Below are 71,479 nucleotides of genomic sequence, written 5' to 3' on the forward strand. Positions count from 1 at the left end.
GGAAGAAGACTCATGTCAGAATTAGCTATCTAGAGACCTCACATTCAGTTTGACCACCTGATCTCAGGGGAAGAACCAGGAACTGTGTAACCACCTCATTGCAGTGAGAGTTCTATCAGAGAACACAAGCTCCAAGGGTTTCTCTTAGTTTCAGGGTGTCTTTTGCTATGAGCTCTACAGGAAGGAAAAGACCAGAACAAAGGACAAAGCCAGCAGCCTCCACAGACAAATACCTTTAATATAATCCAAGATTCTGCACAGTGACAAAAATACCATTGATGTAGGACAGCGATTCCAAGACAGGGTAGAAAACCAATTCAGCAGCACACCACCACTCATCTGAAGAAATGATTCCCTCAAATAGTATACACACACTCAACCTGACTATGAATAGTCTAAAATTCATGACAGAGAGCTGCAGAACAGCCAGGTGCCCACGCCTCATCTATACCCAACAGCCTGACTCAGTGTCACTTGCTGAGCCGAGCTCTTGCTGTGCCATGGTTGAGGGTCAGCTCCTGGCTGTGGCATCGGTGTGCCCATGGGCAAAGGAGATCACACCCCACCAAAAATGAGGATGAATTTCCAAGAACAAAGTACAAAATTTCAATACACACATATGAAGAGCAGTTGATGCATCTGCACATGTCACCCCTCTGTGGGTCACCACAGATCTCTACTGGCATGGTTTAACTCTTCAAAGAATAGTACTGGCCCCCCTCTCCATTCTGACTTCAGATATGTCACCAGAGAGGAAATGAGAATTTTCCCCTTCCCTTTGCTAATTTGCCTCTATTAACAGGAGGTTGATTAACATGTTGCATCAGAAAAAGGAGCATGCCAAAGTGCAGGAGCTGCAGCAAAGACAGCTCAGGTGCAGTGAAATCTGTCCAGTCTTGCTGCAGCTGGATACAATTCCCGTGGCCTGCAAACAGCTTGGCTGCCATTTACAGTGAAGTCAGGTTTCTGATGTAAGGAGTTTCTCATCTTCTCTGCCTTCAAGGAATACGACAAAGCAAAAAGCAGCTTCTCAGGAAAGCACAGACGCTCTCGCAGAACTGTGGTGACAAACGCCCAGCCTGCAGCTCTCAGCCCAAGCCCATCCTGTGACTCTGGCACTATTACTGCTGCCAGCAGGACCACAAACAGGGATTACAGCTTTCAAGAGTTGTTCAGGCTGCAAGTAACAACTGACTAAAGCACTTCATGGCTGGAGTACTTGAGATAACTCCACTTTCTGATAAGGTGTCCATTGGAGTCATTGTCTTCAAAACCAGTCTGTGGCCTCCATCTCAAGAGCTTTGCATAATACAAAGGATTTGAACTTTGATAGTTGGTCAGCAACAACCATTAACTACACACATAGGAAAAATACCTCTTTGCTACTGGAAAGATGACCAAGCCAAAACGCTGTTCTTCTAAGGTGTCTCACGACCACAACAGGAATGATGGATGAGGATTTGCATATGACAAGGAATATCCATTTTTACTGAACACAAGGATTGTGTGAAGTTGCTGCAGCACTGTAGAAGTGCACTCCCTGGATTATTGCAGCTTCTTGCTCATCCAGGCTATTCCAGTTCAAACCACACAGACCAGTCCCACAGGGTGGCTGTGGCAGGGCAGTGCTTTATCAAGCCAAACCAGTTCTGTGCCTTGTGTCCAGTACTGATCCCTGGATTCTCACACTCATATCCTATGAGGAGTTTCTGAGCAACCAGGAGTTATTTCAGATTCCAAACACCCAAATCACTGTGCACCAAGAACAGAGCAGGGAAAAGAACATGTTTCTGAGGAACGTTTCTTAGATATGGCTTAAGACAAGGTATTGACATAGTTGCACCTGGCAGGGATGGGAGCGAGGAAATCCCATCACACTGCCAGATGCAGCCAAGTTTTTGCAGATAAAATTTATTCATTTGGAGTAGAACATTACACCCCAACAAATCCTACCAACACAGATCCAGGGAATTTCTGACAACAAGCTGGAAATTAATTCTATTGTGTTTTCGAGTTGTTTTTTTGTTCCCAAGGACACCTTCTCAGACAAGCTCAAAAGAGGAGATGCAAACCAAATAGAAATCCCACATACACTAAGGAGAACCTATACTTTTTGAGTGACTTATCTGAGGAACCTTGTGGGATACCTGCAAGGGCAAAGTGACACGCATGGCTTGGAAAAATAGAAGGCAGCATCAGCCAGTGTTTGCAAAAAGCCAGATATGACTGAGCTCTTTCACATCAAAATATATCAGTATGACAGAATTACCTCTTGCAGCTCAATGAAGCTTATGGAAAACCTGGGAAAAGACAACTGGGCAAATTCACTGCGTGGGAAGGAGAAAGGGAGGCCCAATGCTGACTCACAGGGTTAGAGAATCCAATTGCAAATACAAATGGTGCATAAGACATCTTAAACTTTTCTGCACGTAGGCTAATTTTCCAAAGAGTTATTTTGACAAAAATTCAAAGTGGCACCTTAAAAAGCAAATCTTATTTTTGCCAAGTTTATTCACATAATCTGCAAGAGGCAACTCTACCCAGCCATGAGGTACTGTCATGGCTGGCCAGCTGGACAAGCCAACATGACCAAAAACTCACCTCTGGTCTTGGAATATGAATGTGACCCTGTCTAGTCTAGCTTTTAAAATTATTCATTTAAATTTTTCCTTTTAATGAACTTAAAGCTTAACTACTTAATTATAACATTAATAACATTAAGTAGCAATCCCACTCTACAGCCATTTTTTAGATTGAACTGTTAAAATCAGCAATTTATCTTTCCCTTTATTTTCCCTGTTGTGATAAATCTTACTAGTGAGTTACTTACTGAAGCTCTGAGCATCCTTTTGTATGCTCTGGACTACTCACTGATGTTTATGTATTTGTGCTTCATGTGGGAGAAGTTCCACAATACACATGCCACAGGGCATGCCTGCAGAGAATGTAGGAATGCTCAAGAATGAGCAAAGCCTCCTTGCATCACCCAAACTGTACCAGAAAACACAGGAAGAAAACTGTTACCTTCTCTGGAGGGATCTCATCACTGGGAAGACATCTTGAGCAACAGTGTTGCCTCCAGTTCTCCTGGGAAACTCATTCCCTCCCAGATTTGCCTCTTTGCCTTCCTCTCTTTACTTGTGGAGAGGATTAAGTTCCCGTTATCACCATGTCTAGTTCCCCAAACACATAGGGGTATCAGCACAGTTATTTTCAGATTTAAAGCTTAATTTCAGCTCCCAGGAAAGATGAGGAAAGAAACATTTCTGAGAACTGCAGATACTCTCTGGCTTTCAGCTGCCTGACACAGGGAGTTGCTCTGAAGTCATCACATGGATATGGAATAGGAATGTAAACAAAATCAAGACTTGGAGATATCACCCACCAGACTGGATGCCTTTCTCAGAAGCAGACTGCTTAAACATATGCAACTGGAACATGTCAAAGGTTTTGGTACAAGATCAGCAACCATGGTTCTGGTGGGAATGAAGAGCTTCATAACTTAATGGTACTGATTTGTCTACACAACGTCTACTCATAGGAGGGCTGTGATTTTATCAACTGCTGTTCTATGTCAAATCTGAAGTCACCAGTGTTCCCTGTGAGGAAACATCTGATATTCCTGGCTCAGGCCAGGTACTGGTGTCAGTGGCTCAGAGCTCTGCAGCACAGCTCAGCCAGGGTTGTGCCTCCAAGGAACTGTTGCCTCAAACCTATCCCATGATTTGGACTTGTATCCATCTAGCATGGCTCAGAACTCATCACGTTTTCATTTTTACTAACGGTCCCTCGAAAGCAAATCTCTAGAAGTAAAGGGACAAGCAATTAACCAGATACATTACTTCACCTTGACCTGTCTGAAATAAAAGTAAACAACTAGGCCTGCATCCAAGTCCACTACTTAGGAATGACTCACAGCACTGAGCCCAGCAGAAAGGATGTTCTAACTTAGCTCCTGTATCAAAATTTACTTTGGACAACTGAAAGACTAGCTGATTAATGATAGTCACATCAACCATTCATGGTGTCCCTGAAGCCCCATACCTCCAGGATGGAGATCTGGAAGCTTTCAGAGCACAGTGGCTGGTTATTGAAAGTGTTGCAGTGGCTGGTTCTCCCGTGGTTCAGATCTGCATCAAGGTACAGAGCCTGGCCATCACCACCTCCTGGGAAGAGACAAAGACAGGGTGAGAATGTCTCTGCATTTCTTGGCACGGGAAACAGATGTACAAAGACTTTAGTGCTTTTCTCATGGGGAGCAACTGGTAGCCCTCAGCAACATCTGCTTGCTGTCTTTAGGTGTAACAGTATATGATCAGATGTATAGGTTTTGAATGATAATATCAGAGCTGGATGATTTCTTTTAGTAACAATAAATAAAAGTAATGCAACTCAGTAAGAACAAAAACTATCTGTATTTAAGATTTGTATTTCAGTGCTGGGGGATATTGGAAGCTACAACTGCAAATTTTTCTCCAGTAAAGGAAAACCAAATAATTCTGTTAGCAGTCAAAAATCAAAGCTGGGAGAAGGACAAGATCAATAAGTAACAGCACTGGCTTGATCTTCTAAATCACTATAAACCATTTAAGAGTTAAAAGCATTTTGGTTATCTGTGGGTCTGTGTCAAGGTTTACAGAGATTTCAGTCAGAAAATGCAGAGAAGTGAAATAAAGTTAGACAGAAATGTGTTAGGAGGACAAAAAGGAATTGCTTACTGGGCAACCATCAAAGAGCTAAAGCCATCTGAAGAATCAAAAGGGTGTTCTGGTCCACAGCTGGAGCGGTGTATAACATTCACTTCTATGTATCTGCTATCAAGCCTGTATCTCTCTTATTACCACCCATAGTGTAGTATATGGTAAATATAAACAACTCCCTTACCTAAGGCTGAAAGGAGGAGCTGGTGGGACGTCACACTCTAACACCTCCCTGAAAGAAGGGTGGAACCTGGTGGGGGTCAGGGGCTCTGCTCTCAGAGAACAAGTGACAGGACAAGAGGAAAATGCCTCAACCACCAGAGAAGATTTAGGTTGGATATTGGGAAAATTTCTGCACTGAAAAGGTGGTCAGGCATTGGAACACGCTACCCAGGGCAGTAGTGAAGTCACCATCCTGGAAGTGTTCAAAAACCATGTAGATGTGGCACCTGGGGAGATGGGTTAGTGGTGGCCTTGGCAGTGCTGTGGTAATGGTTGGACTCGATGGTCTTAGAGGGCTTTTCCAACCTAAACAATTCCATGATTTTATGATTAGAGCACATGCTGCTAAGTGGGAAATCAGCCAACACTTGACATTACAGAGGAAATTATAGGCCAGTTGCACTCCTAATAAGTGTCAAGTAAAGACTTTTGGGACAATGACAACAATGATTTTAGATATGTTCCTTGTGAATCCCATTTAAGTGACAACTTTACTAAGCAGACTTTTGCCAGTCAGCAGCACCACAGGTCCAATAAAGTTCCTGGAGAATTAACATGTTTTCTAATTTACTCTGTGTTTCAAAAGCCTTGATGCAAAGTAAGCTCCTTTTTGAGAACTACTTCTCATCGTGAATTAGGCAGTATGAAGGAATGGCTGTAGATAAAGCCATGAGCTACTCTCTTCTCTAAAATGCTTGTATGCAGGTTTTCCCACAGAAAATTTTTGTTGGGAAATGATGTCAGGTTTTGGGCAATTTTATCTCTACCTGTAGTAGTGATACTGAAATAGATAAAGGGGTCAGGTGTATTTACTATGTATCTAAGGTGGACAGGAAGAGCTGGGGTAGGATCTGTGCTCGAATTCTCACACTGACTCACCTATAATGATGCACTCGCTGCTGCCAGCCATGAACATGGAGGCTGTTTTGGAAGGCAAGTTGAAGTGCCTAGCTGCTAAGAAGGGAGAAAGGCGATCTGAGGGGTCTGAGGGGATGCTGCTGGAGGAAAGGGTGCTGGAAGCTGGTTGGGTATGGTTTTCTGTCTCTGATCCAGTCGAGGCAAGTTCTGGGTGTTTTATGATCACCCACTCATAGCGCTCCACTTCTGGCTGCAGCTGCAGAGAGGCAGAGAAGGGCAGAGCTGATGTTAGTGTACATACAGAGCTCTGCTCAGAAAAGAACATTCCAGCCCCTCAGTCTCCACCCGCACAGTCAGCAGCAAAGCTTAGATCAACCCTTCTTTTAGGACAGATATTTTCCTTTATTCCTTTGCTTTTTAGGTGGTTGAAGAAATTATGCAACAACTTCTGAGTTACATTATTACATCTCTCATCTCTAGATCATCTTTCTCTACAACTGCATAAAAGGAGGGTAGAGCCAGTTGGGGTAAGGCTCTGCTCCCAGTTTACAAGAGACAGACAAGAGGAAATATTCTCAAGTTGTGCCTGGGAAGGTTTAGCTTGGATATTGTGAAAATTTCTGCACTGACACAGTTGTCACGCAACAGGCTGCCCAGGGAAGAGGTAGAATGATCATCTGTGTCAGCGTGGCACAGCCTGGTTCTTGGTCATGGGGGGGCCACATAGGTGGTTTCTGTGAGAAGCTGCTGAAATCTTCCACCATGTCCCACACAGCAAATCCCTGATGGCTCTTAAGATGGACATGCTGCTGGTCAAGGCTGGGCCAATTAGAAATTATGGTAATGCCTCTATGATAATGAAGGATGGGGAAGAGGTGTTCCAGGCACTGGAGCAGAGATTCCTCTGCAGGCCATGGTGATGACCATGGTGAAGCAGGCTGTCCCCCTGCAGCCTGTGGGGACCCACGGGGGATGCAGAGATCCACCCGCAGTCCATGGGGGAGGTGCCCATGCCAGAGCAGGTGTGTGCCTGGAGGAGGCTGTGAGCCCATGGGAGACCTGGTGGAGAGAGGGGGCCCTGCTTCCAGGCTGGAGCAGCCTGTCTTTGGAGGACTGCACCCTGTGGAAGAGTGACCTATGCAGCAGCAGTTTGGGGAGGACTGTTTGCCTGTGGGAGGGGCTCATATTGCAGCAGGTCACAGGGAGCTGCTGCTTGTGAGATTGGAACCATGCTGGAGAAGTTCACAGAGAGCTGTCCCCGAGGGAGGGTCCCCACAGACCCACAGAGGAAGGACTCCTCTTCCTGAGCAGTGGAAGAAAATCTTGGTGATGAACGGACCAAATCCCCCAGCCCCTGTCTCCCTGCACTGTTGGTGGGAAGGAGGGAGGCGTTGGGGGAAAAAGGTGGTTTTAAGGGCTTATTTTACTTCTCATTTTCCTGCTCTGATCTTGTTAGTAATAAATTCACTCTCTCATCTCTAAGTTGAGCCTGTTTTGCCGTTGGAGTGTTTTTTCTCAGTCCTTAACTCATGAATCCTTCCTTAAACTTCCTCTCCTCTGGCCAGCTATAACAGGAAAGGGTGAGTGAGCAGCTTTTGTAGGTGCCTGGCATTTGGCCAATGTCAAACCATGACACCATCATTAGAAGTGTTCAAAAAATGAGTGGATGTGGCACTTGGGGACATAGTTTACTAGTGAACATGATGGTTCTGGGTTGGTGATTTGACTTCATAATCCTAAAGGTCTTTTTCAACCTTGATGATTCTATATCTTCTAAGAAAATGTTCTGCACAAGGGGAGAAAAAGAGCCACCACAAAACTTAAAAGTAAAATTTTTCCTCCACATTGAGAGTTCAATAAACTTTATAAATTAGATAGGCATGTAATCCAGCCTCTTTAAGTGGAAAGGAGGTGGCTGTTAACCAGTACAGTTGTTCTGTCTTGGTACTGGGTAGCAACAACAAAATTTTACTCACCCTAAACACAAAGCACTCCCCAGTTCCAAAGAAACTCAGCTTGTTTCCTCCTCTCCGGCGCTCACTCCAGTCACTGGACAGGTAAGCCCCACAGACCTGGCACAGACAGCACAGTAAGGCTTCCCATTGAAGGAGAAAGTGTGTTAAACCCACTAATACTGATATTTCAGAGGCCAAAACTGCAGACTTTACCTTAGTTTGAGTTTCAGAGTCTCTACACCAGTGGATTAAAGTAGCACAAGTACTTATAGATTTAAACTACTTTAATCCACCAGTGGTTACCTCTAAATCATAAGAGTGTCATAAATTATTTCATACCTCTGACACCTTAAGGGAGAAATTTTCTAATACAACCCCCGGTACCAAAGCATAGATCACTCCAAGTCTGTACAGCCTGACTCCCACTGTCTCACTTTGGCAACCAAAGCAGCAGTGCTGTCCCAAGTATGAGCAGCTCTGCCTGAACACTTCTTGGTCAAACAATGGCCTTGGTGGCTTTCTTACGTTTAAAAGTGCAGGTTAAAGCCATCTTAGCTAAGCAAATGCTGAACTAGCTCAGATATTTAGAGCAGCCACTCAAACCACATGAAGTCTACTACTAGTCGACCTACTAGCCACTAGTCTCCAATGAAGAGAAGCATCCTTTGAGGGCTGAGCTGGTCTCTGGACTCTTGTGCTTGTCCTAGAATTTTTGATACCAGGATTACACATCCCTGCGAAGTGCACACAGAGGAAACAATGAAGCTCCAAGAGTGGGATGAAAGCATCTGTGCTTTTTTCCCCCAGAAACCAGAAAAACAATTACAATTATACAGAATTGTTCTAAGGTACATTTCCTGTTTGGCCTCCACGAACATTACAAGGAGAGCTCCTAGGACAAAATTACTGAAGATCGGATTTGCTTTATATAGATAAATCTGTATTTAGATTTAAATCTAAATGATGTCCATTTGATGTGATATGCCTGATGGGTATGAGAGGCTGAAGATCAGAAGGCAAATTTTCTTCATTCTAAAAGTTACCTATAGACATATGAATAAAGGATGAACAATCCTTTCCAGAAATCGTCCAAATCCATAAGCACGAAACAAACCCCCCATATCTTTGTCCTACTTTTTTTTTTTTTTTCTAATACATGTTTTTTTGAGGGGTAAGAAACAAACCATCTTAAAAAAACCAGAATCCCTTACAAAGACAGACTTTTGACAGGCTCCAAGACAAGAAGCAAAATAACTGTTCCCCCCTCTACCCTTTAGATACCAGGGCATTCCATAAGCCACTGGCATTTCAAAACAGGCCTGAATGGCCAGAAACCACACACAGAACTACGAAAAGGCCTGGAGGTTGAGCATTAGGTAGATGTAAGTAAGAGTAGAAATGGGCTTGTTCATGGACACTCATCTTGCAGAGATATAGGCAGGAATAAAGCCCACTGACTGCTGTGTGCCACATTTCTGCTCCTGTGTGCCCTCCTGAGAAGGTTCTAGAAAGACTTCTTGTTTTATGTATTAATTTTTTGAAGCATGTCATTGCTTTCACATTATGCTGTCCAATACTGTCACACACAGGAGCAGAAATAACGGACCTGTGTGCACTCCTCCTCAGGTTTTCAAAGCTTCCTTGGCTTATTTTTTTCTCCAATCAAGAATGAGATGAAGCTAAGGCTTTTGTTTTCACGTCATGTAGTCCAACATTATTCATACCATTTAAATTCTGCTACTTTCTCTCTTCGCATCCTTGAGAAAACGAAAATATCTTCTATGAATCATAACTTTAGCACAATTCCCACTCTGTCCCTCTGATTCTGCATTTCAGAGTTTGTCAAAGAGCAAAATGAACTACTTTAATCCATCACCCCATACTAATTGCAAGAGAAAAAGCAGTTAACCAAGACCTGTGTTGCAAGGTCTGCCCAAGAAGGCATAGTCCTATAACCAACAAATAGAATAATTTAAAGCATGGATTCTTAAAAAACCAAAGCCAAACCTTGCTTATTCATTTTACTGTAAACAGCTATGTGTTGCAACACAGCATTACACACTGCCCAAGCCCCAATTTAATCACTTGTCTTTCGCCTCACTCACTTCTTTTGCTGTTGTCTTGATGAGAAGCAGAGTCGGTTCATGTCCCTCGCTGTGGGAATAGAACCTGAAGTGCAGAGCACAACAAAGTGAGCACTTGACTGCCACCAGCTGCAGCTCCTTTCCTCCACAGTGTCAGGCACTGCCTCCTTCTCCAACTGATACCATGGCAAAAAAACCTGAAGACTAAGAATATTCCTGCAAATACTTTATACAGTCCGTGTAAATAATACAGCTGAGTGTAAATGAATACTATGAAGCAGTTGTTCTCTACTCAGTCCCCTGTAAAGTTTATGTCTCTGAAGATTAACTAGAAGCTTACTTAGATCAACTGCAGCATTTTATAGCATTTTGAATTGAAACAACCTAGAGGACTGATGGCTATGTCTGAAGGGCTTTAGGTCTTCATGGAAATTAATTGTGATGAATTCTCTTTGCTTGCTTTTGCTCTTCCTCATAGGCACATAAGGCTGGGAGAGCAGGTCATTCCCTGCCTCAGTACCTCAACTGCTGATGGTGAAGTCATTAATAGGAGCTATAGGGTTATAGTCTTCTGTACCAAATGCAACAACTCATATCTAGTTTATCTCACTTTAAAAACAAACCAAAACAATCAGATTCATAGGTAATTTCCAGTTTCTAGTTCTCTAATTCCTTGAATCAGATTGAATGTGACTATCTATCAAAACTGCCCGCAGAGCAGCCACTGAGTCAAACCATTCAAACACTTAAGGAACCAGACTCAGACCTGCAGAATCTGTGAACTGATCTGACTTATTCAATTGATCTTGAACAGTTTAAAATATTCTGGCATAGGAAATATTCCAGTCAAATGCTGTAGGCAATAGGAACTTGTCAGATTTATATTCCATCAGTAATGATATTCTTCAGATCAAGTTCTGACTAAGCACAACCTTTTTGTCAATCCAGCAAACACTTCACCAGTTGCTCCTTTCTGCCCTATGGTAGAGAAGAGAGAGGAAGATTTTCCTTACCTGCTCAGACTACAGCCATGTTCCAAGGTGGTAAAGAGCAGGAGGGGCTGGCACAGTGCAAATCGCTCTGGGATCCATGACCAGATATCCCGCATCTCCTTCACACTGACAATTTCTGATTTGAAGTTCTCAGCGTGAACTGCCAAATGCACATTCTGCCTGAGAAATACAACAGAAAACATTGAGAAGCAATAATTTAGCAAGTTTTAGACTACTGAACTGAAACATGAGAAGAACGCTAACACACTCCAGCACATAAATTATTGGTCAAAGCTCCAGCCCACAGGGTTAGGTGGCCGTGACAAGGTAATAAGATACTGCAATTTAACATAATCCTCAGAGGCAGAGATCTGGCTTGCCTGTACCTTCTATTCCTCTGTATGGCACCTTTACACACAGAGACACAACACTGAGCCACTAAAAATGACCATGGCCTTATAGTTGCTTTTTGTGACAGCCTTGCTGGCACTTGTATTTAAGCAGAGAGAACAGAATACCTAAACAGTCAGGATCTGAGAGGAAGGGGTAGTATTTTTTCTACCTTGAGGTCCTGCCTGTATCACGGGATTAGAAAATTCCTAAACCCCTCAGAAACTTTAGAGAAGTTCCACCTCTTGGAAACAGGTCATTACCAATGAATTCCACTTCATTATTGCGATAGATTGGCATTTAAGAAAGAAAGGGAAACAGCTAAGGAAGTTAAGGTTGCTGGAGGCTGATGGAAGTTTCTTCTCTTGGCCAATAACTGGCCATTCCTGAGAACTGACAGTAGTTTTGACCATTGAAAAGTGAGATCAACCCATGAACACCACCTTAAAACCTAAGCCTGGGAATTTCTCTCTTTGGTTTCCAGCTTTGAAAGGTAGCAGAACTCCAGCTGGCTCCCATCCCCTCCTCAGGCCATGGGGGTTGGCTCAGGGGGTTGGGCTAGGCCTGCCGTGGTCCTCGGGCAGGAGATGGGCGCAGGCTGGGCTCTGCTGCAGCTTCCCGGGAAGCCTCGGGGGTGGCTGAAGTCTTTTCCTGGGGGGGGGCGGGGAGGGAGGTGGGTGGACTCTGTGCACCACAGAGCTGAAACCCAGCACCATGAACACCCATGGCTTGAGCCAGATTCTAACCCTTTTACTGTCCAGATGAGACTTGCAGATTTAATCCTTTTTCCAGGAAGAGGGCAAGAGAGAGTGATCAACAGGTAAAGAGACAAACTATCACAGACAGTAAAGAAAGGAATTAAGCTTCAGATGGGGAGAGAAATAAGGAGATGCCTTAATAAGCTGAAATATTCTTTTGTTAAAGCTATGGAGATGGACAATAGCGTTCTGAAAAAACTCCTTTAATTCACAACAGAGTATTTTGGGAGGAATAGAGTGTTTCAAAGTGTGAATCTAAGCAAATGGTGAAGTAGTTGTGATCTTAGGAGATGCTGGAACAGAAACAGAGAAGTGAGAGTTGTTGAAGATTTGTGGCCCTTAAGAGACAAAAAGAAAACTTCTGTTTCCAGAGATGATCAGAGACAGATGAAAAGAATTTTTGCCTTTGAATAACTCATCCTTAAAATGACACCCCTTGACTTATGGCCCACAAGCACACCTCAGAGTGGTGTGAAATGGGAGGAAAGGACTGATGGCAGAGTTTTCCAGGTGGCTGGCATCAGAAAAACAGAAAGCCATGAGCAAATGGTTTGCTTGTGAAAAACTCCATAGACTGACAAAAGAGAACTTCTTTTTCTCTACAAAGACTGGTGAAAAGACTATAGCAAAGCTGGGACTGTTTTAACCACCAGGTTTTACTGTCTTTATGTTGTTAATTAAACAAGGGAGTGGTTGGGTAGTGGGGAAAAAGGGTTTCTGGAGGTTTTATTCTGGTATCTTATTCTTGTAGTTTTGTTAATAAACTTTCTTTATTCCTTTTAAGTTTTAAGACTGTTTTGCCCTTCTCCTAATCCATATATCACAGCAAGAAATAAGTAAGTTTTCTAGTGATTTTTTAGCTAATGCTTTAAAACCACAACAATTATGAACCAAAAACGTTCCTAGGCTCATTGGTACAGATGGAGCCTGAGAACATTAAGGAATGCTAAACACTGACACTGGGAAGGAAATCCCTGTAACTCCCCCACCCCGAAGGGTCTGATACAGTTAGAAGGACTGATTCATGGCTTCTAAACACTTGAAGGTAACAATCTGATGATTTTATCTTTAACCAGCCTTCATTTCTCAGATTAAACAAGCACATAAACCCAGAGCCTGGGGATTAAATGGTATTTTCTTCCACGGTCTATGTTAAACGCTAAAAATGCAATAGTGACAGCCAAGGACACAGAATTTATGCAAATCACTGAATTACTGGGCAGCCAGGTGTTAAATAAAGCCTTATTACTTTGCTCTGCATGCAAGGGTTTGGGTGCAAGTATTTGCCTGTTTCTGATAGGGTTTTTTGACAATTACACATTTCTTTTCTCTCAGTTTCATGAGCATGAAGGGGCCCTCAATACTGTACATCTGCATGGATCTGGATAGCTTAGCTCACTCCCTAAAACACACAAAACATATAAATTTTTTACTTTTCATGCTTGTAGTACCAAAAAGCAGCAGCATTTGCAATGCAGAACAGTGCTTACTTGGAGACACTGGGAACTGCTTTCTGGAACTCGCTGTAGGTGCCTTGGTGCCAAGCATTTTGAATGAAGTGACTCTGTAGGTCACTTAAAAAAATTAAAAAATTACTGCTTATTTTAGCCAAATGAACTAAATCAAACTTTGCATCGCTAGCCTGCATTATTTAACACAAGGAAGGAAGAAGGAACTTCTGTGGGCAACTATTTAAGCTAGCTGTAACTATTTATGGGTTTTAAAACTTACAGTATCACTGACTAGGGACATTATTTGTACTTTTAAACACAGCAATCTGAGGCAAAGGAGAGATCCACTAAAACAAAGTAGGAACCAAGCCTTGAATCCCCATGTCCAGAATCTTACTTTAGGTCTCACCCTCTGTGTTCTGGCAGGTCAGCAGCTAAAACTGCTGTCACTACAGAACAGAGCTGAGACAAAAGTCTTGGTTTCAGTTCAGCAGAAATTCAGATTTTTTCTCCCCCCACATTTAAGGAATTAAAAAATATTCAGGGCAGCCAACTATTTATTAGAATGCATTTCCAGTGGAAAAGCAATGTCAAAATCCATTTAAATTTACATCTCAAGCAAGCTTCAGAATTATTTGTATACCTGGTCTGTATGTTTTTCACATTTCTGTGAGCTGTTTGGACAACTAAACTTCAATTCTTTTTTCTAAAAGGCTCTCACAGTCAGGGTATCTTTGCTTTTGCCTTTTTTCCTTCTCCTGGCTACTCTGAACTGCTGATTTAAAGATTTTCCTACCCAAACCCCTCTCAATGCCTTTGTTCAGCAACATTCTGAACACATCCCTTTCAGTACCCTGAACCACAACGCTTCCATGTAGGTAGAATATCACCTTTTCAAACAGATCTTTCTGATTTACTAGAAAGCATTTACCACTGTATTGGCCACTTAGAACTGTACCAGGCATACAGTTCCTGCCCTTTGAATATCATGGTAAATAATTTCACATTTAATGGAACCATCAAGTTAAACCAAAGAAAGTGGCCAAAGAATGTGAAACAAAATGACCTGTTATTTCCCAGTAACGAATCACAGCTGTGGATGGTTGAGACTGAAACCTGACTCTATGTTGAGAAGTGTCCACATACAGCCTGCACCTATCAAACCAAACTCCATGCTGCTGAGCAAAAATATAGCTTTTCTGGGGGCTTCCAGAAAATTGCAACTAGTTACAAGTATCTAACCTGTATTAATTCTCTTTTTTTTGACAGAATTTATCTAATGGCACTAATGAAATAATCTAATGAAAATCATCTCCTTCAGTTGGCAGCTGCTTTTCAAAGTATTAAATGAGTGAAAGTGAACAGAACACAAGTGAGCTAAGAGAAAAAACAAATGCTTTGGTTTATATTCATTGAGGAAAATTAAGTTTAGCCTTCAACACTCCACTCTGTTCAGGGTCATCTGTGAAAACATTGCAGCTTGAGAGAAAAGCTGGACAGCATTAAAATCTACCACTAGAACTGAACAAATTCAGAAGGTTTTACCCTGCATTAGTTTTCCTCAGTTACAGAGATTCACATGACAACTTTCTCTTGATTGCTGATGTTGGAAAGACTTGTTCAACTGCTGTTATTCCAAGGAATTAGATTTGAAAACCAGCACAATTAATGTTTAATAAAGCAGCATTTGCTAATTTCATAGGAATGTTGCTTTTCCAGCTGTATCATTAATACAATGTGCTTCAGAGACCTCAAAGTTCCCTAAGGTAAAGCCAAGGCTGAAGACATGTAGTAGTACCTGTCTAAATGGATGTGCCCTTTATTATTAAAAAAAACAACTAATACCCAGCTCCGAAGATTACTCACTGAATTACATCTTCCTGTTCTACTCTGGCTTGGGTCAAATCTCAGAGGAGATGCATTATCTTTAAAATCCATTATAATTTCAGGGAGGATATAACTGTGTGGTAAAAAGATATTTCTTTTTCAGTCATAAATAGCAATATAAGTAATTTGTGGTATATAAACCTGAAACCTAATCTAGTGTCCAGATCAGTGTCAACAGATGCCCTGCTCTCCCTAAGCACCATCAAACCAAACCCCTTCCAAGCACAAATCAAGGCTTCCTGATGCTTTCAGAACAACCTAACTGCAAAAACAGTACACAGATGCTGAAGATTCACTTGACTGAGATTAAGATCTTGCTGATTTGTTAGAGGTAAAATCCTCAACACAGAAGTTATGGTATGAAACAGATTTTGCTAAGTCTCTTAAGATGTTTTTTCAAACATGAAAACATGAGGAAGTTAATTTTACCTTTGATTTTATAAATTAGTACAAGTGTTACTGTGCATCACTCACTAAAGTTAACTCAGGGCACCCGCAGCAAGGCCAGAGGATTCTCAAAGGCATGAATATAAACCCAAAGATCTGTGGTATTTAATACTCACAGGGCAGCCTTTCTCTTTCCAAGTTCTCTGCTTATCAGGTATCACAATCCACTCACTGGATTTTGTTCTTTACGATTTACTTTTCAGGCCAAGACTTGATAAATGACTTCATTAACTGTTAATGCTCTATGGCTGAGTAACTCTGACCTCCTTGACACAGAAAAAGTCTTGTCTTCTCGACTAAAAAACCCTACCTACTTAAAAATAAATATAATCTACAATGAATAGAGACAGGCCACTTTAAGGAGTGTGCCAAGTTGGGGTCAGTCCAAAATTTTCCCAATTAACTGCAGAAAGCTTCCAAAGAAGATAAAGAGTTGACTCTGTTTCACATCTAATGCAACAGCATATACCAGGTTTAGATGTGGGATGATACCTAACAGCTAATTTAAGCTGTTAAATTTGAGATGTTTTTAAAAAATTACACTTTTTCTTCCAGAGTAGAAAAGACCATTATTATAACGGCCCTTTATAGCCAGAACCATAATCCACCATGTACTTTCTCCATGTACAGTACTCTTTCCCACTCTGGAAAACACAGGTGTATTGCTGCCTGAAGTGCTGTGCTGACTCCTTAGGCCCACTACCCCTTCTCTCACAGCTTTGTGGGTGCTATGAACTAACTTTGCAGGAGGGTATTCAGGAGATGTGGCATAGCAATCAGGTGCTCTGACTGCTGCCCTGCTTCTCCTGCCCCAACATTAGCAATATGTGATGGCCTTGGAAAAAACAACAAGCCAAAGACAGCAGGAATGAGCAAAGTGCAAAGACTCAAGTGTTTTAACCTACCTTTTGGGAGGTGCAAGACTGCAAACAGGAGTGGTGCAGTGGAGATGGAATGGACAGAAGGAGAACATACAAGGAGAAAGACAAAAAAGATAGAAAAGATCAGTGACTTCCTACATCCATGACAAATTGAGTGAAAGGAGCCTGGAGAGAAACAAAGCAAGGTTTGAGTCACCAAGTACTAAAAAACAATCAGACAGGTTAAAACATTTATATTTCTATCATTCCCTTTTTTTTGTCATGTGATGGGAAAATAAATCATCTGCTCCTTGCACAGGCAAAACACACCTGGAGAAGAGAACTCACAGACCCCTCCATGGAGCCCTGGAGAACAGCTCACTTCTGCATTTCCATCTGCCCACACTGGGACCCAAACTGAGCCAAGCCAAGCTCCCAGCAGCACCGTGCCTGGGGACACTGAGAAGTTTCAGTGGGTTTACAAAGGTAGCCAAGAGAGGATGAAAATTTTTTATTTCAGCAACTCTGCCTGGCATAGCTGTAACTACTGGCTTTATTTGGGTATATTACTGTATTTTGCCTGGAAAGGATCCCTGTTGTGAGTGAGAATTTCTCTGCAACATTTAACGCAGCAGGAGCCTTTGGAGTGTCTGTGGTTGGTTGATGTATGTTTTCTTTTTCTCTGGTTTATTTAAATTACTTTTAAATTTTATTTTTATTTAAAGCTCTAATTGTGTTTCAAGCAATATATTCAAGAATATTACAACTCTCCTGAACTTTCTAACAGGAAGACCCAATGGAGGAGTCAATATTTTGTTACAAGTCTCAAATACAATGGTCTGAACTGTCCCCAGTGTGACAATCCAGTGGCTAAAGGCCTTGAAATATTTGAGACTGACAGGAAGATGCTGAAGCTGATTGTAAACCAAGCTGTGAGTCTAAAAAATTAACCCTTGGAAGAGACCAGGGGGAGCTTTACATGTATGTAGACACATGAAGCTAACATTTATGTGATCTTTTAGGCTGAAATGTATTGATTGTGTATTGCCATGCCATGGAATCGTATCTGTTTGCAACTACTGTAAAAACTCAGCAATGCAGTTGGCTGGAAGATCCTACTACATCAGTGGAGATTTAGAGAAAATGAGACTGTGCATCTAGAATATCAGCGTCTAGATATTACACTCACTGACCCAGGAGACTTTTAGAAGTCACCTCTCTTCAGAGGGCAGGGCAGTTCATAAAACTGTCCAACACTTAAACTTCAGAGTTCAAAAATAGTTGTGAGAAGTTTTCTGCTGTCAGAGGCCTCTGGAAAAACAGAATGTGCACCACTTACCTGCACATACATTTCCACTTGGCAAGACACTAATTTTATTCAGGTTAATATATTGCTGCCTTTTCTATATCCATTGAGAGGCCTTTCAGCCAAGTTTTTTATTAGTATGACTTTTACTGTCACATCAGAGCAGGATTTCATTTACTGGTTTCAGAGTTGGTTCTTCCTCCCCTTATTTCTGAGAAGAGCTTGTAATTCTGCAACAGTTTCTTGGATCTGTCTAGTCACTTTTCTCTTCCATGGTTCTTTCAAAATTATTTTTTCTAGTAGTACATGAACCTGCCACAAAACAGGTCAACTCCTACCTGTGAGTACTATACTCTTGACTTCCAAGATGCTTGCAGTCAAATTGATTTACAAGTAACCTGCAAACAAGACTTATTTCTTCCTTGCTCTGTTAAAACAGCACCTCAGTCAAGCAAAATGTTCCTAGCTGTGACAGTGCCTTACACTAAAGAAATTGCTGAATTCACAGTACTGCGCAGCATCAAATTGACATTTTATACAAATAATATCATATTTAAGAATAAATTTTCACATTTCTCTCTGTATGTTTCTTCCAAGTAATTTATCAGTATTTTTTCCAACTTTGCTAAAATGTCTTTTAGTTCAAAAACTGCTTATGAACCATACTTTTGAGATATAACACCTGTAATTAATATATACTTGTATAAATTCAAAACTGAGCAAGCTACAAGAAACTTCTGTTCCTCTTGTATCATAACACTTCAGTTACACTTCCCATTACAATCCCAGCAATGCTTGATTTTGGAGTTGCTGAGTTTTTCTGCAGAGAAAATGCATCAGGCGACACCAGAATGCACCAGTGGAGCTTTCCCACCAGTCACCCAGGGCTGTCTGACTGCTCTCCACAGTGGGAAAACTTGGGAGATTGCTCAGGTTACCTGTGCTAAGCCCTACCTTTTCTGTTTGACCGTGATGCCCTTCTGCTGCAAAGCCTTCTCATTGGCCATCTGCAGGAGCTGGATCTCCTTCCGAGAGAAAAGGCGGATAGCAAAGGCTTTTTCCAGAAGCCTCTCTGGGGACACTGACTTGGCAATGTCCCTCACGAAGGCTCGAATGTCCTGCTGGATGCTCTCAGACTCCATGGGCTGCCCAGCTCTGACTTTGTGAAAGAATTTCAGAAGAGCCAGTGCAACACGATAGAGAACTTTGTACCCTTCCACCAGGAAGACGTCAAAGACCCGCGCAATGTATGCCATGGGCAGCTCTCCGAAGAGCCACCGCTGCCAGTCCGAGTACACCTCCAGCACATCCTCAGACACTGCCACCATCAGCTTGTGGGCTGCCTGGCAGTACTTGTTCACCAGGTCCCCAAAGGTCATGCAGGAGGACTCAAAGGCCAGAAAGGTCTGGTCAATGAGCCGCTTGGACGGGTCGTTGCAAGCCAGGATGCGACAGACCTGCTCAAAGCACTCAGCCTCGTCCTTGCTGTAGTGCAGGAGCAGCGCAATCACCGAAGGCAATGCTGGGCAGAACGAGATGTCCGGGAACTGATTGGCGATGCACAGAATGATCTTCCTGATGGCCCCGACGCCCTCTGCGTTCAGGCAGTACGTGGGGATCAGGCTGTTGTCCACGAACTCCGGCAGTGGAAGGGAGCTGCTGTTGCGTTTTCCAACGATCTTCACCACAATGTCCCGGTACACGTTTGCATCTGGGGTCACTGTACGGCATGGAATATTGCTGATGAGTTTGTGGTACACTTTGGCTCTCAGACAGTGGTTTTTGGCCCAATAGCCCTGCCGGGCCAGCTGCTTGAGCTCATGGAAGTCTGTGCAGGTGAGCTCTTTTGTATCCTGGCTCTGGGCACTCACATCCATTTTGTCCCAGTCCACAAAGCGGCTGTATTCATCCATGGCTCCAGGAGAAGCAAATCACATAAATCATGAGAACAGAGACCTTAGTCATTGATGGACTCTTGGATTTTTCTGCAGAAGGAAAGTAAAATTCCAGTCATTTGAGTAACAGATAATCTCTTATTTTCTTTCTGAACACACATATGTAGATGTTCCCGCAATAGCAAAACTGTTTTATAAAGCAAAGAAAGTTAAAGATGCCTTGTTATTTTTAAGCCAAACTTTTCTTCCATTCTGTCAGTAATTGATCAAACTGTAGTAATTGATCAAAGGCCAGCCAATGAGGACATCTCCCAAGGAAATTAATTTCCCTAACTTGAAGTCCAAGCTGAGGTGTGGACCTTTACATTAACACCCCACTTAAGAGAACAGAAGACTCCCAATGCAAAAAAATATATTGCAAAGTATGTTCAATTTGCAATCTCTATTTCCAATTCTCTGGGGAAGTATAAGTGAAACTTATACTAGAAGTATGTAGTCTCACAAGTAATGTGAGACTGAGACAGTTCTGAGACTGTGTGGCCAGTGAGAAGAGATACTGTGCTCCTACTAACCACAGTCATGTCCTCTGAGTCATTTCTTTGTGCTGGTACTAGCACCTGCGTGACCACATAGTCACTGAGATTAGCTTGTTAATCTGGTACAATTTTTTCTTTCCACTGGGTAAGGTTTTTTCATGGAAAAAGTAGTCAGACATTGGAACAAGCTGCCCAGGGAGGTAGTGGAGTCACTGTCCCTGAACAGCATTCCAGAAATATCCCTGGAAGTGTTCAAGAACTATCTGGATGTGACATTTAGTGCTCTGGTCTAGTTGACAAGGTGGTGATTGGTCCAAGGTTGGACTCAATCTTGGAGGTCTTTTCCATCCTCAATGACTCTGTGCAGCTGTACAGTCAGCCAGATCATTGATTGTGCCAGAAGAGAGACTTGTGCAGGACAAGAACCCTGCATCCTGACTGCAGCACAGGGTCAAGTCAGCTTCAAACACCTTCATTAAAACAATTACATTTTCTAAGTGCTGCTCTGGATGCTGGCCCTGTCACACAGGCACACAACAGCTCTCCCATTGGACATGCCACAGATACCTTTGTGACGGCACTAGAACTGAAACATCAGGTTCTGGCCTCCAGTGCCTCATGCCAGGTTTACCTGACCTACCAGGAGGCTCCAGGTTCAGGACACACCTGTATCCCAGCAGAGTGTGGCTGTGACCACTAAAGGCCATATCTAAAGTGGCTTTAATCAATCAATGAAAAGCCAGAAGGAGATGCACAATAACCTCCACTATAGCAGCAGCTCTGGTGAGTGCTGGAACCCATGTGTCATCAGTGTCCAGCTGGAGCTGCAAACACGGCTGTGAATGCTGCAAACTGCAAAAGCAGACAGTCCCAATAAAATCCATCAGGCCCATAAAACTGTTTTGTCCAATTAAGACATTATATAGCAAGGGTAAATCAATGAAAATATTCACTGAAAGGCTTCTAAAAAACCCTCAGTCATTCCTGTACTGACAGACTGAAAAATGCATGGAACTTGACATTTATTGGCATGGTCTTCCATAAATCAGGTGCTTTAAAATTATTTGAAACTTTTAAGGTAGATATATCATCAAGATGAGATCTCATCCTCCTAGATGCAACATAAGAAAATAAATCTAACCTTTTGCCTGAAGCAGCCGTAACAGCCAATCCAGACAGTTTTAGATTCTGAGTAAATGCTAACCTGGGTATTTTGGAATCACATGCTGAAAGTCCCAAATTGAACCCTTCTTTTAAAAGTTGGGCAGCAGTATGTAGGAGCCTTCCAGAGACAGGTTTTGGATGGCTCTTCTCTACCATATTTAATTCAGGGCTTTTTTCTAAAAAGAAGACTGGTTTTGGATCATCCTTCTTACAGTGTAAGAGTGATACAGAAATGCTCACCATTTCTTTTTGTTGCATTCTTCCATACCTGAAACTAATTTTCAGACTGTAATTAAAGGAGGCAACACATTGTCTTGACTCCAGTTCTGAAAGGGAGATCTCTGAGATGGGCTCAGCTGTGGTCTCTCAATGTAAGCTCAGCATGTGCTTCCTGGACATCCAGTAACAGAGGAACACCAGTCCATTGCAGGTCCAACATCAGCTCCAGGGAAGTGAACATTTTTCTGTAATTCTCCACCTGGGAATCACAGAAACACTAATTTTTAATTCAAATCCTAGAATAAGGATTTATTATTATTTTTAAAAATATATTTATTATAAATAGATATTTATTATATATAGATATTTATAATATTCTTCTTTTGTAGAAAAGAAATTTAATCCTACTTTGCAGTGGTAAAAGCATGGGGAGATGAACTATTCTGCTCCTGGACACTTCAGCACAGAAACTATCACTGCCTGTGCTTGCTGGAGTCTCCAGCATGCTTCCACTCTCTGCCATCATCCCTTGGGAGCTGTGTAGATTTATATTAAGGAGGGTTAAGTAAAATGTTCATCATATAAGACAACTTCAAAGATTCATCTTGGCTGTCTTTTTTTTCCTGTAAACTTTTTTCTCCTGTCTTATTTTCTAAGATACACAGGCATATGTAGAGGGTGCATCAAACAGACATTTTTCACTCTAGCTGCCCATTCCAGAAACTAATGAATTTGATGGATATGTGCACTTGAAACTCACTGAAATCCATGGCTAGAGGATGGGAGTCAGACTGCCAGAAGTTTTAATTTGAGCTCAGAGTTTTATACATATTTTGGCTGGAATAAATCTGTGGAGTCTGCAAGTAGGTCTGGCTGCTTATGCTTTTCACAGGTCTAGATGCTGCAATAAAAAGTAACAGCAAAGCAATTGGGCTCATCAGGGCTGCCAGAGCATGACCAGCTCTTAACTGTGCTTGTAAAATCAACAGAACCTGTGTGCTTCAGTGTAATGGTGCACAGCTCCTGATATCTTGCCAGTAGCTACTGTAAGCCAGCAGGCCTCAAACAGGGAGGATTTACTTGCCAAATGAGAAGAGCCCAAGAAATCTCAGGAAAATTCCAGCCAACCTTCAACTTCTCCTTAACTCTTTCTGAATTGTCCTCCCCCTCTCCTGTGAGGCAATTCTCTCTCTTCTGGTAATGGTGTAAAGAGCAATGTTTAACTTTGGGCTGCTGGGAAGAGGAGACAGATGATGTTTCACCCTCAGCAGTCAAAAGCCAGGGAGTCAAGGCTGTCTCCTGCCCATCCCTCCCACCACAAGGAAGCAGGCAGGCAGTACAGAGCTGTATTTGGAGGGAGGCTGGAGTTTCAGTTAGGGAGCAAAAGGATGCTGTTAGGATGCAGTTAGGAGCTAGAGGATGGCTGTGTGAGAGTGCAGTTGTGTCACAAAGTCCCATATCCACTTAAACTACCCTGCTTACCCCTCCAGATAAAGGAGGGGTAAGAGTGGCAGAAGAGAAAAATCATTTCAGTATGAAATGTCTACATATAGATACGGCCATAGGCAGGCAGAGAGACTCATTTACAGACCCTTAGTGCAGCAAACCTCTTTCCCTCCTGCTTTAGAGAAGTCCACATCATGTTATGGTAAATATGCTCTAACTGGAGATGGGGACAACAGGATGAATGAGCACCTGAACAGCACAGAACTGAAATGCATAGAATGATAAGGGCATTGGAAAAACCAGGAAAAAAAACAAAAACAAAACATTATTCATAATAACCATAGAATCACAGAACATTTTGGGTTGGAAGGGACTTCAAAGCCCATCTCATTCCCTTCCCTGCCATGGCCAGGGACACCTTCCACTATCCCAGCTTGCTCCAAGCCCTGTGCAACCTGGCCTTTGGGCACTTCCAGGAATGGGCCAGCCACAGCTTCTCTGAGCACCCACAAAGCTTTAAAGTTGTGTACTAAGGGTAAGCAGTCGTTATCCTTTCTAATCAGACTGACTTTTAAAAAAAGTAGGAATTAACACAGAAGAACAGAACCAGGAGAAAGAACTTCCTTTTCAGTACCTGTCCCACAATTGTAGATTGTTAGATTTATTAGTTTTCAACAAAGCTCTTCAGATAAGTGCAATATAAAAAAAAAAAAAAGCAAGTACACAAATGAGAAGTAGAAATAGAAAAATGCATACTGAGGATCTGCCAACAATGATTGCAGCACAGGCAAAAGCTATTTCAAGGTTAAACTCTGAAGCAGGCAAGCAATCATTACAATTCAAATCCGAGCAAAGACTATAGTAACCCGCATGATTTTAACTGAGTGACTGAATTTCCAGGAAATATTTATCTTGCTATTCTAGCCACATTTTCTATTTCATCCCCTTAGCTCTTCCCATTGTCTTTTGGACTGCTTTCAGAAGACTGCTGAAAGCTGTCTGAATCTGTATAAAATACACAGCAGTGAAGCCAAGCATAACAGGCAAACTCCCATACTGCCTATGAAGAAAAATTCTAAAAATTCTATGAATGCATCTAAAAACACATCAGCAAAAATAGATTTGAATTATTACTTACTTTCAGTATGGGGAATATAAGGTTACAATTTTACTAAAGATAATATGGCTGAGGGCAACTTCAATAATTTTATTATTGAATAATTATTTTTTTTTATTAAAGGGGTTTGTTTGTTTTTTCTTTCCAAAATGCAGGAACTAGCAAACTGAATATCTGAACTACAACTAACTCAGAGGGCCATTATTTCTTTCAAATTGAGAGTACACAAAATATTTTACAGTAGTGAAATATTCAGAGTCTAAACTTCTTAAAAATAAATTCCAACTTTGGTTAAAGCCTGAGATTACATAATTTGATATTGCTTTTAATAAACATAAGAGAGTGCCCTAAAAAACCCAAGCTATAATTAATCAGGAGATCCTGGTTCCCCATTCCATTTAGGTATTCTTGCAACTTTGTGTTTTGAAAGTCTGCCTACAGTTTAAAAGATTATTAAGACACTTCATTTATATCTAGTGTAGCTACTCTATAAGAGGAACTACCAAAGTTTGAAAATTACATTTTCATCTCATGCACGGGCAGCTACACCACCTTGGATTCAGCTCTTTGCTATGTACAGATTGTCAGTTAGACATTGACAATCAACATTTTGGCAGGCATTTTTATAAGGTTCTAACAGAAAACAAATATTCTGTTTTGCTGCCCTGCAAATCAAGAGTAATGTAATCCTCCAGACCTGCAGCATATTGTTTGTGCTTATATTTCTGCCCAGTGTTGTAGGCATGGAAAAGATTCAAATTTACACTTATTCATAACCTTGTTAGACTAATCAGTGCAGAGGGCACATGAAGAGATAATGAGAACTGCTTCCTCAAGACTGCTTGCTAGTAGTCTTTTTCCCAGTAAGAGGAAATTAACCCCAAAAGTCTGAGGAGATGAATTCCATCCTTGAGGAACACTCAAACACCTCTGAGATGTTTGCTTCCTAAAGGGAAGCCTGACAGAAGCACAAAGAAACACAGCAAGGCACCAGTAATTGCAAAACAAAAGACAACTGGCTGGCAGCTTTCCTCTCCTTTCCTTTCCTCTCCTCTCCTCTGTATTTCAGTGCATCCTGCAGCTTTCCCAAGCCTGGACTTACAGCAGCACACCTTGACATCTCTGCTACATGGATCTGGGAACAAGACTGGACACCACTGCTCCCCCTGCACCCAAATACTTCCTGATCAGAAGCACAGTTTGTCACAGCTTCGGTGACATCCTTTGTCACCCCTCCCTGGGGCAGATGTTTTTCAGAACTTGAATTAAACACTCCATTTAGCATTGGAAAGCGACCAGCTCATCTTATGCAGAGAGTGTTTGGGAGTATGTGGCTGCACATACTGTGCAGTGATGGTCCCTTCCAGCAGACTACACACAGCTCGATAGATTGCTTTAACGTGGTTAAATGTAGTTCGATCTCTGCAATGTGCCCTGGGCACTCTCTATGCACAGGCTGGGTGCCACGATAAAATCCTGACAATGTTCTATTACAAGTTTAGCAATAGTGTGATAGCAGATTATTAGATGCTTCCTGCTGGGTTTTTTATATGCTTTTAGGACAAAGTCTAAAAACCTCTCAATTTCCCAAGTAATGGATAAAGACCTGCTAACAGAGCACTCTACAGGGAAAATACTTTTAGGCATTTAGATGATTTCCCTTGGGATATCACCACTGCATATGAACCACAGTAACCTAGTTTGTCCTAGAATCCCATGTTTTCTTTCTTAGGAACACACTATCACCTTAAACAGTCTTTAAACTATCTGTAATTAATTTGTTGTGCACTTTATTACAGTCTAAAGTTCAAACACACATTCACACACAGCAGTTCCTCAGTGCAGGGCAGGTAAGTTATAGTAGCTTATATTTAGGAGAATGTGTATGCCATAGAATCATGGAACCATTTTGGTTAGAAGAGACTTTAAAGATCACCTCATGCCAGCCCCCCTACCATAAGCAAGGACACCTTTCACTATCCCAGGTTGCTCCAAGTCCCATCCAACCTGGCCTGGGACACTTCCAGGCATGGGGCAGCCACAGCCTCTCTGGGCACCCTGTGCCAGGGCCTCACCACCCTCTGAGTAAAGAATTTCTTCCTAGTATCTAATTTAAATACATGTCATAGCTGTAAGTACTTCAATATAAAGAATCTCCTCCTTCCTATTTCTGGGTTGGGATGACAAGGACTTCTGATGTCCAGTCTCTAAGGGCACTGTGAGCAGTAAGATACCAAAAAGGCACAAGGTAAACACATAGAACCAAACAAGATAAAAATCTGGGGAAAAACACAAAACATTTTTGTTGAAAAAAAATGTAAGAGGGAAAGAAAGGAAAATGGTTAATGGCTCGACAAAGGTTCAAAAAGGCTAAAGAGCAGAGCATTGTAAGAGGATACTGGAGGTAAATGTTATCAAAGCCATAGGTCAGTAGCATTCCCTCCTGCCTACATCATAAAAACACTCAAGGAACAAACAAAAACTCAAGGAATAAAAAGAATAAAGAGAGGGTAATTCCTACCTTTTTTCCCTGCAGACCAAAAGAAAACTGCACTTAACCTGCAAAACTATCTTACATGATGCATTAAAAATGATCCTTTAAAAAAATATATCTGTCAAAGTAGTGCAAAATATCAATATAATTTTCTGACTACATTGTCTGAGTTTTCCTTCTGGTCCTTCCAAACCATAAGGCTGAAAAAAATCCTTCATGTTGTGCTAATTATTCATCTTCCCTTTGCTGCAAAATTGGAAATAACTACAAACATGTCTCCCTTCCACATCAAACTCTGACTTTGAACATACAATCTTTGGTCTTATTATTTTAACTTTCCCATAACACCTCAGTTTGTATCTTTCTCTGTTTGAAAGTACAGTCAACTTTGTAGAACCAAAGACAGTGTTGACTGTGAGTGAAAAACTCGACATGGTATCAAATTCATACACAATAATCCAATCCCTTTTCCCTTTCTGTTGCACTGGATCCTGTCTGACATCTATCACCTTGAGACCCTTTTCCACTACATTCGCTGGCAGAAGAACATATTTAAATATCTGTTGATAATATGTTCTCCTCTTAGTGTCTGCATTTGTTTCTGTCAAACACTGATTTATTAATTTTCCTCTTATCTAAGCCAGAAGGTGCAGGAACATGTACTTTACAGGTACATTCAGCTATGTGTTATTTCTTTTACATTTAGAGTTTCTTCAGGTCCAGAACAGCAGCTGACAGCATGAATGGAGACACGGGTAGATTTTTACAAGCAGAAGAGACAATCTGAGATATCAGGGAAGGGCATCCCTAGGAGAGTGTTTGCCAAGAAGCCTTTCCCAGTCCATGGTAATATATTGTATATATACAATATAACAAATATATCTCTCATTTTTAAAAACTAATGCTCAGAATAATTTTCCCCACAATATTCATATTTTTCAAAAATACACCCACACAGATGACTGCTGGACATTCTCTCTTGCAAAAGGTTCAAAATATGAATGATGTCATTTAAAGTCTGGTAAGGAAACCAGACAATGTCTCAATTCCCCACATCATCTTTAAAACAAAATAAAAAGACAATTTAATCAAAACAATTCAAGTGTCAGTGTGGATACTTATGCCAGTTTAGTTCTTCTGTAAAATTAACTGATAAGACATGTTTATAGTGATTTAAGACTCCCTCAGTGCAATACATGAAGATACAAAGCCTTAATGGGCAGTGCTGGAGAGCTTAGGGGGTAAACTGGGAAATGGGTGGACACAGCAGTAACCCTGGTGTAATGGAGCACACAAATTCTTAATCTTTGCTGAGCCTATGGAAATCACTGCACACACTCTTTGTCTGTAGTAAGCAAACGGAGATGTACACTTCATTCCTGCCAGCAGCTACCCCAACAACTTGTTTATTCCAGGGGAGATCAGTGCTCCCATAATTTCAGCCAGCAGCTAAAAACAGGGTAGGGAAATCTTACTATCTCAGACTATTTCATTATTGTCTACACTAAGTATAAGGGCACAACAGTTTTCTCTTGGAAAGCAAAAGTCAATTTACAATAAGATGAGCATATAAACATTAAAGTTGTCATTTTACTCAGAATTTTATTTTCTTCCAGCTCTGCAAAACTCTACAGATTTTGTTCCTTTCTTCTGACATTGCTCAGGAGAAAACTTCAATAATCTGGTATGCCCTTTAATGGATTATACTTTCCCGAAATGAAGTGTAGGTTACCCTACACAGGGGAGATATTCAGACACCAACTACACTTTACAAGCAAAGGAGAACCTAAGCTCAGCTAACAGCTCCATTTCGGAGTACTGGATCAACACACTGATTTATTTTGGTACTTATTTCTGTCATCTTTCTAAACTTATGCTCTATTAAAAGAGTAGCAACAAACACTCCTGTGCAGCAGCAAAGGTAAAGAAACAGCACCTTGTAGTAAAAAACTGGTGAGTGTGGAATCCCAAACTAGTCCTGCATTATTTTGATTGTGATTTCAAAAATCAAAGGGCACTAATAACAACAGATTGGTTGCCAAGTTTATAATCTTACTATTAGTGTATATTGCTAATCTTACTGGGGAGAGAATTTTTGGAGACTGGCCCTGTCATAGCGTTCAGGATTGAGGGCACAAGATTTACTATTGAGGGTGCTCTGTACCCATGTGCTTGTTCTGAGCAAACTTGAAGGGATTTAGCACACCTGACACTCCTCTCCCCAATGGCACTGCACTGGCCAATGGATTCCAAGTCTCTCACCTGGAGGATATAGGCATTTTGAAATGTAAACCAGGAGCAGGAATCCTGTTTCCACACAGGCCCATATTAGAAAATAAACATTTTCTTTATAGAATGAAGATACTACAAAACAAAAATATTAAAAAAAAAGAACCCCAGAACTCCTGTACCACTCAGACTGAAGTGCTTTTATTAACACCTTAGAATTTGTCATTGTATAGACCTTCTTATAACTTACTCCCTTCTGTTGGGCCCGTTTGTGAGGGGAAAATAAATCTTTAACAATTAGACTGTTTTTTAAACTGTGCACTGGGCAACACCAATATGCATCAGACACACCACTGACCTCCACACCTTTAAAAAAACAAAAAGCTGCATGCACAGCTTCCAACCTTCATACCTGAAACTGTGCTATTGTAAACAAGGTGACAAATATCCTCACCAAAGAGAAGAACAACTAATTTCTTAGAACAGCTGATTTGCTGAGAGTTGGTATTTGGTCTTTGTCCCATTAGGTAGAAAAATTCAAACTAATATGAACATTATTTTTCTTTTCAAAAGGTTGATAGTGTAGCAGATTTGGCAATAACACACTACAAGTTTTCTGAAACATAGTCACTATACTTGCGTACAAGTTATTTCTCCTTCAAGTTGTTTTCCCCATAAAAACATAACAAAATGATGAAGTGCTGGATTTTGGCAGCTATACCAAAGTTACACTTATTTGACAACATAATCAGGAGAGGGAGAAAGGTTTTACACTGACAGAGAGCAAGTTTAGACTAGACATTGGAAAGAAAGTATTTTCTATGAGGGTGGTGAGGCCCTGACACAGGTTACCCAGAGAAACTGTGTCTGCCCCTTCCTGGATCCCTGGAAGAGTCCAAGGCCAGGCTGTACGGGGCTTGGAGCAAGCTGAGATAGTGAAAGCTGTCCCTGCCCATGGCAGGGGGTAGAATGAGGTGAGCCTTAAGGGCCTTTCCAACCCAAACCACTCCATGGTTCTGTGCTGATGTAGCTGCCTACACCCCAAGTATCATTCAGCACGCTCCTTAACACAGACATTGGCAGCCTCCTAGATTTCTCCTGAGTCTCTTTCCCAAGACAGCGGGAATCAACAGCTCACGGTCTTTTGTAACATGTCTGAAAGTTCAGACAATTTTTCTCTAACTGCAGAAGTCTAAGCAGGACGAGAACAAATGAGTTATGTTAAAACCTAAGAGTGTGAACACCACAGATATGAGAACTTCCATATATTAATGTCAGAGATTTTAAAACATTTGAGTCTAGAACTGGACCTCACCAGCATATATTCCCACCAACACATGTGGACTCCAAGCCAGTCAATCATTTATTATAGTGCAACAAGATCTATTTTTGTATCAGGTGACTGTCTGTTCAAGTACCAAAGCAGGAAATAGCTCAAAGACACCAATTCTGTAACAAAACCCACTGCACCTGACAACACATCCCATGCAATTGTGTCAGACTATTGCAAATAAACCTGAAAATAAAGGCATCCCCAAACGAATTTGAGAGAAATTGTAATTCTTTAGTCCCAATTCAAGGCTGCACAGACAGAGAATATAAGGAGCTATTTTTCTTTACAACCATTAACACGGTTTATCAATTTTGAGTGGTAACACACTTATCTGTGCCTGAGCATGCGGCCACACAGCCCAACAGCAGCAGTTCCAGCTGTCTCCCCAAACTAACAGGGAGGCAGGGAGAATTCTCCAGAGCCAGAAGAACAGCAAGGACCTAACTTATGGCATGTTACCAATAACATGCTTGTCACTGACTGTACGTGGCTTCAGCACTAAAGCAAAGGCACTTATGACCTAAACAAATGCCAGACAATGCATACAATACAACAATAATGCCTAAACAATCCATTATCAGATTGCAATAACCTTGGTATTGGAGATGGTGAGACACCCGTGCAGTGTGAACTGGTTTGCTTTGCTTACCCTAAATAGACAGACAGTTATTTTAGTACAGGGATAGCTTCTTTTCTAATTTTTCTTTACAGTCCAAATAACAGGGGAATCAGAGGATGGAGGTCCTTAAAGATTTCAGATTAATAGAACAAATAAGCAAATACAACCAAGGAGAAAAAACAAAGGTCACAATAAAAGGAGTGAAAGGAAGTGGGAAGAGCAGAGGTACTTAAATAAGTGACAGTCTACAAACAGCCTGCTAGAAACATTTACTTGGCAGCACTTAATAACTAACAGCAAAAAACTCAAAAAACCCCAAACAAATAAATCAACCCTCCAGAAACAAAGAACAAAACAAAAACCCAACAAACCTGCCCCCCCAAAAAAAACCCCAAACAAAACAACAATAAAACCCCCAAACAAACAAAAACAAAATAAACAAACAAAACCCAAAAAACCCCACCAAAAACCAGGGAGAAAGCTGTTTTCCTTTGAGTTAAAATTTCTGGCAGCAGGAACACCTGCAAACTTTCAAATATTAATGACAGAAAAGACATTCAGTACAAGGATTCCCAACAGCTAATTATTGTGCAATACTATCCACAGCTGTTTTGAAAATTACAAAGGATATAAGTATCACGTATTGCTTGGAAGGAACAAAGAGTTACCATAAAATGTTGCTGGAATCCTTGGACTCGAGTTATCATTCCTGTTTCTGAGTAACTATCTTGGAGAAGTCTTTTGCAATAGTCTAACAGATAGTGATTACAGAAAGAAGGAAATTCCAACAGGGAATTCCCTATTCTGGTAATACAGTGCCCTAGATATGCTCCATGTTATTTCTGTGCTCTGGGTACTCCTTGATGCTCTGAAAATCCATCTGGGATTTCCTCTAAGCCAGAAAAGCTTTCAGATGCTCCAGCTTCTTGAAGGAATTGGACATAAAAACACAAGGATTCAGATGATACAGTTCAAAGGAGAAGGTCCCACTTTTCTCCCATCACAATTACATAGCACCTGAGAGGTGTCATCCCTGCTGCTGCCCTGGGACCAGAATCAGCTGAGCACGCTGCATCCACCCGGCTATTGCTCGCTTCTTCACAGGCCTGGAGAGGCTGGGGAGCATTTTGGCAGGTTCTAGCCAGCACTCTAAATTTGCTGTTTGGTGGTTAACAGTGTGCCAGCCCCAACATTCCAGCAACAACTTTCACTGAAGGATGAGCTGGAAAGACTAACATGAAAACAAACAATAAAATTCTACTTTCATTATAGAAATCTTAAAAACATTGAAGGCAGAGGCTGCAGAGCATTAGTGCTGGGTTTAGAGAGCTCTCCCTGTGAGGATCCACTGCCCCGCTGCGGGGGTGGACTGGCAGAATAGATGTAAACTGCGTGTTGGGTTGGGCGTCACCAGCGGTCAGAGAATCCTGAGGCACTGACTGACAGCTGAGGCTCGCATATGCCATTTAAACACCTTGCAGCCTCTCCACAAACCGAACCAGCTCCCAGCCCAGAGCCCCCATGGCCGGCTCGCCGCAGGGACTAGCGCCCGCTCTCCGGTCACCGACACCCCCGAAGGTTCAGCCCTGGGTTCTGGAGCCCACGGCCAGACACAGCGGCTGGGGCCGTGCCCGAGCCTCCCCCGCAGCTGCTGCCCGGTCTCACACGAGCACGGCCAGCAACCCGCGGCCCGGCCACGGTGGCCCGATGAAGGCCGGTGTCGGAGCTGGCCCCCTCCGGGTCCCTCCCGGCCGCTCGCCCGACGGTGCCGCCGCGATGCCACCGCCCGACACCGAATTCCATCCCCCTCGGCCGGCTCCCAGAGCCGCGCTCGCCCTCACCGCCCCTCACCGCGCTCCGAGGCTCCGGGCGGCGTCCGGCGGGACCGGGGGCGCGAGCGGGCCCGCGCCTGCGCAGAGGGCGCGGCAGCGGTGGGACGGGCGCGCGCACGCGGTCCCGCTGGGCCGGGCGGGCACGCGCGGAGCGTCCCCGGCCCTGGGACCGAGCGGGGCTGTGGCGGGGGCCGCGGATTGTGAGGGGCGGCAGGGGCTGTAAGGGGCCATGGAGGGGTTGTGAGGGGCCGTGAGAGCTGATGGAGGGGTGGTGAAGGTGGCTATGAGGACTGATGGGAGCTTTGGAGGAACAGGAGGCTGTGAGGGGTGACAATGAAGGTCTGTGAGGGAGGTGCAGGTCCAAGTTGAGGGAGTGTGAGAGGTGATGAAGGCTGAGAGGGGTGATAGGGACTGTGAGGGTGACAGTGAGGGCCAGTGTGGGGCAGACAGGGTGGCTGGGGCAGTGTTATGATTAGAAGATAGAAATTTGGTGGAAAAGAAACCCCTCGTGAGCCAGCTGGTCATATGAGATCAGAGAGGGTGAGGGTAGCTGGGTTTAATCTCTAATTAGAACCAGTTTGGCATTATAAGTGGTTGTGTTCAATAGGAACTTCCATGAGCACAGGTTCTCAAACAGGAAGGGCATGTTCAACACTGAGTCTGGTAATGTTAAACAGAGCTTTCACCATCACAGATTCATGAATAGTGTGGCTTATTGAAGCAGCAAAAATGCAAGGGGGAATGGAAAGGGAGGGTAACTGTAAGGTAATCTGTTTTGGTTAGATTTTTAGAATAAATTCTTTACTCAGAGGATGGGGAGGCCCTGGCACAGATTTCCCAGAGAGGCTGTGGCTGCCCCATGCCTGGAAGTGTCCAAGACCAGGTTGGATGGGGCTTGGAGTAACCTGGGATAGTGGAAGGTGTCCCTGGCCATGGCAGGGGATGGAACTGAATGAGCTCTAAAATCCCTTCTAACCCAGAACTATTCTGAGATTCCAGGATTCTACGAAATACAGATTTGGAATTGCCCTAGATGGATGTACTAGCTATGATAGTGTTCTAACAGTATTGATAATATAGTGTTAGCCCAGGTAATAATCATCATCATCTTATGAAGCTTACAATGAATGCATGGGAAGAAGGAGAGGAGAGTAGTAGCCCATCAGCTGTGTGAGGTCCTTTTGGGTATTCCTCCTAACTAGGTGAAATTTGTACCCTCCTTATATATAGCCTGATCTTATTGCCCTGGTCCTTCTTTACATAGACCATGATCTAAGCAGAGATCAGCATAATACAGTAATATATATGGGACTAATGTACTTAATTAATGCAATTAGCATATGCAGGGTTGTGCATTTTAATATCTAAATGACTTTTAATCAGGAAAAAGTTGTTTATGGTTTCTTGGGGTTTTTTTTGTTTGTTTGTTTTTTGGGTTTGTTTTGTTTTGTTTTGTTTTGTTATGGCATTCTTCGACGTTCTGATCATACAATTTTGTTCTCATTTACTTCATTCTTCAGAGCCAGAGCAGGATCATCGCATCTCCACAGGACCTGTTCCTTCAGGGCCTTTCCTGATGTCAGCTATGCAGCTCGCCATCCACAGAGGGTACACAGCATAGACTATAGATATTAAGCATTAGCCCTTGCTAGGCTCCTTGGTCATCATCCCAAAGACAGCAGTCCTTCATGAGGAGAACTCAGGTTGTGCTTCTGCCCTAGGGCCTGGGAAAAGCTCAGTGCATATGCTAGTAACAATTGTTGCTTTAGGAAAGCTTTAAAATCTGAGTACTTTTGTGCTCAGTAACAATGTGTCTGGTTTTTTTTTGCAAAGCCTACAATGGCCAGGACAGAAATTGCTTCATTTTAAAGATGAAGGCTTTCTATAGTGTTTATTTGACTTGGCTTGGCAGCAGTGTTCTGTTTATGACTGGATAAATAAATGCCACATTAAAGATTATTAACTAGCAATGCTTCAGTGGCCAATAAAGCCGTAATCTTTTATATGGTGTTGTATATGTACACAACTTCGTACAGCTGGGTCTTGCCAAAGAGATAACAAATCCCTTACCTGGAAGGTATACAATCTAAAGGAAACCACAAAGGACCACAAGGAAAGTACAAAACATGATAATGAAACATAAAATACACAGAGGACTTAGAGCCATTTGCAGCTGCATTTTAAATAGGGTCTTAAGAGGGTATTTTGTATTTGCTTTAAAACTACTGAGCAGTGATTTTAGGCAAGATAAAATCCTAGAGTGGTTTGGGTTGGAAGGGACCTTAAAGCCCATCCAGTCCCACCCCTGGAAGGGACACCTTCCATTAGATCAGATTGCTCCAAGCCCCTGCTCTTGAATAGTTCCAGGGATGGAGCAGCCACAGCCTCTCTGGGCAACCTGTGCCAGGGCCTCAGCACCCTCAGTGTATAAACATTTCCCTAATACCTTGTCTAAATCTCCCCTCTTTCAGTTTAAAACCATTCCCCCTTTTACTGTCGCTACAGGCCCTACTGAAAAGCCTGTGCTCACCTTTCTTACAGACCCCTGTTAAGTCCTGCAGACAGACACAACAGCCACTGTGCTGTGACAAATGGTTAGTGGGGTCTCAGGCAATGCTGTGTCCCTGCCTTTGGCATTGGCCGGGCAGGGCAATCCCACTGCTCCAAAGCACATCTAAACTCCAATCTGGGGGGAAGCAGTAAGCAGTCCTTGTAATATGCTTTCTTTAAGGCTTCCTTGTGACTGGCTAATACTACTGTGGACAGCAGGGAACTCATGTCATGGAGCATGAGAATCATTTCCAGAAGTTGTGATGACAAATCATTTGTTTATCCTTTGGAAAAATTGGAAATATAATACATTATTTTATATTCACTTGTGTTTGATTCTGCTTCCACACATGTAAAGCATTATGTTCTTTAGGCTAAATGAAGCTGAGCTAGCAAGGAAAGCAGGTTTAAAAGAGGATGAAAGTAGATGGAGAGGTGTGAGGACAGAAATAAGTGTGGGCAGCATTTGCTAAGATTTTGTAGGAGGATGAAAAACTTTCATCTGTCTTCAGCATTTATAGATCCTTTCACTGTAGTATGTGAGACCCATGTATTTTGCAAACTTGGGCTCATGGTGTCCCTCTGAGGCAAAGCAGTGCTGGTATTCTCATGTCCCTCCCAGGAAACTGCAGCAGAGACAGTGTGTTCACATGGGGAAAAAAAGCTGTGATTGACAGGCTTTGGAAAAGCGAGAGCAGGCACGGGGAGACGGACCAGACTCGCAGAGTTTGTCTACTGAAATGTGGACCATGATTGGAGCTGAACATACTGTTTAGCCAGACAGTTGTTCTCAGTGGTCTGAAAGTAGGAATAATTGAAGGCTCTCTCCAAACTTCTGTCCCGATGCTCAGTGGCCCCTTATTGAGGGATATTTTAGGAGTATAATGGTGACTAAAGCCTGATTGTTTTACCTAATTCCAGTACCCTGTGTGCCCTAGAGGGATAGAATTCAAGGACGCAGAGCTAAGATAAAGGGCACAGAGATAAGATCAGCGTGGGGAAATCTTTCGGGAGATGGGCCTGTGTGAATGCAGGATAAAAGGAGACAACAGTGTGTGTACTTGGTGGTGAAAATGGCAGATGACAGGGGCAGAGTGGATGCTCGGTGCTGTAAAGCCTTGGAGCCTGAATGGCTATATGAGTAGTGTCCACTAACCTATGTTCAGGCTGTTGGACTGCCTGTGACTGCGAGAGAGAAGGTGAAGACCTTGCTTAAGTATCTGGCTGATGGCTGGTGGAAAACATGTTTGAATACATCTACTCCTCTTCCTGGAGGAAGATGTTCATTGCTGGTGCTATACAGAAACCAAGGAATGCCAAGGCTCTAAATCCTAAACTCTGCAGTGGTTCAAATAAAGAGCAGGACCCAGTAAGCTTTCGGGCATGGTGGGCAGTGAGTCTACAGAGGCTTTCTAGGGATGAAAGAAGGATGTTTGTTTATATCTAACTAGGTGTTGGGGGTTGGGTGTCCTTCCTTTTGTTCCATCTCACCTATGGAATTTTTTGCCCATTAGTTGCAGGGAAACCTGATTGCTGGTACTTGTTAAGTGCTTGGAAAACACAGAGAGTTCGGCTGGGCCTGGGGAGGGGAGAGGGAAGGGGCAGCTGGGGCTGGCTGTCTTCTTGAGCTAGAGAGCCAGCCACTCTCAGAGCTGTTGTGGCTTGGAGAAGGGAATTCGCCATCATCCAGATGGAGCTGCTACTTCTCCTTCTTTCTTCTGCGTTGGTGACCTCGCACCCCCTGTCCTGCCGGGACGTGTGGCAGTGCCAGGCACCGCCGTGGAGCTGCTGATCCACCTCAGCCACCAGCCCAGGATCTCAGCTCATCCCTGCTGATCCACCTCAGCCACCAGCCCGGGATCTCAGCTCATCCCTGCTGATCCACCTCAGCCACCAGCCCGGGATCTCAGCTCATCCCTGCTGTTCCAGCTGAGTGTTCCTCAGAGCCCTGCAGGAGCACCGGGACTGCCCGCCCGAGGGGGTTTGTGAAGCAAAGCCTCTCCTCCATCCTTCCCATCTCAGCCAAGAAGGCTGTCACGGGGTCCCTGATTCTGTTTTGTTTCTAATGCTGTAGTTATTGTTGTTTGTTTGCCTTGTTATACATACTAATAAAGAACTGTTATTCCTATCCCCAGATCTCTTCCTGAGAGTCCCTTAATTTCAAAATTATAATAATTCGGAGGGAGGGGGGTCTACGTTTTCATTCCAAGAAAGGCTTCTGCCCTCCCTACCAGACACCTGTTTTCCAAACCAAGACAGATTTTGGTACCCAATGTGAGGCCCAAGAGCACTGAGAGAAAAAAGGTGCAAAAGAAGTAACAGTTCTTAAATAACCTAATTTTTTTTTGTTCTGAATATACCTTATTAAGTGACATCATGTGGTCTAGCTTACTCAGGTTTGAGTAGCACGTGGTCACGGCCATACTTCTCCCATTTGCAGGCCCTTATCTAAACATAGGTCCTATAACTAAGGCTCTTATTCAGTTTGTTTTATGGGTTAATAAGATGAGAAATTAATGAATTTTTAACTTTTTCTGTGTTGTAAGTAGCTCACCACAATCGGGTTGGTCAATCAATAAGGCAATTTATTAATTTGTTGATAAGGGATGAGCAAGCAGTGCTGGGGACACCGGGAGTGTCCATCCCACCAACACGTCCCCTTACCCCTTAACCCTTAGGTAGTTTCTTGTTGGGCTGTGCCTTCTATGCTGGGGTACAAGTCTCAGAAAGCCCAAACATGCTGGCGATCTCCCCAGCAGCAGTGGCTGCAAGCCCCCACCAGGTCTGGACAAAACTCCAACATGTGGCCAGGTTACACTCCTAGCAAGCAGGAAACAGCAGTGACAAATTTTTACATGTTTGCACAAGCCTTCTGTTTCTCTATACATAAGGAGTGGGTACAATTCATAATTAAAGCAATTACATAGTGGCAAAAATACATAACAGCAAAAGCTAGCAATTCACAGAAAAGGGATTTAAACAAAAATAATTAAATCATTATATCTTCCTTGTCTCATGTCCATGTTTTACTTTAAGATCAGTATTCCTGATTATACTGATCCCATGGTGCTTCCATAATGACACGAATCACAATGTAACATCTCACACTCTGGAAGGTGGGCACATGGATTCAGACCTATCACACACTAACTGCATGTTTTTGGGGTTACTTTAATAATTGTACCTACTGGGAGAAAATGACGCCAGGAGAAACTTTCCCCCAACCCTTTACCCAGCTCTTTGGGTCTACTCCACCAGTTTTTGAAGGGTTCAAATCTTCTCTAAATCTAATGGTATCATACAGTGGCTGGTGTTGCTGATAGGCCTGTTCTATTTAGCATTCAGAGATAAGGGGAGATTGACTTAGATAACCACTATGACACCTACCCCAGAGGATAGAGATGCTGCCCCAGAACCTGACCCTGCCTCACAGCCCACCTCAGAAATAAACCACCCAGAGTGGGTGGGGGTTCTGGTGAAGGAGATGCATGAGATGGGCCAGATGCTAAAGGAGTGCATTTCCTCATCTGCTGGGAAACCCTCCCCCTGCCTCAAAGAGGAAGAGTCTGACAGTGCTGCAGTGGAACCCACAGACGTTACAACTGTCCAGGTTCCAGCTGAACCACAAGGACAGTCACATCCAGCAGCAGTTGCCCCTGTGGAAACGAGAAAGCCTAAGATGAAATCAGAGGATAAGAAAGGAGGGCACAACCCACAGGGTGGGGAGACAGAGGTTGAGATCATCACCAAGTCCCTGATGTATGACTGGCTCCGTAATCTGCAAAAAGACATTGTGAGACAGGAGTGTGAGGCTTATGCAACCTGGTTACTTCAAGTCTGGGACCTTATGGGTACAGGCATGCAACTGGATGATGGTGAGGCAAGGAATGTGGGACCCTTGACCCAAGACTCAAGTGTAAATCATGTATTTGTAATGGAGCCAGGGCCTCTTTCCCTCTGTGAGCGGCTCTTAATGAGTGTAAGAGAGAGGTTTGTCCACAGAGAGAGAATGGAGGAGCACCATGATAAAATGCACTGGAAAACCCTTGAGGAAGGGAACAGCTGAGAGAAGTGGCAGTATTAGGAGTCCTTTTTGGGAGGGATGGACAACATGATAATGACCCCAACAAAGTCAGGTGCATTGGGCAGATGTTGTGAAATCTGGCAAATCTAGGGCCACGTGAATACACCATCTTCATTGCGACGATTAATGCCAATAACAACAGAGAGACAGTGGGTTCTGTCACCAACAAGCTTAGAAATTACGAGAGTATGATCCATGGCCTGCTGTAGGCTCAGGTCTCTGCTGTAATTAAGGAACTCAAAGAGCAGGTGAGGGAGATAAAGGAGGAGGTGAAGAGGAACAACTCCCATATAGTACCAGTGTGAGTCACAGGCCCCAAACTCCATGCCCAACATCCCTCAGCTAGAGAGAGAGTACACACCACAAGCTGAGCTGTGGTTCTTTCTGCGTGACCATGGGGAAGACATGGGAAAGTGGGATGGGAAACCCACTTCTGCCCTGGCAGCACGAGTGTGTCAACTCAGGGAGGGAACCATTAACCAGAAAGGTTCCACTAAAGTGAAGGTAGCCTCAACCTCCCGTGACCAAACTGCCAGATATTACAGAAAAGAGGATGATCCCCTTGAAGGAACCTCTAGCATGTATGCCCAGGGAGGAGAGGATGACCAGTGCTAGAGGGGCTCTGCCTCTAGCCAGGAAGAGGCACGGGAAAACCGGGTCTTTTGCATGGTGTGGATCCGATGGCCTGGCACATCAGAACCACAAAAATACGAAGCTTTAGTTGATACTGGTGCACAGTGTACCCTAATGCCATCAGGACATGTGGGGGCAGAACCTGTTTCCATTGCTGGGGTGATGGGGGGGATCGCAGCAGTTGACTCTGTTGGAAGCTGAGGTGAGCCTGACTGGGAAGGAGTGGCAGAAACATCCCATTGTGACTGGCCCAGAGGCCCTGTGTATTCTGGGCATGGACTTCCTTTGGAATGGCTATTACAAAGACCCAAAGGGACTCAGGTGGGCTTTTGGAATAGCTGCTGTGGAGGCAGAGGACATTAAACAATTGAACACCTTTCCTGAAATATCAAATAACCCATCTGTAGTAAGATTCCTGAAGATGGACGAGCAACGAGTACCAATTGCCACCTCGACAGTGTATCGCTGACAGTATCAGGCGAATCAAGGTGCTGTGATCTGCATCCACAAGATGATCCGAGAGCTGGAGAGCCAAGGGATGGTCAGCAAAACACACTCACCCTTCAACAGCCCCATCTGGCCTGTGAGCAAGTCTGACAGAGAATGGAGATTGACTGTGGACTACTGTGCATTGAATGAAGTGACTCCACCGCTGAGCGCTGCCGTGCCGGACATGCTGGAGCTCCAGTATGAGCTGGAGTCCAAGGCAGTGAAGTGGTGCCACTGTTGACATTGCCAGTGCATTTTTCTCCATTCCCCTGGCAGCAGAATGCAGGCCTCAGTTTGCCTTCACGTGGAGGGGAGTGCAGTACACCTGGAACAGACTGCCCCAGGGGTGGAAGCACAGCCCCACCATCTGCCATGGACTGATCCAGGCTGCACTGGAAAAGGGTGAGGCTCCAGAACATCTGCAGTACATTGATGACATCATTGTGTGGGGGAACACAGCAGTGGAAGTATTTGAGAAAGGAGAGAGGATCATCCAGATTCTGCTGGAAACCAACTTTGCCATCAAGAAAAACAAAGTCAAAGGACCTGCTCGAGAGATCCAGTTCCTGGGGGTGAAGTGGCAAGATGGACGGTGTCAGATTCCCACTGAGGTTGTCAATAAGATCACTGCAATGTCTCCACCCACCAGCAAGAAGGAAACGCAAGCTTTCCTAGGCACCATAGGTTTTTGGAGGATGCACATTCCTGAGTACTGCCAGATCGTGAGCCCTCTCTACATGGTTACTCGCAAGAAAAACAATTTCCTCTGGGGCCCTGAACAGCAACAAGCCTTTGCCCAGACCAAGCAGGAGATCAGTAGCCCCTGGCCCAGTCAGGACAGGACCAGATGTGAAGAACGTGCTCTACTCTGCAGCCGGGAGCCAGGGTCTGTCCTGGAGCCTTTGGCAGAAAGTGCCTGGGGAGACTCGTGGCCGACCATTGGGATTCTGGAGCCGAAGCTACAAAGGGTCCGAAGCCAACTACACTCCCACAGAGAAGAAAATCTTGGCCACCTATGAAGGAGTTCAAGCCGCCTCAGAGGTGATTGGCAGGGAAGGACAACTCCTCCTGGCACCCTGACTACCAGTACTGAGGTAGATATTTAAGAGAAAAGATCCTGCTACCCACCATGCCACTGATGCTACATGAAGCAAATGGATTGTCCTCATCACACAGTGCACCTGTATGAGAAACCCAAATTGCCCTGGGATTTTGGAGATAATTACAAACTGGCCAGAAGGTGAAAACTTTGGTCTCACTGATGAAGAGGAGCAGGAACAAGTGACACGAGCTGAAGAAGCTCCACCGTATAACCAGCTGCCAGCAGAAGAAACATGCTACGCTCTGTTCACTGATGGTTCCTGTCGCATCGTAGAGATGAACCGGAAGTGGAAAGCAGCCGTATGGAGCCCCACACGACAGGTCGCAGAGGCCACTGAAGGAGAAGGTGGATCAAGCCAACTTGCTGAACTCAAAGCTGTTCAACTGGCCCTGGACATTGCTGAAAGAGAGAGGTGGCCAAAGCTCTACCTCTACACTGATTCATGGATGGTAGCCAATGCTCTGTGGGGTTGGCCGGAAAGATGGAAAAGAGCCAATTGGCAGCAAAGGGGAAAACCAATCTGGGCTGCTGATGATTGGAAAGACATTGCCACTCGGGTAGAGAAACTACCTGTAAAAATCCATCACGTAGATGCCCATGTCTCCAAGAGTCGAGCTAACGAAGAGTACCAAAACAATGAACAGATAGATCAGGCTGCAAACATAGAGGTGTCAAAGATAGACCTAAATTAGCAACACAAGAGACAGTTATTCCTAGCTCAATGATGCCCATGATGCCTCAGGTCATCAGGGCAGAGATGTCACCTATAAGTGGGCATGAGACCTAAGAGTACATTTAATCATGGACAATATTTCTCAGGTTATCCATGACTATGAGATGTGTGCCACGATCAAGAAGGTCAAGCAAGTCAAACCCCTATGGTATGTGTCCTGGTTTAGGGCAAATTTGGGAGAAAACCTCCAGTGGGGCTTCCCCCCCTCCCCGGGAAGGAAACTCACGTGGGTCTTTTCCCCCACCCCCCAACCGGTTTGGGAAGAGATTTCTCTGAGAGAAGTGGAAAAAACCTGTTTATTTCACAGGCACAGCACCACCCAGCACAAAAATGAATGATATCAAATTACAAAACCTCTTGCCGTTCAGAAGAGATGACAAACTTCAGAGGGTCTCTTTCCTGTGGGTGTTTGCTCTGTTATCAGTCCCTTCGGCGCTGGAAAATGCCGCTGCCCAGGCTGGGCTCCCGGTAGTCCACGGGTGCAAGCTCCCGGTGCTCCCCCGAGTCCCCAGTCCAAAGCAGGTTCGATTTGTTTCAGAAAAGGGAAAGAGAACAGTCCAGGAAGACCTCTCTGCTCCGGCTAGTTGGAAAGCCAAGGCGATCTGTGTCTTGTTGTCTGTCTGTGCTGTAGTCAAAACTCCCGATGTGGGGGGGGAGCAAGTACAGTCTCTGATAACAGACTCGGTGCTTCTTTTCCACTCACTTTTAGTCTTAGATGGAATTTTAAGAATATAAAACCTGTCTCTGGGTTAGGTGGACGAATGGGGATACAATTTAACATCATAATCAACCCAGGACAGTATGGTAGGCAGTATTCCAAATATAAGTATAGGAAAGCCTAGCAGATTGACTACATCACACTGCCTCAAACCTGCCAAGCCAAGCGCTACGTGCTCACAGTGGTAGAAGCCACCACTGGATGGTTGGAAACCTACCCTGTGCCTCACATGGCTGCCCAGAACGCCATCCTGGGCCTTGAAAAGCAGGTCCTTTGGAGGCATGATACCCCTGAGAAGATTGAATCAAACAACAGGACTCATTTCAAGAATAGCTTTATAAACAGCTGGACTAAGGAACACAGCATTGAGTGGGTGTACCATACCCCTTATCATGCACCAGCAGCTGGGAAAGTTGAATGGTGCAATGGCCTGCTTAAAACCAGCTCGAAGGCACTGGGTGGGGGAACCTTCAAGAACTGGGAGATTAATTTAGCAAAAGCCACATGGTTGGTGAACACCCGAGGTTCCACTAACTGAGCAGGCCCTGCCCAATCTGAGCCCTTTAGAACGACAGATGGAGATAAGGTTCCAGTGGTACATATGAGAGGTATGCTGGGAAAAACTGTTTGGGTTAATTCTGCCTCCAGCAAAGACAATCCAATCCGTGGGATTGTCTTTGCTCAGGGACCAAGTTGCACCTGGTGGGTAATGCAAAAAGATAAAGAGACCTGGTGCATACCCCAAGGGGACCTTGTTTTAGGGTGAACTACCCATGACACTGTGCTTGTATCTCTATCTGCATGTACATTTGTATATAATTAAGGTAATATATGTTTGTATATAATTTAAATGTTTAAAATTTGATGTACTGTTTTGGTATGTCGGTATATGAAAAAATTCAGGGTAGAAAATCCCGGGGGTTGGGTGTCCTTCCTTTTGTTCCATCTCACCTATGGAATTTTTTGCCCATTAGTTGCAGGGAAACCTGATTGCTGGTACTTGTTAAGTGCTTGGAAAACACAGAGAGTTCGGCTGGGCCTGGGGAGGGGAGAGGGAAGGGGCAGCTGGGGCTGGCTGTCTTCTTGAGCTAGAGAGCCAGCCACTCTCAGAGCTGTTGTGGCTTGGAGAAGGGAATTCGCCATCATCCAGATGGAGCTGCTACTTCTCCTTCTTTCTTCTGCGTTGGTGACCTCGCACCCCCTGTCCTGCCGGGACGTGTGGCAGTGCCAGGCACCGCCGTGGAGCTGCTGATCCACCTCAGCCACCAGCCCAGGATCTCAGCTCATCCCTGCTGATCCACCTCAGCCACCAGCCCGGGATCTCAGCTCATCCCTGCTGTTCCAGCTGAGTGTTCCTCAGAGCCCTGCAGGAGCACCGGGACTGCCCGCCCGAGGGGGTTTGTGAAGCAAAGCCTCTCCTCCATCCTTCCCATCTCAGCCAAGAAGGCTGTCACGGGGTCCCTGATTCTGTTTTGTTTCTAATGCTGTAGTTATTGTTGTTTGTTTGCCTTGTTATACATACTAATAAAGAACTGTTATTCCTATCCCCAGATCTCTTCCTGAGAGTCCCTTAATTTCAAAATTATAATAATTCGGAGGGAGGGGGGTCTACATTTTCATTCCAAGAAAGGCTTCTGCCCTCCCTACCAGACAACTGTTTTCCAAACCAAGACTTCAGTTCCCAGAGTTTTGAAACACTTTCATGTAGCATGAAATAAAGTAGTTCCACAAGTGCAGTGTTGAGTGAAGCCTGTGACATTTGTGCCTTGATGATGGCTTCCCTCTTTGTTCTCTGAAGAACAAGTGAGCTCATAATGAACCTTTCCTTTGTGTGGGAATGCTCTTCTCCCTGAGTATACATTTTCCAGAACCTACAGGAACAGAAATTTCTCTTGTGTGTACAGTTGTATATCTCACATTTTCTTGTGAAACTGAGCTGGAGTTATGGACTAGGCACTGGATGTAACGGAGGCTTTTTGACAGGGGCAGTGGAGGGACTGGAAAGCTGGATTGGGAAAACACATGCAAGCAAGAAAAGCAAAGCAAGTGAGGAATGGCTAAGAGGATGGAATCCATCACATGAGACCTATCCTCATGTGTGTCCATTGGCCTTGGAGGGGAGATTTGCATTGATAAGGTGGGAAGAGGAGCAGCTGGAGGATCATCAGAGAATGCCAGGAAGCACAGGAGGGTCTTAGGCCAAAACCTAAACCGGGCTAGTAAAACAGTGGCTTTGCTGGTCCCACAGCAATGGGACTTGCCCTGGGCTGCTTGCATGGAAAGCTGATAAGCCTCGGCCAAGTCTGACCTCCTGTGGGTAAAACTGGGAATTACTAGGGGACAATTGAGCAAATTTTTTCCTATCACGTGCCAGCATAGTAATGAGAGGTTTGCTCAGTGCTGCTCAGAAGGATTGCTTCTCTTCCACTTGCAGCAGCCAGACATGGTTCTGTTCTAGGTGAGCTGCTGATGCTACTTCTGGCAATGAGGGTGAGGCAGATAGTCCCAAAACTGGAGAGTGCTGGTGGATGTTTTAATGATGCAAAAGGAATGCAGTCATGAAGGCAGCCAAGCATTTCTCTGTGACTTCAAGAAGTACTCTGTGGGACACTGTGTTTTCCATTTGGTTGGATGGGTTGCAACCAGCTTTTCCTGTTTCTTTGTCACTTCCCTTGCCCCAGCTATGGCAGCTCCTGACTTTTAGGGGTAAGCAGTCACATTGCACCTTGAAGATGAAAGGTTGTCTTCTGGTACTGGGTATTCTTCCTGGTGCTCTTGGTGTGGAGAGGGGATTTGTGAGAAGGGAATTAGCAGTTTCCCTTTAGGATGACTTTGGTCCCCCTCCATGAGGAGACTGTAGTGGTGTGTGTGGTACATTCCCAGCAGATTGCACCAGGTATTCCAGAGTGTGATGTTGCTAGTTAGGATCCAGCTTTGGCTACAGGTCCTTCTGTGGTATTCCATGCCTGATACAGTCCAGTCCACAGAGATTCCTCTGGCTATTTGGCATCTTTGGGGCACTCTTACCAATTCCTGACTCTGGAGGAGGAGAGTTCATTGCAGAAGGATCTTGCAGACAATTTGCCTCCCCCCATGGGGTGCCTGCCTGATGACCTGTGGGCTCTTAGGGAATGACTCATAGTCCAAGGGCTTTTCTTAGGAAGCTGATTCTGAAGGAGTTTGGTTTATTCCAAATGCAGCTGTGTCCTATAAGCTCCAGGGCCTGTTGGTCAGTCATATGCTACAGACATGGATATATAACTAAATGTTGCTTAATTTATGTCCTGCACTGTCTTTGATGTTGGCTTGATCCCTTTCTTCCCCCTGCACTCTACTGTGCCAGCTCAAACACAGTACTGCCTTTGCTCAGCAGGCTCATTGGTTTCATCAGGCAAAGCAGGAACAGTGTTTTTGAGAATTGAGGTCCCTCATGGTATTATGTCTCTGTCTAGGCTGCTTGCTCTGGGTCTTCAGGGTCTCTAGTGCATTTACCTCATAGTGTGATTGAGTGGGAGCAGTGAGGGACCTGCAGAGTTCACAGCAAAGGTGGCTAGACAAGTAAGTTCAAAATCATGCTGTGATCCCAGGGATCTGTTTCTTAGAGACCTGAGAATAGGTCTCTAAAAATGAACCTGAACCTCCGTGGGTGAAGGAAAAGAGGGTATGGTGCCCCGACAGCCTTTGTCTGGAGAGGGACCCTGTCTGTCCCAGCCAAACAGCTGGACAGGGCAGGCTTAGCTCTCAAGAGGGCTTTACACCAAAATCCATGGCACTGGGTGCTCTTAGGCCTGCCTGTGTTCTCCTCTAAGGCAAAACATGACCTGCAATTGGTGTTTTGAGAAGGTGTGAAATGGAGCTGGAGCAAAAGCAGGCTCAGTGGTGCTCTGGCCCAGGCCTGGTCCTTGCAGCCTTCGCACCTGTGCCAGAGCATGAATTGCTGCTCTGTGCTAGTGCCCCTCACCCCTCTGCATGCTCTGTTTTCTTTAGTGTGTGCTCTTTGGTTAAGGACCCTTCTCACTTCCAGCTGAACAAACACTTTCCATCGCGTGTAAAATCCAGCTTGGTGCTAATAGGCGTCTCCCACCACCTTCCTCCCTCCCTTTTACCACCTTTTCTGCAGTTGGCAGGACACAAAAGTGTCGCTATTACCTGACTTATTATCGGCACGGGACTGTAATTTATGACATATGCTTGGTAAAGTGCCATGCTGAAAACATTTATGGCCCTCTTCGAGTCTTGTGGGGTGGTGGAGAGAGCAATGGCTGTGGAGGGGAAGCTGCTTATTCCACCCTTGTAAAATACAGCACAGTCCAAAGGCTTCCTCTACCTTCTGACAGCAGCGCTGTGGGCAGTAGGCTCAGTGCCCTGCTCTGCTGATGTCAGGGTAGGTTAAGACACCAATGCCCAGAACAGCTGCAAGGTTTTTCTGTCCTTAGGAAACACAGTTTTTCCCTTTGGAAATTTACTAAATTCCCTATCTTTATTGCTTTTAGTCCTGTAAAATCTTACCCCTCAGGCAGGATCTCAAAACTGCCTTTCTCATGTTCCTCATACAGGTGTCTCCTCCTCTTTCCTCCCCTGGTTCAAGTCCCTGTTCTCTCATGGGAGGGTCTGCAGCAGCTGCCCCATGTGCAGCAGGTCAAGCACAGGAGCTGTGAAAGGCAGGCATTACAGCAGGACAGCCGCCCTCCAGCAACCAGGTTCATGCTCTGTCTGAAACAACCTGATTGTTTAGTTCTCTATGTCTGGATGTGACCTGGAAATGTGATGTGGAGAGAAGGGGGCAAATGAATTGTCATTGCTGTAGGTGGGCTAGATTTGAATAGCAATCTAAGGGGCAAGGGAAAGTCCTGGCAGCAGTGACTTTTTCAGTGATTGAAGAGATATTTGTGAGAAATGGGACTTTACATCCCAGCCTTGAGATGAGCGGTATGGAAATTTGCCATGGGAAAGAGTTTTTTACACTGGGCTATTCGCTGATTACTGAAAAGTTAATGTTGACCATTGAGCTCCTCTCAGGAAAACACCATCATTCATCTTTCAGAGATATTTGGAGCTTGGCTGTCTGCCCTGTCCACTTGTTGTGATTCAAAGGATGGGAGCAGAGGTCATTCAAACCATTTCCCAGCTTCAGGAGCACACTTTCCCTGAAGCTGCTCAGTTAGAAGGATTATTTGCTTGGCCTGCAGTGAGGCAGTCTCTGTACACTGTGGGGAAGGATCACATGGCAGTTTGTCCTCTTTCTTTGGTTCAGGCTTTGACAGCTACTCGGTGAGAAGTAGGTCTCTGCAGCTTTGTGCTACAGCAGTGCCATGTGTGCATCCATGTGCTAGAGCTGTTCTCTCTGGGGTTAAGTCCTGGATGCTCTCTGCTACTTTCTGTCTGAAGGTTTTCAAGATAAAGCTTTGGGAGCTGGATGACATAAGGAGATGTGTGAAGTCCACAATACCAAGCTAATGCTGCTTCCAGAGTCATCATTTCTAGCTGCTGTTATTTCTGGACATGCCCAAAGGGTCTCAAGGCTGAGGGTTTGGTCTGGGAGAATGCCTTGAGCTGGAGTTACTTAATTCCTGCTGTGGTTGGACAGAATGTGTGTTTTGGATGGCATTTATTTCCCCAAACAGCAGCTATGTAGAAGTTTGCCATCTGGTGTAATTTTGTCCTCTGAGCTCCATCTGTCCTGTGCAGTGGGGAGAGACAGAAGCCTCCCGTGACTGAATCAGCTCATTTCGTCTTAAACATTATTGGGTGAAGCAGGTTGCTCTGGAGCTGATTCTGCTTCTTCTCACTGGAGCTCAGATATCTAGGTGCCAAACTGGGTGCTAAAATCGGAGATGAAAACCCCTCCCTTCACTTTTTGTGTGAGGGAGAGCTGGTGGGAAGCTCACATCATCTGTGGGGTCTGAGCCACCTTTAAGCCTTGTTCTGTTGACTGAGTTCCAGACATCCCATGCCCAGGTCAAATATCTACCTGGATTCCAGAAAGAGTCCCCCTTTCTCAGATGGTGAGAAGCAGATGTGTGGTGCTGGATCCTGCTGAAAACAGGGAAGAACCACAATCTTGAAAGGTTTCCCATTGTTCTGCAGGATGAAAGCAGTTTAGCTGACAATAAAGCCTCTGCTGGGTGTGAGATTATTCAATGGGAAAAGGAGGGGGGAAATGGCAAAAAATGTCAACCTGTCTTAAGAGAGCTCACTGTATGTGCACCTGATAAAAATCATAACATGATCAGCTTTCTTCTCTGCTTTCTTGTCTTTTGGCATACGTAACCAAGCTCTGGCAGGCAGGGCGAATTTCCTTCTCCCTGGGGTGATTAAAAAAGACCATTTCCCCATTTAAAAAGTGAGAGGGAGGTGGGGATGGAAAGGGGAGCTGAGCCAGGCAGCAGGCAAGCCCTGCCCACACTGCTGCACAAGTTAGCACAGCCATGGCTCTCCCACCCCCACCACTCTTCACAGCGTTAGGCACGTGGGATTGAGGGGGGCTGGATGGGTATGAAAGCAAACACACATCTGGAAGTTCCTCCAGTTAATTGGGCAATTATTCATACCACTCTTGCTGGAAGCAGCCTGCTACTGCTGAGCCAAAACCAACAACAACAGACTGTGGCTGTACTCCATCCCTGCTTGGAGTGGGGAGGCTTGTGTGGCAAGGTGGGGCTGCAGAGGGTGAGTTAAGCAGTGAGGGCATGGACCCACTGCTCCTGGGCTGCTCTGCTTAGCTGCAGAGGTGTGTGGGGAATCCCTGGGGACCCTGGATGTGGTGAGATGCTTGGGAAGCACTTTCTTCACAGTGCATGTGGGCCCCAGGTGGGGAGGGGGAAGCTGCTGCTCTGGAGCAGCATGAGAACCCAAGTCAACCTGTGCTGGGTTTTATTGGGAGCTTGGCAGGCTGCGGTGTTGGTGAAGGTAGTCCAGGCCCAGCTGTGCTATGTAGCACTTTACTCCTCATAAATAGTGGCTTCACTGCCATTTCTGCTCAGCTCCCACCTGAGCAAGGCTCTGGCAGCTCATGTTCACCTTTTTCATCCCTCCTCCTTCACCTTCCTCACATCCCTGGCTCCTTCTTAGTCGGCCAGCAATGTCACTGCATGTCCCCATTCCCTGCCGGTTTTCTGGTACAGGTGCTGTGCAGGTGAAGTTCTAAGGGAATGCAGAGCTAGATGGCCTTGTCTTTGGCAGTTCATTTCCCAGGATTTTTCTGTGAGATGGGAGCTGGGAGTGATCACCTCAGTCTGAGTGGCTTTCCCTATGACAGGGTTGACAGGCCTCAGCAGATCTTCAGGGAGATGATGCTCAGGAGTACCCTGGACACCATCACCCTTGAAGAGTTGTCTTTCCTCCTTCTCATCTCTATATCTGGCGGGATATAGGGTTGCTCCTGAGGCTGAATTCTCTGGGATTGCATATCAGTGTGGCAGACCACATCTTGAAAGCGTTTCCCTGGAACTGTGGCTGACTGCTCTTTGTGTGCTTTGCCATTCCCTCCTTGCTGCTGAAGCTCACAGGAAGCCTTCTCCTTCCAGCAGAATCTCTTGATTGATAAAAACAATCTCCTTCTCTCAAGCTGTGCCTGCCACACAAGCTGGGGGTGTTGTGTTTGGCCCATCTGCTTCCCACTTTGCCTGAGAGCACATCTCTGGCGCTGGGAGTCATTGTGGCAGCCTCAGAAGTGCATTCTGTGCTTGGCTCCACCAGCATAATTGGAGCCAGCTTCAGCCAAGCCCAGCTGGGATGTGAAAGGAGAATTCCCGTGGTTCCCTCTTTCCTTGTCTTTTTCCCTTTGCCATGAGACGGGTCTTCTCTAAAGAAATTTATTGCCATTAACTCAAGATCTTCCTTAGGATAACGTAAATCAGACAGACAGTTTGGCTCCAGGACAAACATACAAACGTAGGCAAGGCTGGAGTGGGTCATGCCATGGAGCTGTTGAGTACAGGATCTTCTCCACAGCATCATTGGAGTGAGTGGTGTAGGAAAGGGCTGGAAACAATGCATGCATAGCATGTGTTCTCTTGCCTCTTCTCTGACAGTCCGTGGATGTGGTGAAAGGTTTATCTAGTGGGTGATCAACAAATATTTTGTATCTTTCTTTGTCCATTTTTGAAGTGTCTTAGATGGTGCTAAGTCAGAAAGGCTTGGGGACGTAAAGTTCTCTGCATGAGTTTTAGTAGCGGTCTCAAAAGTACTGTGAGGACATCTCAGCATCAAAAAACACGGTAGAGAGGGGAGCATGATTCCCAGTTTTACAGGAGGGAGTGAAGAATTTAAATGACTTATCTGAAATTTCAGTGGGAATACTTAACAGAGTGTGGTGTTGAAACCAGATTCTCAGACTCCTGTGACTGTTCAGCTTTCCTCTTTGATAATCACCCACACAGAGATCTAAGTTAGGATTGGAACTTACCCTCCAGCTAATGCAGAAATAAACCTAACTGAAGGGAAAGCCTTCCTTACTGTCCAGCTGGATAACTGTACTGTAGAAGGAGGACATCGCCAGGTGGAAAGGCCGACCAACAAAACCTGCTTTGTCAAGGATTAGGAAATGGAAACATTGCTGAGGGTCCAGCTGAGGAAATATGATCCTGAAGGTGCTCTGAAAATCAAGATTTGTGGTGGAAAACAGTTTCAGGGAACAGGAGAGAGTTTGGGACTAGATCTGCTGTTCAGCCAGAAGGGACAGGGTAGAGCTGCCAGCCATGTGGAACGGATGGGAAAGGTAGGAGGGTATGTGGAGCTGGGCACCGAAATGGAACAGCCAGGATACAAGCACCAAGGGACAGCTCTTGCTCTCACTGAAGGGAATGGACCAACTCCCATTGACGTCAATGAGGGCTGAACTGGGACCCTTGCGAGAAATATATTGAACACAGACAAATCCAGCAAAGTCAAAACAGATGATGCAGGCTGCTTAATACAGTCACACGGAGCTGATTGCGAAACCTCCTAACGAGGCAGTTCTGTCAAGCAGCCATCCAAGCCCAGTAGGCTCCAGCCTAGGAGAGGAACATGGGAGGCTGTGGTCCTGGAGAAGGCAAACCCAAGATGGAAAGCTGAAATGGCATGGGATGTGTCCTCACTGTGCTTCAGCATAACCCCACTCACCACCTTGTTTGTGTGACCTTCTTAGCTATCTTTCTACATTATGGGTGCTTTTTCTTGAGCTTCCCCTGTCCCACCAATGGAGCTGTTCTGAAGCTGGAGGTGTGGACAGACTGGACAACTTGTCACAGAGGAATTCACTGCTGTATCTCAGCTGGCAGTGGGGGGCAGCTGTGTGAGCACATGCCTAATCCATGGCACATGCAAGTCAGTTCAACTTAGCCAATGCGACAGAACCGCACTAAGCTGGCTGAAGTGACCTTCTTTGCACGGACTAAGCAAATGCACATGGACTGTAATGCTGACACGCAGTAACTGGTTGCCGCGTGATAGCCGGTTCCTGTGTTTGCGCTCAGCCTCTGACTCATCATCCCCAACTCTTCCCTTGCTGTGCTTCTCAGTCCATTGTTCCAGGTTCCCAGTGCCTGGTTTCCTCTGCGTCAGGGATGTCTGTCATCCTACCACAGCCCTATGTCTGTCCAGAGAGCAGTTCTGGCAACTCTCCTGCTCTGCTTTGTGGAGTCTCAATGATCTGCTCCAGGTTCAGGCTCTCCTAGTTGTCTTCTGAGGTTACTCATCCAGCCAGCTCCCTGTAGGAGCCTAGGACATGGCTCAGAGTGTATCCCCTCACTCCACAAACCCTTTCCAGCCCAGCAGGCCTCCTTGGGCACCAAGAGCTGCCTCTCCTCCATCTTTACTTTTGTTTCGCACTTGGAGAAAGCAGACAGTCCAGAAATGGCTCTACCTTTAGGCAGCAAGATGTGGAGCACTCCAGTGAGGTCAGTGGTGAGATCTTGGCAGTATCTTCTCTCTGGCACAGTGGGAACTTGGAAAAGGTGATGGAGTTGAAAGGAGAGGGCAGGATGAAGTTACTAGTATGGAATATGAAGATGAAAATAAAAGGAGTTGAGTTTCTGGGTGCTTCTACAGATGTCTCATCCTTGACCAAGAACTGGTTCAGGCTGAAGAGCAGAGACTTCAGTGAAACCACACTTACTCTACACCATATTGAAACAGAATTCAGTCCAGAAAGATCCATTTCCCCTAAACCTGGAGTAGTATCACAGTTGTAGCTGTGTTATGACAGAAAGGACAGATCTAAATCAACTGATTTGTAGGTGGAATATTCAAAGAATGGGAAGAGAGTGCAGGAGTAGAGACAGGCAGGGGGCATTGTTGCTCTTAAAATGGACCTATACTGTATGCACAGTTTAGATGTTATGGAAAGTGGATTTTCACTTTTGATTCCTCATGGATAGACTAGACTGAAACTTTACCTTCCTTTTCATCTAGACCCACTGAAATAGCAGCATCTTGTACAAGTAGCAGCTTCCTTGATACAAGAGTAATATTTGATGGAGAATCCAAGAGTGTACAGAGGGACAGGTTACCTGCAGTGGGCATTGAGGTATTGCCTGAACTTTCAGGAATGGAATGAGCAAAGCCAAAGTGCTGGGGCCAGCAGGTATGAAAGACACCAAGAGGGGCCTCTTTCAACTATGTCAGATGCAAAATGAAGGCTATGGAAAAGTGTGGGCTTGCTGGGGGGCAGAGGACTTAGAAACACAGGGCATGAAAAAGGCAGATATTCAATACTTTTTTGACCCATAATATTTAATGCCCTTTATAATGTCTTAGAGCACACTCTCAGCGAGATTAGGGACAGCCAGTTGATACCCCTGAGGGCACAGCTGGTAGTCAAAGGGCACTTCACAAACTGTCCTCTATCCTGTGCTGTGATGTACATTTCAGGGCTGATGGCCTGCCATTTTCTGCCACCTGCACTGCATGTTTGTTTCTTGCTTCCATTTCAGGCAGCCCTCTTTCCTTGAAGAAGGTGGAAACAAATGTTCCTTCTCTAAGTAAGCAGCTGAAGGGATTGTGTTAGACTAGTCAGACCTCAGTGAGTTAAATCTGCACCGTGAGCCATAGTTTTATGCACCAGGATGTAATCACACCATTGTCACATGTGAATTACTGCATAAGCCTAATGCACTTTTACAAAGGGCTTGCCTCTGGGCAATGAGGTGGGAAAGGACCTGGATATGAGAGGAGGTGTGAGCTTGAAGGAACCCTGCTCCACGTTAGTTCTCCAGGCACAGCCTGGCACAGAGCTGCTTCCCTCTTCATTCAAACTGGCACATCATGGGGGCTGTGTTCTCAGAGAGGAGCAGAGCCTGAGTGGTTCACCATGTATGGTGAGGTAAAGGCGTTTCTGGAAGCACACAGGAAGCAGCATCACCACCTCCTTAGCTGGGCCCAGCTGTACAGCAGTATAGGCAATACTGTATCTTCTGGAGTGCATCTGGGACAGCCTCCCCCATCAGTGTTTCCTACCTTTCCTTATCCATGGACATATCATAAAGTGAAGTCTTATTTTTAATAAGACTGATTTTTCGCTCTCCCTTGTCTTTTTGTAGCAAACACTGCTCCTCTCCATAGTCCATGATTCTTCACCTCCCCTGGATATCTGTATGGGTATGTTTACTGACATGACAGCATGCAGCAGTCAGTGCTGCCAAAGTTGATGTGTCCCGTATCTGTTGAGGGTAGGCTGGGGCTGTCAGCTTTGTGCCTCCTGAGAGATACGAAGACTGTTGATTTTGCCTTTAGCTGGTGTTAGATAAACAGTGAAATTGTATTATTTTTGTGCTTCTTCCTATGACCACTGTAGTGGGCACATCGGTCACTGACAATTGTTTCCCCTGGATTGTGTTCTGAGTGTTTGGTGAAGCCTGGAGAAAAACCATTATCTTTGAAACTCATCTGGAAGGGTGAGAAAATCATGAGCTTAATGCTGTTCTGGGGCCTAACCACAGTTGATGCTGCCTGACATTTTGGGGTGCTGGTCTCACAAGGTAGGGGGCTGCTTCTGCCTATCAGATATGGGTTTTCTTGGTCATTCTGTTTATCAATGTTAAATTTGCTGTTTTATGGTGGTGACATCCTCAGTGCAAAACCAGAGGCAGCAAGCCTGGGCAGCCTATTCAAGGAAACCTCACCTCCCAGGACTCTCTGTTCTCTGGTGGGTCCTCTGGCATCCTGGAAAGTGTGAGTTCTGCCTGAAGTTTCTGCATGAGGAGGTGTTTGGGAAAACTCTGTGTACTCTTTTCTGGTGTCTGATAGAAGTTGAGCTCTCACAGCAGCTTCCTGTATGGGCTCCTCCTATGGTAAAGAGTGGAATCCCATGTCACAGGTCAAGTCAGACCATTGGCTTCTTGACGGCTCAGTCTGATTTGGGTGAAATTTGCTGATGGGTTCTGAGCTGTTGGAGATAGATGAACAAACACAAACAGCATGATTGCTTAAGTTTTATTTCCATTGGAAACCAGGCTGAAGGAGCCAGCTCCACTATTCCCTATGGGATTGCTTGTGACTAAAAATATTGTGAAGGTCATGCTTCCTGGTACCTGCATGGGATCTTCTATTGGTGTAAACTCATTCTGTGCCTTTGGATCCAGCTGACAGATCTTGATATGCAACAACTGGCCTGAAATGGCAGATCCTGCTGCACCAGGGTTTCAAGGAACAGGCAACCAGAGGAGAAAACTGAGTGAAGAAATGCTTGATCTTGGACTTCTGCTGACAGAGAACAAGACTTGCTGACACAGTGGGGACACAGAAGTAAGATCAGTCATGTTCTCAGGTGCTAGGGCCTTTCAAAGTGAGGATGCTGGCCCTGGTAGAGTGGGCTTGCTCCAGACATGTCCTTCCCACTGGACTTAAACAAGCAGGAAGATGAAGATGTTGGAAGAGGTGACCCAAGTAGTTTTTGGTCTGATTTTACTCACAACTTGGGACTTCTGTTTGTGGTACAAACATAAAAGTTGGGGGCCAATCTCCCTCTGCAGCACATCAGAATCATAGAAGCTTATGAACTCCTGAGTTGGAAGGGACCTACAAGGATCATCAACTCCTGGCCCTGCACAGGACAACCTCAAGAATCCCACCATGTGCCTGAGAGCCTTGTCCAAACAATTATTGAACTCTGAGAAGCCTGGGTATGTAATCACCACCTGGGGAGCCTGTTCCAGTGCCTGACCACTGTGTGGGTGAAGAACCTTTTCTTAATACTTGATCTAAACCTCCTCTGACAAAGCTTCATGCTTTGATTCTTTACCACGTGTCAACAAATTATGTGTAATCAGAAGGATTAGAGCATGTCACAGTTTCCTTCCAGGCTCTATGTTCAGCTTTCCTTCCCACAAAACTCAGCAAGGGAGAGGGCAGGTCAAAGAGTCTGCAGCTGGTGTAAGTGATGATTTAGCACAGACAACATATTGTGAACCACAAAAATGAGGAGTGAAGTTGCTGCTCTGGTGCAATACAAGACTCTTTAAGAAGAACAGAAGAGATAAGGAGAACCAGGCAAAGTATCCTTGCAAAGATAAACAGAACAGTACAAAATGAGTTACTGTTGAGTTAGAAAGAACAATTGCTGAGAGCAACAAAGGTGTTTCTAGACAAAGAACTGCAAACATTTTAAAAGGGAGCCAGAATAAAGAGACCATGAACAACTGGGTAGGCTGTGACCTCCTCTGAACCTGAAGGAGGAGCCTGGCAGAGCTCCCAGGCTCATCATCTCCACATATCTGATGCTCTGCAAACATCTGTCCAGAACCTTGAGGTCTTGTCAAAGGCAATAGTGTAGCACTGTAAGTCCAGGACAATGCCTGACAGCTGAGCTCCTGGTGCCTGGACTGACTGACTTTGGCATCAAGTGGGACAGATTACTATTATTCTGCTGTGGAGCTGTGATGTGATTTGATTCCCACAAAATACTGGTGCTGAAATGTGTTTCTGGGACCTGAAGTTTGGATACAGCTGCTGTTTCTTTGGTCTGTCTTGTACTTCTGAATCCTCATCACAGAAGCCCTTGGAAGTAGCAAAGATGAAGAACTGAAAGACCTTATTTTTACATTACCAGAAATGCTCTTTCTGGCTTCTTGTTTTCAATCATGGCAAATTACACTGCCAGTCTCCCTTTCCCAGTTCTTCTCATGGCACGTAGTGAGATTCTTTAGGTTGTCCTGTGCAGGGCCAAGAGTTGGACTTGATGATCTTCGTGGCTCCCTTTCCAATTAATGATATTCAATGGTTCTGATTTTTCCACCCCTCTGTAACCATCCATTGCCTTTCTGCCCCATCCTTCATTTCCCTCCTGCAGCCTCCCTGGTGCTGTGACACCATGAGAGCAGATGTGCTTCCAGTGGTAGATGGAGATAGTTCCTGTCATGCCAGTGCTGTCTGTGAGCTGTCTGGCTCCTTGTGCAGTTCTTGGCATGAGTCTCTGCACATCAGCTCCATGCATTGCAGTCATGCAGCTGTTTGGGAAGCCAACTCATGGCTGCAGTATTCCATACATTTCCCACTGATAGCAGCACCCATGCAGTCATGGATGGCAGCTGGCAGCAATGTGCCAAGCAGCAACAACACATGAGCATGTCAGCACTTTTTGTGGTGGTTGCCCCTGGCCACTTCAGAATAGCCTGGCCGTGGAGACTTGTGTTTTCCACGTGGGTCTCCCTCCTCCCTGAGTGGGTTGTACAAGGAGACCTCTGGAGGTCCCTTCCACCCTCAAGCATGCTATGCAGTAAGAATTCCCCCCTGCAGAGGAGGATCTTTCGGTACTGGGGTGGCATGGCACCTGTGGTCTGTAGGTGAGGGGTGATGCTCTGCTGCTGGGGCAGGTAGTCTTGTATTCAGACTTAAAGAGGAGAAGTGCAGAGAATCTTTCACCAGGAGGTGAGTTCAGGGAGCTGGGTACTCAAGTGATAAATTGTTGGTGTGTGAGATGTGTGTCCTGTAGCCCTGTGTGGGACCTGGCCTGGAGACCAGGAGCACTTTAGAAACAAGACAGCAAAGATATGCCTAAGGTCCATGGAGCACAATCTCAAGCAACCAGATGTTGCTTTCCTAATGCTGCTGCTGAGATGCTTGGCTACCTGAGGTGATAGTGTGTGTCTTATTTCTGTCATGCAGGCTGAAACACTAAAAGCTGCAGAACCAACCTGAAAATCTTTCTTGGAGGCTGTGTGTACACCAGTCTGCCATAGCAAAAACTATCGGTGGATGAAACCATTTTTCAGGACAGTTGGAAACAGAGATGCTGAGGTAAGTTGCAGGTTCTCCCTCTGAAAGCACTGTCCTGGCTGTGGATTCCATGCTGTGCTGGACCACAGAGGTTCATGGTATTCATCAGGATCCTTGCACACCTTCCCTCCACCCAAGTCCACTATTGTAACTTGACCCCAGCTTCAGCATGCCTCCTGCTTCCCTTCCCTGAGGACGTGCGTGAGCTGGCTCCTATATCCCCTGAGTTGCTCTGAAATAGGTAGGGAAAGAGTGTAATAGTAGTATAGAGGTTCATTGGACCGCTCCTTCCCACCCTCCAGATAATGCCACTGAGACTGGCAGCAGGACCTGCCATTTCAGGCCAGTTGTTGCATATCAAGATCTGTCAGCTGGTTCCAAAGGCACAGAATGAGTTTACACCAAGTTTTGATGCATGGACAAACTTCTGCAGCAAATGGCAGTGAGATGAGTGATGCTGGAAGCCTCCTTTGTGATTTCAGGGCAGAATTCCCATCCAACAGAGGCACCCTTGGGGCTGAGCCTGCTGCAGGCCAGGGCTCTGAGTGTGCACACCTGAAGGTGCATGCCCACAAGGGGAAGGACAGGGTCCTTATGCTTTACAAACCCTTTCTGCTTGTGGCTGAGGACACCCAGGATTGAAAGAGAGGTACAGCACAATTGTGCCATCTGGCACTCCATGTTCGTGTTACATCAGGACCTGACCCTGCCTGGAGTCTTTGCCTGCAGGCAGAGGTTTCCCTTGGTCACAGCAGCTCTGCTCTGTCTGAGATGCAGCTGCCTGTGGGCAGGCTCCACACAGGCCTGTGGTTCCATCAACACCTCCTGCACTGGGGGTACATCTGCCTGGAGCTGGGCTTGCCCAGGGGAGCTGGCGTGGGACAAGGCAGGAGTTGTCTGCAGCCTCTGTTTGCTATCCATCCTGACATGGTGCCCTTGCTTTTCCTCCCCCACTATGGCTTTGTGTTATGAATTGACTGCCATACACCAATGAGACAGCCAGGCAGCAAGAGACAGCAAAAGTTTTTTGTCTGGTCATGCAGGGCTCAGGTTGCCCTGTGCTCACACACAGCATTATGAGCAGGGCAGGGGTACAGTGTCAAAAGACAAAGATCTAGGAATAAATGGAATTTCCTAGGGAGAAATGGAGAGAAGCAAAAAAAAAGGTACAGAGAGGACAGTGAGGAGCTGCTTCAGAGAAGCCTTCTGCTGAGCTCTGAAGCCTGATGCTCCATAGGCCAAGTCCTCAGCCAGTGCACAGATGCAGGCACTGAAGTGCACATGAGGTGGCTGTCACAAACCTGCACCCACAGCTGGGGACCTGCACCTCCTGAAAAATGCTCCTGCTGAGCTCTCTGAGACCCTCACAGCACTCCTGGCCAGGGCTGGTCAGGACAGCCACAGAGATCCACCCTGGCATAGGAGCAGAGCCTCAGGAGGGAGCAGCATCCCAGCCACTCTGCTGCTGGCAGTGGAGCCTGCCAGGGAATTACAGATTAATGTGGAACTGATCTGAGATGAAATACTTTGGATCAAGACAACAATCAAAAATATTTCAAGTTGGATCAAACTGACCCAAACAAATCTGTTTGTTTCCTGCTTTCCCAGCAGACAGTCTTAAAGGTCACAGAGCTGAGAAGCGTGGCTGGGCACAAGTGGATTTTCCTTTAGGAAAATTACAATGACAGAAAACTCTTGGCCAGCTTTGCCCTAAGGGCGAAGAAGAGGATGATTCACCTCTCCCAATTTCAGACCTCTTTGTGAGAAGCTGAGACAGGGAGCCCTGGAATGCAGAGAGTTCGGCATCTCTAGCCAGCACAGAGATCCCCACTCCCCGGGACAAGGCCAGCAGCAGTGATGGCTGGTCTCCTGCATATTCCTGCATGCTGAGTGGAAGCTGGGACTCCTCAAAGCAGCCCTCCAAACTGCTGACTTTAGGGAAGTGGGAGCCTTTCCAAGCCTTGGGGACTGTGTTGACATGGCGTGAAGGTATGCAGACAGGTTTAGGCAGATGGTGACAAGAACAATCAGACTTATCCCTTTCAACAAATGCTTTTTTTGATAACTGCCTGTATTGTTAGTCAGCATCAGCCAATGACTCAGCAGGGACAGGCTTTGTAACTGTCCCAACTGCTGGGTCCTCTTTCTCTCCCAAAAGCAAGGTCCTGATACCCTGATCCACACCCCTGTGGGCCAAGCTCTGGAGCAGCTGGTGATGGCAGGAGCAGCCTGAGGGTTGCTCTCCTTTGCGGGTGTCTCGCTGCAGGCAGCCACGTTGGAGGTGCTTGGAGCTGGAGAGTTGCTGGCTGCCACCTGAGTGCAGGTCACTCTGATTCAACTTGAGGGCTCCCAGCTCTGTGCTGTGAACTCACCTCAGCATCTGGCTGATCCCCGAGGTGCTCTCACCCTCTGGGTTTTTGCACAGGTGGGATTGTCCCAGGGGCTGTGCAGCCGTGGGAGAGCGCAGCAAGGCGCTGGCTGCTGGTGAGGAGTGCTGCTCCCTGCATGGCCAGCTGCAGCCTGCAGTGCTGCTGCGGCTTCCTGCAGCTCCATTCCCGGCTCCTGTGGGAGCCTGGCTCTCCCAGGCAGATGTGCTGTGGGAGTAGGCCCAGGACACTGCTCGGCAGCCAGGGGTGCTGCTGCTGCTGCTGGAGAAGCAGTGGAGAGGCCAGACATGTGTGCAAGCAGCTGTGTGCAAGCAGAGCTGTGTGCAGAAGCACACTGGGGTACTCGGCCTGTGTCTCTCATCTCTGCTGCTGTCCTGTGTCTAACTGATGCAGGCTAGCTTCTAAACTAAGAACTTCCCTTCAAATTTGGCAGTGTCACTTTAATTCACAGAGCACTTTTAAGATGGTCAGATGTATTTGGCAACTGTGGTCTGTTTTTATTAGTAAAATTATAGCATATGATATTAAAAAGTCTGTTTTCATTGCCCATATTGAAAGGGACGCCAAATGTAAATCCATTTAGATAAGTGTAAAACAAATGGACCAGGAGATGGACTCCTGTTTTATGCCTTTATTAGAATTCAGCCGTGGGGTGGGGGCCCGAGGGGTCGCTCGCACTGCTGCTGCTCCCCCACTGGCAGCTCCAAGGAGGAGACACAATTCAGCTTTGCAGCACACACTGCAGAGCTGGGACCTCCATCCTCATGGGAATAACCAGGAGGCCTGTTGTTCTGGCTTATTGTCCAGGGGGGCCAGTCTTTTCCAGTCCTCTGTGGTCATGGCAACACCATTAAACAGGCTCAGGTGATGGAGGAAGACAATCTTCCTTCCTAGCTTGCTAGGATATGTCTCTTTGGCCTTTTATTCCTTTGTTAGCTCGTTGTTTTGGTGTCCGGCGTGCCTTAGGTTGCGTATGCCTTGGGGCTCCCTGGGAGCAGCAGCAGCGATTCCCGACAGGAAGGGAGGTAGGAGTGCTGGGAGCAGGGTTGTTCCATGGTAACAGGGAAGAAAGGGAAAGGGGGTAGAGATACATCTTATAAGAGAACTCTTAAAACACTTCAACAACAGATAAGTAATTAGCATTACTAACAACTATCAGGGTAAAAAAGGGGTACAACGAACAAGGTCATATGAGCCATGGTCGGCAACCATTTGGAACAATTTACAAATGGGACAAGAACATTAACTGTACACTATAGAACAGCTACAGTATTTTAACTAGGCTGGATTTCTTGAGAGAGTTTTTATTCATAACAAGTGAACTGGATTTATAAATTTCCTTTTGCTGTGCCTATTAAACACGTGACAAGCCAGGGCCTTGGACTTTCTCTCCATTTCTGGTGTGGGAGCTGGATGCTGGATCAGGAGCAGAAACAGAGCGCTCTGACCCTGCCCACTCAGGCAGGAGGGCAAAGCTGCCCACCCATTGCACACTCAACTCCACCTTGCCTGGAGCCAGCTGGGAATGGAAGGGAACAGGTGGGAGTGGGTTGGCTGGAGGTGGCTCCTGTGGAGCCCCAGGAAGAGCCCCTGTGCCTTCACTGGGCTCTGCCATGACATGGCTGCACCAGGAGCTGCCTGGCAGAGAGCCTGGCTGCCATGGCCTGCAGAATGTCCTCACTGGCAATGGGGCTGATATGTCCAGGGCCGCAGCAGAGTCTGGGGCAGAGGAGAGGTGATCCCTCTGCAGCTCTGGAGACAGAGCTGGACAGAGCCGAGACCACTGTGTGCTACCTTTGGCAGGTCCCTCTCCATTGTGTTTCCCCCCTGGGACCCCTGTAGGTGCATTTTCTGTAGAAGATACCCATGTTCTGGTGCATGTATTTTTTCCTCTCTCTGTCTCTGTGGCTCTTTGTTGTGCACTCTGGGGGTCTGGCACTTGGCTGTGCACCTGAGGCACCTCAATACCCTGCAGAGGGGAACAGTGCCCTCGTGGAAAGGCTATACATGGTGGAGGTGCTGGCCAGGGTGCTCCAAGCTTGCTCTTTATGTTCACACTCTTGCTGATCTCCATACCTGACTTGCCTCTTCCTGTCACAATTTTCTCTTCAAGCAAAGGCAGAATTTGTGCTCATGGACTGACCCTTGCTCTCCCAACAACCGCAGTGCTGCCCATTGCACTTCTCAACCTGCCCTGGCCTGGGGCACCTGTCCACATTCCTGACCAGTTCCTGCATTCCTTACCTTCACTTTATTCCCTCATAATATCCCAGAGGCCACTCTTCTGGAAGTTCTTCCAGAAACCTGGTGATCCCTACCACAAATCCCTGATGGATGCAATTGCCCAGCACAGTGGGAACAACGCCCTGCAGGTCTGTAGGTGCAGCTCCTTGGGTGCTGTGCATCTGTATTAGTGCAAGCCCACAAGATGCAGAGCTTGTGCACCATTGGCAGCATTGAGTCATCATGATACTCCAGAACATTTATAGCTTTATTTCTAGTATCAAGACTCTGTTTTCACAAAGGATCTGAAATCCTGTGTTTGATTTGGGCCTTTTCAGCTGGCACTGGGAAGGTGGGCGAAGGAACCCTGTCTGACCTGGCCTGATGGAGCATGAGGTTGTCCAAGGCCAAGATGGGCTCCAAGGATGTAGGGATGGCAGAAGGGGACACAAGGGAGAGAGGGAGTAAACCTCTTTGGTGGCACATGAGGTGTTGTCCATTCTGTGCCTGCAGTGGCTGGCTGGGTACTGCTGGAGGGTCAGGCTGCTTTACCCTGGGCCTGCTAGCAGGGATGTCCTGGTCCTCAGGGTCCTGAGGGAGCTGAGAGCCCCTTTCCAACATGCTGCCTGTCCTGCATCCAGCCAGGTACATCCACCTGGTACCCAGGGAGCAGCAGCCCTGGCTGGCACTTCCCACATGGAAGCACAGGAGGAGGGAAGTGATTCAAAGCCACCCAGTGAGTCAGTGGAATAAAGCAAAAGTCTTTTGCTCAAACCACTCACTCAGCCAGCTTCTCTGGGGATGCATTCAAGGGGACTTTGCCTGCTTCAGCAGTTTCCAAAGAATCAGGGCTGCAGACATAACCCAGCAGATGCTCTGCTCCAAGCTGCACTTGCAAGACTGGTTGCTTAGAAAATGATAATGAGCTGAAGGGCTCTCTCCCTGGGGCAAAGCACAAGGATCTGCACAGGGGAGAGGGTGGTGAGACTCAGAGCCCGACTCCAGCCTTTATGCAGCCACAGGCAGCATGAGGTACTCAGATGTTCCAGTGCAGGGTCTAACTGAGCAGTCAGAGCAGTTTAATGATTTACTGCCTGATGTATGCCACCATCACTGGGTGTGATTGGCCGTGTGGCCTCTGGCAGGGCTGGCTGTGACACCAGGAGATGGCACAGCACTCTTCACCCCAGCAGACCTCCCTTGCATCCTGTGACTGGAGTTGGGCACTTCTCTTCCCCTCCCTAGCACCCAGAGGTGGGATCAGCCATCTGCTAGGGCTGTCTCCTTGCCAGCAGCACATGGCAGGTCCACTGTCCCCTTCCTCCTGCTCCACTGCCTCCCTGGGATTCAGCTTTTGGAGCAGCTTATCTCTATTTCCAATGTGCAGGCCAGGCCAAGCTGTGCATGTTTCTTGTTTGTGAGTTGTTTCAGCCCTGCTCTGTGCCAGCTGTGGTGGAAGGCAGTGGCTGGCAGCCAAGCCCACAGCCTCCACAGGGCTGGACCTTGCTGAAGCTCTGAGGCATGTGGTGGTACAGCCAGCCCAGCTAAAGGTGGCTGTGGTGGCCAGAGGCATCAGCCCTGGAGGAAGGGCTATTTATTTACCCAGGGCTATGGGCATGCTTGCCCAAGTCTGTGGAGCATGGGCCAAGCCACAGCGTCTGACGAGCAGCTGAGAGAAGATGGAGCGTGCAAGGTGTGGCAGCTGCGGTTCCTCCAGGCAAAGGAGCTGGTGCACAGCTTTGGCAGTGTCTTAAAAAGAAGCAGCCCCTGGGTTTGGAAAGGAGGGATGTCCCAGCTCTCTGTGGTGCAGCTGGATGGCTTGTTTGGGTTTTCAGCAGCTGCTCTGGAGGTTCAGCTCATGTTTGCTCTCTGTCCTGCTTCAAACTGGCAGAGCAGTGGTGGGAGCCCAGTGGCTCCTCTAGCTCTGGAGCTAGGGGATTCCCCACAGTGGCCACTCTTCTGCCTTGTCCCCAGCCCAGTAAGCCCAGTGGCTGGAGCTGTGTAGATGTCCTGCCTGCTCTACCATTCCAGAGCCCACATGGGATGGAGCAGCTGGCTGGTGATGTCACTCTGGCTCTAACCCTAACCCATCACCTCTCTATGACTGCCTGAAATAAGCTGGCACATGCTCATTTGTCCCTTTCCCCAGAAAAACAAAGCATAGCTCATTGCCTGAGGCTGCCGGGGTGCAGGCTCTGGGGAGATGCTGACACTGAGCTGTTCATCTCCCAGCTGACTGCTCTGTACCTCCTCCTGGCCTGGTTGGGTTGTTGCCTGGACCATGCTGAGGAGGGTAGATGCAGGAGATGCTGCAGTGTGAGGAGCTATGGAGCTCCAAGAAGGGAAGAAAGATCTGTCCTGATGCTGTCACTGTGCTATAGGGACAGGGGTGGACTCCTTCACCCTGCAGTAACCAGACCATGGTGCTAGCAGAGTCTGACTGGTTGCTTGTGGTGGAGCACCCCAGCTGGCCCCCCAGCTCCCTCCAGCAGACATGGATGTGTTCAGTACTCAGATGGGGAGATGTGGTGCCTGCTGCTGCTTCTGTACCTAGAGAAAGCTGCTGGGATGGCTGTGGAGCCAGCACCCTTGGGGAGGTGCGGGCTGGATGTCTGTGTCCTCTTTTGCATCTCTAAGGCATCCCCCATGTGGAATCCTGTTTTCTCTAGGCTGCACCAGTTCATTCTCTTCCAGCTGTTGGAAGCACAGGGGGTTGCTTACTGTTACTTGCCAGGCTGGCAGTGAACTGGGAGGGCTCCAGCTGGCATGCCATGGCTAGCCCCAGGCTCAGCTGCTCCCTGACACAGGAACCCCAGTGGGAAAATTAATCCCACACAGGCAAGCAGTCACAAATCAGGGCCAGGCTCCGTTCCCTTGCCCTCTGTGCCCATTGTTGGGATATTTTTACAGTCACTGCTTGAATTCTGCCTTCTTTGAGAGCTGAGACAGGGAAAGGTGGAGGCTGGAGACATTCCTGTCCTTTGGTGCATGGTCCATGGTGAGGCAAGATGTCCCCAACCTGCCAGTGCAGCCCCCAGCCCCATGACCAAGTTCTGTCCATGCTCAAGAGCTGCAGTGAAGAACCAGGGAAGAGCAACCATGGAGCACAGCTGGGTTGGGCATGCCCAGAACACCTCTTGGTGCTGGGTCTGGCAACCTCCTGCCAGAGGTGCTGCTGTGGTGGGATGGGATGCAGCAGCCTCCTGTGATGAATTCTCACCCTGCAGCTGCTGATGACAGCAAGACCAGCATGGTTACACTTCCCTGACAATCTCTTTATACCAATTTCATGCCACAGATCTATCCAAGATCTGCCCTTTTCCTATGGGGAGAATAGAATGTGAGGGGCTCCTCCTCCACCCGCAGACCCTGGCTGGCCTCCACTGCTTTCAGATGCTGTGGCAAAGTCATGCCACACTTTAATTACATCAATTAATTCCTGAATACCAGCCTAACTATGGCATGGGGCAGGGCAGGGGGCCCGGGAGCGAGGAGCACAAATGGGCCGTTGTATTGTCCTCCTGTCTCATCGCCTGCCAGGTCCTGCTGGCCTGCCCCCATGCTCTGAAATACTTCAGCTTCCTCATGGCCTGCCTCAGGCACTTGGCTCTAGCTCCCCTCCAAACTGGATGCCCAGGATCCTTTCTGAGGGCTCCTTTTGCCAGAAGAGAAAGAGCTGGGAGCTGTAGAAGTCAGGGAGGGTCAGGGGCCCAGGGGAACGGACAGTGTTGTGCCCATCCCTGTGGTCACACCAGGAGTGCCATGGTCCATGCATGGGGGACATTTCCCAGGGTGTCAGGTTGTCTCTTGGCTGTGTCCCCATGAGTGTGGTCAGGGACAGCCAGAGGCTACATTGACCCCATGGCTCCATGAGGTGTTGCTTCACCCCAGCTGATATCAGCTGCAGTGGCTGGAGAGCTGTCAGCTCCCATACGGCCATCCTGCTACACAGTGGCTCAGGTGTCTGGGAAGTTCATATGTGAGCTGGCTCCCATGGTTCCCTGCTCCCAGATCCTATCCCATGCTGACTCTTCATTTTCCTGGGGGACTGAAGCCAGTTTAATGCCCCCAGGCTGTGTGAGGCCTCCAGGGACATGGAGGATGGCCAAGAAATCCATGCTTATGCCTGGGAGATACAGTCCTCAGCCTGCTGTGAGCAGCCTGGGGAACTCAGGGCATTTTGTCCCTGTGCATCTTGTTTCTTACAGCTGGAATGGTGGCTTCACATCAGCTCAGGGCCTCCTGACCAGGAGGGGTGTGCTAGTGAGATCTGGGCAAAGACCAGGGCTTGATGAAGATGGGGAGAAAGGCACCTGAGTGGTTGATTGAGCTCCTGGGTGCAAACCCTGTGGCCACTGGAGCTGCTTTGCCATGGGACTTGGGATGTGCCCTGCACAGCCACCTGGATGCCATTTTCTACTAGAGCCTGTATCCAGAGCCTGTATCTAGGAGCCCCAGAGCCTGTATCCAGAAACACTCTAGAAAATATTGGTTGGCCATTGCTATGCTACTTTCTTGTTCAACATTTGCTGTCAGAAGAATTCCTCTTCTGCCCATCCCTGGGGCCCCCTTCCTGCTCTAGGATAAGCTGGGCAGGGAGAACCCTCAACCTCATGTCATGTGGCACCCAGGAGCTCAATTTACTTTCACCCCTTTTCCCTCTCCCTGAAGCTGAGGCCACACCTTGCCCAGGTGCCTCTTCTTCTCTGATATTTTATCCCCAGGGGTTGGATGGTTTTCAGCAGCAAGCTGAGGCCGTGCTGGGGCAAGATGGGTAGAGCTGCCCATTAGATGCTGGTTCCTGGCCCCAGGCAGGTCAGGGTGGGCAGAGCTGCCCACTGGATGTTGTTTTGGCTGCTTTGCTAAGGCATTGGCTGCTGGTGGCCCTGCTCCCAGCAGGAACATTTGGAGAAGGCAGTTCCATTCAGCCCATTGTCATACAATCTGCAGGAGCATTATTGGGAGAGTTTTTACTCATCTGCTGGCATTTCCCAGCCATGGGTCCTCCCACCCCACCAGGGGTTCAGCCCTGTGTTACCCCTCCACCAGCCCTGTGGTGCTGCTGTGCTCGTGTGCCCACACTGCTCAAAGAGCAAGATGGCAAATGATTAACGGGTGTGGGAAAGTCAAATGGTCTTTGTATGGATTGCATGCAGCTGGAACAGAGAGGAGGGAGAGAAAGAAAGGAAAAGGGAGAAAAGGAAAGGGAGAAAGAAAACAAGAAAGCAGGAAAGAAAAAGATAAGAAAAGAAAAAATCACCCATAATTATAATTAAAACAAGAAGGGGAAAAAAGAAAAATAGAAAAAAGAAACAGAAGGGAAAGAAGGAAGAACAGCAACAACAACAAAAAAGCAACAGTGATTAAACATGAGGAAACAGCCCCAGCCTATGTGGTGCTTTTGGCTGGGAGCACTTCCCATTGAGATGATGTGCCTGCAGGGCTGTCTGGAGGAGAAAGCCAGGCTACACTCCTGGAACGTAGCCAGTCTACATCCAGGCTTCTGCATGGATGAATACTTTGGGATCAAAAATGGTCAGAGGTTGGAGCACCTCCCCTGTGGGGAAAAGCTGAGAGGTTTGGTATTGTTCAGTCTGGAGAACAGAAGGCTCTGGAGAGACTTTAGAGTCCCTTCCAGTGCCTAAAGGGGACTTGCAAGAAAGTTGGGACAAACATTTTAGCAGTGTTTGTAGTGATGGGACAAGGTGAGATGGCTTTAAATTAAAAGTGGGGAGATTTAGATTAGATGCTAGGAAGTGTTTTTTTACAATAATGATGGTGAGGCCCTGGAACAGGTTTCCGAGAGAAGCTGTGGCTGCCCCATCCCTGGAAGTGTCCAAGGGCAGGTTGGATGGGGAGTTGGGATAGTGGAAGGTGTTCTGGCTCATTGAAGAATTTTGGATTGGTTGACCATTCAAGATCCCGTCCCACCCAAAGCAGTCTGTGACTCTATGATTGTATTTCCCTGCAGTGAGGTGGGGGGGTGCTGCTGCTTGGTGGAGAGGAGAGGTCCCTATCTGTGCCAGGGGTACAGAGGGGCTTCAGCCTCTCTTGGGGATTCCCAGCCAGGCTTCCCACACAGTGCTGCCTGCAACAGGACTGATGCTGGGCACCACATGGCCCAGAAAGGCACTGCAGAGCCAGCCCTGCCAACACCTTACCCAGGACACCCTCAGGTGGAGAGTGTGAGCTGCTGTCCTCCAACTACCTTGGGCCTCCCTATAGACCAAGGTGGAGCTCTGGAGACTGAAAAAAGGATCCCTGAGCTGCCCTCCTGGGAGATAGGAGCTGCTTGCAGAGGGGCATTGTGTGAGCTCACACAGGGGTCACAGGGCAGTGTGTGAGTTCACACAGGGGTCACAGGGCAGTGTGTGAGCTCACACAGGGGTCACAGGGCAGTGTGTGAGCTCACACAGGGTGTGCAGGGCAGTGTGTGAGCTCACACAGGGGTCACAGGGCAGTGTGTGAGCTCACACAGGGTGTGCAGGGCAGTGTGTGAGCTCACACAGGGGTCACAGGGCAGTGTGTGAGCTCACACAGGGGTCACAGGGCAGTGTGTGAGCTCACACAGGCTCTGTGTGGGTGGGTGGCAGTGTGTGAGAGCATAAATGTGTCTGGATATGTAGGATATGGGCTGGTGTGTAAATGCACCCTGTGTGATTCTACTCACAGATGACAGGAAGGGCTAAGTGTGAGCTTGCACGTGTGTGTGCAGGTGTGCTACTCCTGGGGAGATAGGATCAAATGGAGCCCCAGAGCCTGAAATAAGAAGAGAGGATAATTTTTGCAGTGAAAGCATTCCCTTCACAGCGGAGGGTTGGAAAACAAATGGCTCTTCCAAAACAAACGGGGTTCGTTGGCCTCAGCACAGGAGAGAACTGCCAAGAGGCTGCTGGGTAGGAAAGGCCATGTAAACATTGGTTTAATCCCTCTGTCCTCCCGCTGCCTGCAGGGATGCTCTACCAACATCCCTGCCTCTTGCACCCCAAGATGCTGCAAGGCCCCAGGGAGTAGTCTGGGGACTGCTTGTCTCTCAGGTCATTCCTGGCTCCCCCTCCTTGGCTTCCCCAGGCCTGCCTCCCAAGTGGCTGAGGTTTCTGGGAGGTTTTCATCCTCTGTCAGGACTCACACTCTCTTTGCTGCAGGCACAGGGCATTTGTGCATCCAAGAGCAAACAGGAGACTGCACCTGGGGTTTCTCAAAGATGCACAAAGAGACAGTGAGAGGCAGCAGCAGGAGCCCACGAAGACGTGGACAAATCATGAGGCCATTGTGAGTGTTCTCAAATATTGTAGTAGGGGCCTGGAGAGGACTGGGAATCTGACCTTGGAGACACTCAGATGGAGTGGGGTGGGAATCTATCCTTGGAAATACTTGATGAGCAGCCCAGGAGCTCAGAGTGGGAGCAGAGTGTTTCATGAAGCCTCACCATCCACCCTGCTCTGGGGACAAGGTCCCTCCTGCAGAGGGGGCTTGCAAGTGCCCCACACTCACAACCCAAGCAGTGTAGCAATGGTGGGCATGGGAACTCTTTCCACCCCTTCTGTTCCCTGCAAGAGCAGTGAGTCCAGGTGCTGCATTCTCATGTCCCAGTGCTGCAAGGGAGAGAGTCTGCATGATAGGCCTGCATCTGTGCTTGGCTTCCATCACCCAGAGACCATTCTTCCTCATCCTCCTCATCTTTATCCTCCTCCAGCATGTTGTTCTTTAAAGGCCCTTTGGCACAGTGCCTGCTATACACTGTGATGTCTGATTCAATCTGAACCTGTGTCTTGCTCACCAGAACCACTGAAAAGGCCTGGGACAAGGTTCAGCAGCATCTGGCAACTGTAGAATCTGCTCAAAAAATGTGTATGGAAGAGGAAAAAAATAGCAAAACCTTGAGGAAAGAGAGAAGACAGGCAGCAACCCTGTGAGACCCTTACCTCAGGAGCGGGAAGCAGGAAACATAAGGAGCCATTTATTTTAAGTAAACTATAAATATCAGACTACAACAAATTAATGTAAGAAAAGAAAAGTTGGTCTGAATCCAAAGATTTACAAAAGGTCCTGGGCAAATGTGTGATTGAGTCTGGCAACGTGGTGTGTGTGTGTGTGATGGTGTGTGTGCTAATCAAGGGCTACAGCACTAGATATGGCATCATCCCCCAAATTAAAAACAGAGCAAATTCAAAATTGAGACAAAAGCGTGTTGGAGTCTCATGGCTGACGATAAGATCAGTGGGTGGGAAGTGAGAGTGGAGCATGTACCTCTGAAAATGCCTGCTGCAGCTGGGAACAGTTCTGTGCTGCCATGCCATGCTGCCATCCCCAGCACTGCCAGTGGAGAGCATCCTGAGTACGTGGGGATGTGGAACTGGGGGACTTGCTGGATGGGCTGCTATGGGGGCTTCAGGTGCCACTGGTACCTGTGTTCTCACTGGTGCTTCCTGCCAGGACTGGTGTGGGCTGTCAGGTCAGCTCTGGGTTTGTACTACCACTGCCAATCTCCTTTCCAAGTCCCTGTGAGCTCTGACAAGCTGGGATGCAGCCACATCCTCACGGGAACACCAAGGTATTCCCATCTCCATA

General features: G+C 46.2%; 1 protein-coding gene across 3 annotated transcripts; it reads right to left on the reverse strand.

Annotated features, from left to right (window-relative positions):
* Positions 1–220: 220 nt before the first annotated feature.
* On the reverse strand, positions 221–32,876 carry TBC1D24 (TBC1 domain family member 24). Of its 3 annotated transcripts, none has more exons than XM_058849902.1 (10): positions 32,814–32,876; positions 21,774–21,983; positions 18,865–19,895; positions 16,650–16,667; positions 13,450–13,533; positions 10,833–10,991; positions 9,841–9,904; positions 7,757–7,852; positions 5,802–6,036; positions 221–4,166 (listed from the first exon to the last, which is right to left on the reverse strand). In XM_058849902.1, the coding sequence occupies exons 3-10, from the start codon at positions 19,821–19,823 to the stop codon at positions 4,012–4,014; spliced, it is 1,770 nt and encodes a 589-aa protein (XP_058705885.1). In that variant the 5' UTR covers positions 19,824–19,895; positions 21,774–21,983; positions 32,814–32,876; the 3' UTR covers positions 221–4,011. The 3 variants fall into 3 exon arrangements, with proteins under 3 accessions (XP_058705885.1, XP_058705886.1, XP_058705887.1); XM_058849903.1 differs by lacking the exon at positions 32,814–32,876 and adding an exon at positions 31,631–31,665 and having other exon boundaries at positions 21,746–21,983; XM_058849904.1 differs by lacking the exons at positions 13,450–13,533; positions 32,814–32,876 and adding an exon at positions 31,631–31,662.
* Between the last annotated feature and the right edge of the window lie 38,603 nt (positions 32,877–71,479).

Source organism: Poecile atricapillus, chromosome 14, assembly GCF_030490865.1.
Source record: "Poecile atricapillus isolate bPoeAtr1 chromosome 14, bPoeAtr1.hap1, whole genome shotgun sequence".
Classification (NCBI taxonomy): Eukaryota; Metazoa; Chordata; class Aves; order Passeriformes; family Paridae; genus Poecile; species Poecile atricapillus.

What these genes read in the sequence shown, in the direction of transcription:
- TBC1D24 (XM_058849902.1), bottom strand. Translation starts at nt 19,823, where the DNA reads ATGGATGAATACAGCCGCTTTGTGGACTGGGACAAAATGGATGTGAGT. An exon ending in TCAAGACAACAGCAAAAGAA is followed by an intron (nt 7,853 to 9,840) that starts GTGAGTGAGGCG and finishes TGTCTGTGCCAG; the next exon opens with GTCTGTGGGGCTTACCTGTC. An exon ending in CAGCGAGTGCATCATTATAG is followed by an intron (nt 4,167 to 5,801) that starts GTGAGTCAGTGT and finishes GTCTCTTCCCAG; the next exon opens with GAGGTGGTGATGGCCAGGCT.